This window comes from Eutrigla gurnardus, assembly GCF_963514095.1.
Source record: "Eutrigla gurnardus genome assembly, chromosome: 20".
In the NCBI taxonomy this organism is placed as follows: Eukaryota; Metazoa; Chordata; class Actinopteri; order Perciformes; family Triglidae; genus Eutrigla; species Eutrigla gurnardus.
In genome coordinates, this window is record NC_139931.1 from 6482129 (window position 1) to 6554004 (window position 71876).

The 71876-nt window shown below is 42.8% G+C and overlaps 3 protein-coding genes across 5 annotated transcripts; 2 read left to right on the plus strand and 1 right to left on the minus strand.

The window, feature by feature from the left end:
• The first annotated feature begins 24843 nt into the window (after positions 1–24843).
• sgsm3 (small G protein signaling modulator 3) lies at positions 24844–34936 on the plus strand. 2 transcript variants are annotated; one of them, XM_084036537.1, is made up of 21 exons: positions 24844–24997; positions 27859–27948; positions 28241–28326; positions 28630–28693; positions 28977–29188; positions 29400–29507; positions 29724–29867; positions 30022–30217; positions 30322–30467; positions 30625–30858; positions 30960–31142; positions 31319–31474; positions 31569–31623; positions 31723–31772; positions 31949–32101; positions 32189–32259; positions 32919–32967; positions 33102–33187; positions 33270–33392; positions 33479–33539; positions 34041–34936. In XM_084036537.1, exons 2-21 carry the CDS (start codon positions 27942–27944, stop codon positions 34122–34124), a joined length of 2268 nt encoding a protein of 755 aa, XP_083892663.1. In that variant the 5' UTR covers positions 24844–24997; positions 27859–27941; the 3' UTR covers positions 34125–34936. The 2 variants fall into 2 exon arrangements, with proteins under 2 accessions (XP_083892663.1, XP_083892664.1); XM_084036538.1 differs by lacking the exon at positions 24844–24997 and adding an exon at positions 25545–25560.
• Positions 34937–35492: 556 nt separating this feature from the next.
• Positions 35493–42224, minus strand: gtpbp1 (GTP binding protein 1). 2 transcript variants are annotated; one of them, XM_084036539.1, is made up of 14 exons: positions 41834–42224; positions 40502–40613; positions 40208–40388; positions 39889–40072; positions 39462–39626; positions 39192–39315; positions 38979–39093; positions 38745–38889; positions 38431–38613; positions 38076–38211; positions 37746–37924; positions 37073–37234; positions 36802–36852; positions 35493–36632 (listed from the first exon to the last, which is right to left on the minus strand). In XM_084036539.1, exons 1-14 carry the CDS (start codon positions 42029–42031, stop codon positions 36504–36506), a joined length of 2064 nt encoding a protein of 687 aa, XP_083892665.1. In that variant the 5' UTR covers positions 42032–42224; the 3' UTR covers positions 35493–36503. The 2 variants fall into 2 exon arrangements, with proteins under 2 accessions (XP_083892665.1, XP_083892666.1); XM_084036540.1 differs by lacking the exon at positions 36802–36852.
• A 2696-nt stretch (positions 42225–44920) lies between these two features.
• lgals2a (lectin, galactoside-binding, soluble, 2a) lies at positions 44921–48612 on the plus strand. The gene is made up of 4 exons (XM_084037587.1): positions 44921–45031; positions 47227–47306; positions 47616–47787; positions 47940–48612. Exons 1-4 carry the CDS (start codon positions 45026–45028, stop codon positions 48084–48086), a joined length of 405 nt encoding a protein of 134 aa, XP_083893713.1. The 5' UTR covers positions 44921–45025; the 3' UTR covers positions 48087–48612.
• Positions 48613–71876: the final 23264 nt, after the last annotated feature.

The window sequence follows — 71876 nt, forward strand, 5'->3', positions numbered from 1 at the left end:
TAGAAATATGTGTGCGTCAGCACAAGTGTGTGAGAGTCTGTGTCAGATTATAGTATCTTGAGTCAAATTCACTGTTTTAATTGGGCTATTTAAACCCACCAAACTTTAATCAGCATAAATGTTAATGGGTTAAGTGAGAGTTGAATCTCCCTTAAGTTCAACATATTAAAATTAGGGCTTAGCAATGTATTAAGTAGGACTTTATTGGGAATAAGTGATGTAAATCAGCTGTACTGCGTGCATTAACGACAACTTTTCATTATATGAAAAATAGTCTGACACCGCCTCACGCTGATCGAACAAATGTAGAGTTTTTGCTACTTTTCTTTCTTCTTTTCAGCGCATTAAATATTTAAATCTTCTATAGTGGCATTGTGATCTTACAGTACTTTTGTGCAAAATAAAAACTGTTGCACAAGGATTCCAGGTTTATACAGTGGAATAAAATACACATTTCGAGAAATCCACAGCAGCATATCCTCAGAAATAGTTCCGTTGTCACTCTTGACAATCATCAGATACAGAACACCATGTCTACACTTCTTCCTACTGAATTAATGGAAACCTCTCCTCACACATCCTAATTCATTCCCTGACACGCAGACAGGTTTTTATGTTCAGCTGGAATGACAGAAATCCTTCACCCAAACCTTTGTAAACTAACACTTTCCTGTTTATACATCTCTGTATCAGGTTGAACAGTTTGAAGGTCAGTAGTCAGTCACACAGAAACCAGTGAGCTAAAACTCTTCTATGTCAGCCTTCTCCAGAATAACTTGACTGGAAGACGTGACTGGAAGCCGCATTTGTCCTGTGGATTTTCAGAAAGCTCAAAATGATCCGCAAAAGTATCTGAAACTAAAGAGCTGCAGGGAGTCCACAAGTCTGTCAGGGCAACACTGAATTTGTTTACTTACACACAATCTCACACGCAGCTAAATAATTTCATTTTGAGAATAGGAATAATTTAATGAAAATAGTAAATCAATACCGTATGCAGTGTAATAATTGTGCTCATAACCTATCCAACACTACTTACGTCAAGAGCTAGAGTGTTTGGATTCAAAGCCCATTCTAATGTAGGAGACAACCAGAGGACTGCTGACAGCCGAGGCTACACTAAGAGCTAAAAGCTGTTCTCCCAGCTCATACAATCTCTGCAAATAAACAACCTTTGAAAGTTTTATGCATTGCACATGTAAACAAGGCAGAAGGTGTATGCACAAAAACATAAGCACAAAAAAGCCAAAAGTAAAAAAAAAAAAAAAAACATCTTTCAAAAAAAGGGCCTATTAATAATACATTACATCTATTACTGTTTCCCTGGGAACTGTATTTAGAGACTTAAATGGTTCCTTCAAAAATTGGCATGATGGAGGTCTGGAAAGAAAGTGTAAGAAAAATTGCAGCTTTGCAACATTCAGATTTGGCTCTTAGTAACTGCTTCAAATATCCTTTAAACGCAGAGGGGTAACGGCTATTTCCTCTAGTTTTTTTTTTAAAGAATGCCAAAGTTAAATTTGTTGTGTAATTTGCAACAAAGACGTCTCTAAAAGGAAACAGCCTGATTGCTTTAGTGTTTGCAAATTGGTGACATTTTCAGTGCGTGTCCATAAACTTGATCACAGAATTGGTTGTGCTTGAAAAAATAATTTCCTGGTTCCCTCAAGTGTAATATCATGCATTAGTTGTTTTATTGAAGTATTCGCTCGTTGTCTTTTCTGTGGCAATGAGAAACCTTCCCGTCTGGAAACTTCTCACTGCCTTGAACTCTTGAAGAAAAGCAGCAAAGACTCTGGTGACAGCTGGGAGAAGAACTTGAGCAGGGTCCCTGCTGCAAGGCTTACTGGCTATGTCAGCAACTCTGGGCTGATGAGAGGCACTCCCACAGAACCGCAGAGCATGATCACCTTTACTGTTTCTTACACATCCATCATAGTGAAAGGTCAGGTATGAGAAAGTTTCAAAAAGTCACGACTAAATCCCGTTAAGGCAGCAACCTAAATCTTCTTAACGTCTGCAGCAGCTTGAGGATATCTCTATATGGATATTACCTTTTAGCTATTAGCGTTGACATCATCACATTCACATCTCACCAGAGTTTTTCTTTGGTCATAATTGAATATCCATCTTCTTCATACAGTGCAGGATCTATGGCTGTATTCACTGATCACTTAATGTGTGTATTGAGGTTTAGCAGTCACACAGCTGCACACAGCAGAAATCTCACTCCTCCTCCTTTGCTATACTGAGAGTAGATTAACAGGAGGCATTTCTTGCTCTGATGTTCCTTCTGTTGAACAAACAAGTACGTACAGCACTCCCAGCTAGTGCTAGCAAGGATTTAAAACCCTTCATGGCACCATGTAATTACTCTGAATATTATGTGTCATCCTAACTCCAGCATTAAAAGCATGTCAGGAATCACCCTGTGCACTTATAAAACTATTAGCGCTCATTTGAATTTCTCCTTCCTCCCTCCTTTCCACCCTCTTTTACTTTATTAAACATTCCCTGTCCCATAATCCTTTCTTATCACGCTTTAGTTCATCACTCCTTGTATAGGGGGGGGTGGGGTTGATCCATGACATCAGTCACTCACACGGTCATTGGATCAAATGCCAATTAGGAAATGTTAGTATGCTAATACTGGGTTCAGACTGCAGCCTATTATAGCCAGGAGACGTAGGGCGTCACACTTTATGTTGATTTCTCCTCATTGTAAATGAATATTTTGCCAAACCGTAGGCGGCGATGTCAACACATTCTCACACTAGTGCGTCAAATACTGCAGCTTTGTCAGCACTTCTCAGCTTGTACGTAAAAAGCTTGATGAAACCCTCCAGCGTCACTTTGGGACGTGACCTCGCTCTGCCCCTCTTTCTCTTGCGTGACCTAACATTACAACTTCTCTGTTTTGAGATGGGTGTGGAGACTCTCTGAGGGAATTGTGGCCCAGTGAACCATTATCACGTAAGAATATATTATGCTGTTTTTCAATGCAAGCAATCACACGTGGGTTGCAGTAGCCCGGGTGAATAACCATCAAAGTGGTTTTACCCTCTAGTGTGTAAAAAGGATACTTAGGATGCAAGTCAGACATACAATTTTAAAATAGATGAATAAGAAATGTACAGTCACAGATAACAAACAAATGCCCAGTTACTATGATTGCACCATACAGCGGCGCCACTTCATTCATACTAATCACAATAAACATGAATAGCAGCTCCAATTATACGGCTCTATGCCATCCCTGAAGATAACTGTCATCCATTTTTATTGTAATTACCTCTGATAATAACAGGCGAGTCCTGCTGCTGCTGCTGACACTGAAACAAAGGCATTAACTGTGCAGTGGCTGCAGTGTTTGGAAACAAATATGTCATCAAGTAGAGCTGAGGTGTCATCGCATCAACACACAACTGAACGACACTCGCTCGCACTGGCTCCTCCGACCAATGAGGCTCATTAAAAACCTGTTGGAGGTTTCTTTTGCATTTTTTATGTAGAGTGAGCATTCGGGATTCTGCCAGATGTTTTATTCATTGTGCTTAAATATAAATGCCATGTAATGAATGTTGAATGTGGTTTTAGATGTATTTGCTCTGTTGATTATGCAGGAGTAATGTGTGTGTGTGTGTCTTTGTGTGTGTGTGTGTGTGTGTGTGTGTGTGTGTGTGTGTGTGTGTGTGTGTGTGTGTGTGTGTGTGTGTGTGTGTGTGTGTGTGTGTGTGTGTGTGTGTGTGTGTGTTCGGGATCACAGATGGAATGTAGTAAGGCACGAAGACGTTAATATACTTTGTGTGTGCCTGCACGTGTCTCTGTGTCAGATTTCCACTAGAGTCGGCTGCTTTTCAAGTTGCAAACTACTGCACTGGTTTTAAGACCGGTAATAGTACTGCTAGTCATAATTAATTTAGGAGTAAGACTTTTCTTAGAATCTCCTTTGATATCACCCCAAGCCTCCTTCTTAGTATTCAGTCCAGTTAATCAAAGTTTTAATTATTTATCTGCTTTTTTATTATTATTTTTCCTTTAGGAAGATGACCATTGAGCTTACTAATTGCTTTTCAGCACCATTAATTGTGATTCTGACAACTGTCTGCAGTGATGTTGGCTATAAGCGGCAATCTGAGCATCCAGCGTAGCAGAATTCCCAGTGGGTGTACGCAACCCAACATCCTGTGACCTTAGTAGAGTAGCTAAGTACGTAAGGATCAGAAAAACATAATACATCTAACTTTCATGCAGGAGATCAGAGTTTGCATCACAGATCTGCAATTTAAACCTCTATGCTTCCATAACCGTGGTTTAAGTTGTTCAACCCTAACCTTAGTCTGAAATGTTTTTAAAACGTATTAATCAATTTTATCAGCTAGCTCACAACCGTTATTAATCAACATTCTTGTCTTGTGATACAGAAAGGCTGTTTCTATCAGCATTGGTATAAATAGAGAAAAACCTCCCATAAGGGCAGTAGAGGAAACGGCAGAGCAGCAGTATTACAGGATGAGCCTGTGAGTCTTATGTGATTTGACCTGCGCGGTGCAAACTGCATGTCCAGGCATCATTATTTGTAGGTCCCAGCATGTCTGTGTGCATTTGACTTTTTTTTGCAGATGGCTCTGGGGTGAATAAAAGTATCTAATAAGGTACTTTTTGTAAGACAGGCCTTCACTAGGCCTGCAGTTACGTTATAAAAGCATGAAATCAATGGCTTCCCACTCTTCTGAAATAACATTTGGTGAACTCCCGGGTGGATGTGAGAGAGGAGGCTTGAATGGAAGCTACAGGACTATGTAGTGAGATTCAGCATGCTACATATGGGTGGGAGACCTGTTCACCCCCGGCTTCAGTCACATTATTATTCCGCAGTGATCCATCAGATTTGGAGGCCAAATAACTGCGGTCACACTCTGTCAATGCCAACCCAGTCACTTTATTGTAACCGCACAAGCAAGCACATATAAAAAAAAAAAACACATCCACAAACATATATGAGGAACTCATTGCTGTTGACTCAAGCGTAGCGATGTCAGACCTCAGCTCAGCCTCTAAACAACCCAGGCTTATGAACACCAGGCCCTAAGTAATAACCAAGAGCCGTGCACACATACCCAGGAGCTTTGCTTGAAACCTTGTTTATGTTTAGCCAGTAGCAGCTGTTGTTGTTAACGGCTATGCTCTTGGAGGCCATTAGCAAAGGCAAGCACATAATTGTACCTGTGAGATCCTTATACCCAATCAATACTACATAGCTTAACGCATGAATCCACCAGCACCCCTCCATATGACAACCTTTTGGATGAACAGAGTAGCCCCAACTACACCCACCACAGCCAGCGTTACTTGAGTGCTTTTCATGTCGAACCCTTGGGTAAATTGGCGTGCAACTTACATTTAAAGTAAGTTCAGCCGTGAGCAGGAAGTAAAGATTTGGGAATGAGTCTCTTTGCCACCAGGGAGCTACAAGCAGTAACACGGTGTGTTTGTGAAAAGTAACCTAAGCTTGGAATCAGTGGTACCGGAACGTTATGTAAGGTTTCATTTATTTAATTTTGTCACGTCGGCATAATGTCATTAACCACTCTCTTTTCCTATAGTGACAGTAGACGTGTAATGAGTGGTTTGGACTGCCACGTTGGGAGTGAGAATGTGTTGAAATAAGGGTTTTAAAAAATCTGTGGAGATTAGCTTTGATTGTCTGGATTGTATTAGATGGATGTATTTAAACCTAGACGTTCATACCACTACATATAACAATTTACATAAACGATCTGGATGATACTTTAGCCTAGCAACCTTCTGGGATGATGTTACTATGACAACTGTTGAGATACATTAGTAGATTCCTGTAATGATATAAACTAATATCTTTTAAACAAAATCATCCATATTGTTCTTGTACCTTTGTTGGGATGGGATCAGTCTTATTTCTCTCTGAAGCACTTCAAGCAGGTCAAGACACACAGAACAGCAATGACAGGAAGATGATGCATTCAAACTCTCCAAATATAGAAGATTGACTCTAATCTGCTCTCTGTCTGCGATCAACCTGCCAGTGTTAAAAATAAAAACATTGTCATCAGTCAGTTGACTTTCTTCTCTGACAGTGAGACGCATCTTTGCCTTGCGCTGCTATAATTACATATTCACTTAAAGACATTTCAACTCGATAGCAACAATCCTCCTGACACCGGTAACATCGCAAACACTGAAGCTGTTTTTATTCTGAAGTAAGCCTGGTTCCATAAAACATATGTTTCGACTCTCTCATTAAAATCTGTTCCTAAATATTTGAGCTTTTCCTTCCTTTTCACACAATGCACTTACATTTTTATGATTCGCCTTTAATGGGTTTTCCTTTTTATTTACTTTTTCCTTTTTTTTTCTTTCATGCATTTTTTATGTGTGCAGTCAAGTTAACTAATACACTCACAACAGACTACAGCCACATCCTCAACACGCTCATTTAGCGTTGTGTTCTCCATCTGATATCATTAATCCCTGGACATGGGTTATCGCGTTGTGAAGCTTCCTCCAGCTAAGGGCTACACTCGATCAATGAAATTATCTCTGTGTGTTTAGGTGTGTGTGTGTGTCTGTTTTTGCCTGTTTAAGTCATGTTTGTATGCAACATTTCAAGCATATCCGAAGTATGAATGTTAACATTTCATGTCAACATTAATTCATGCTATGGATGTGTGAAGTATCCAGTTTATTGTTTGTGTTGATGATATGCAGGAAGAAATTGGTTGTGGACCGTTGATTTTGGTTTTCTAAGCTACTTAATTCATGTTTATGCTGCTATGGAATATAAATTCATGTAACAAGGGTCTCTATGGCTGCAGTATATGGTGGCTGTGCTGAATACTAATTTGGAGCGCTTCAACAATTGAGGTTTTAATGTCTTTGTTGCTAGTATGGGTATCGTGTGTATGGATGGCTGATTTTGTACAGGAAATTTGTGTGTATGTGTCACAATGATATGCCCACTGGGCTGAGTCGTGCTGCTGTAACAAGCCAGGTCTACATTAACAAGGATACATTTGAAAACAAAAATATTCCTCTTTAGAAGTATTTGGCTCCATCCACACTGCTAGAATTTTTCTCTCTACATAGTTAATGGGATTTTAAGCACAAAACCAAGTTCAGCTACAAACACACACCAACAAAGGAAAAAGTGCTGCAGAAAAGCTGGAATAACTCTTATCTACCTGTATAATATGGAAATTGTTGGTAAATAAACTACTGCATTGTTGTAGTGAGTCACTGTAGCATGCATAGTATTCATTAAACAAGAGTTCAAATACTCATTAATTAATTGGTAGTTCTCTACTTGTTGATTGGTAACTCAGGATTGTGATCAGTTTGTGTTATGCAGCCCTCGACATTTGCATCACACGGGCTGATTTAACCTCCCTACTCTTCCCTGTTGCATCGTGACTAACCTTTACCTCTCTCCCCCTGCCTGGAGAACTGACCTTCCCAGAAGGCTTTTGCACCATCAGCCCACCGCCAGGCATGTCATGCTCCACTTGGAGCTCATCACGCTACGGACCCCAGCTGACAGGCTGTCATGGCCGCAGACGTTGCTGTCCTCTTAGTGGGACATGAAGGTGTTTCTACTCTAAACACAGTGTTACTACAGATAGATATTTTTGGCTTTTATATCTCATTTATTTATATAATTTTTATAAAGTGATCCAATGCAGTGGGGGATATGTGTTTCATAAATTCCTGGCGTTTAAAAAAAAATGTAATAACATTCTTAAAAACAAACAGATTACTTCTGTTTACATTTTCTGTTTCGAGGCTTTTCAAACAACATCATGTTAAAATATTAGTTAATGGGTTTTGCTTCAAGTTACGAGTAGAATTTGAAATTCAATTAGATGATTTCACCGAAAGTGAATATTTTTTTGCAAAGATTACTCATCAGTGCCAACTGTGGTTACAGTGACGTACTTGCCCGACGGCAGATAACAAAAAGTCCCATGTTTGGTAAAAGCACCTTTCACCCTGTCAGACACGAGGCCAGATCAGGTCTATATAATGTTCTCTAGGTTCTACCTTGGAAGAGACATTAAAATTTCAGAGGGGAATAACCTCTCAGAGCGCCCACATAAATATTTAATGTGCTCTATTTCTCCATGCGAAGCCTCAAGTATGTGTGTGTGCGCACTTGTGTGTGTGTGTGACGTGTAGACTGTAATTATACCTCGCTGCTGCAAAAACACCAATAGAGGAAGAGAGGGAAGGAGGCTGAGGAAGAGCATGAAAGAAGAGAGGGCAGAGTGGGGAGGAGAGAAAAGTCAGAGTACTCAGAAAAACATGATTATGATAATTTACACTGTAGAAGGGGCATTGTAAAGGTTTCGACTCCCTTGCACTGTAATTAGATGGTGGCACATGTGCACCCATGGGTGTACACACACACATATCCACACGTAAAATATAAGGCTGCTCCATTCTCTTGCTGTTGCCATATTTCACACAACTTGGTGAAAACCTGAGAATTACTTTTGAGACACAATAAGGACATAATAGTGGTCTAAAAGGCCACCTCTTCATCCCTCCAGTTGTTTAGCCGATTAGCAACGTTTCTGGCATCCGAGGCATGTTTCTTCTTTACAACTGAGCCCGTTACTCTGAGGTGGTTTGTCTTTTTACCTCCAGTCTTTCCTTTGTCTCCTGGCTTTGTGTTGCCACCGTCATGATGTCGGCTGTGAAAGGGTTTATTGTCGCACTCGAGCCACAGACGGTGGGGCTTTGTGTTTTATCGAACCTATTTACACGTCGAGTGATTTGTGTTTGAGCTCAAGACGCAATGAAGCTAAAGTCTATGACTGAGTTAGAAGATGGTGCTGATGTACAAATCATAGTTTGTGTAGAACATACTATATATTTTCTAAAGGTGTATCTCATGTTATATGTGTATTACATTAATGTCGAGGCAGGGTATAGGGATTACATCAACGTCAAAGACAGAAGACAAGGAATGCTGCATTCCTGCATTAAATCACTGTGGATTTTAATTTCCACCAGACTGTTGTGACCTGGGGTCATTTCTACCATGTATTCACAGGGAGATGAATGATGACACAATCCCCACTAGCCCAGCATCAGGTTCAGGCCACAAAAAGTGCTGACATGGACAATCTTTATGGGTTTGAAATCATTGAGCTGTTTTGCTAATAATTACATTACCCCCATCTATTCCCTGTGAAATTGTGAGCCATAAATTAAGGGGGAAATCAGTATGGCTGATAGTCTTCCCCAAAAATTGTCCTTTTCTAGCTTCACTTAGTTCCGGCTGGCATGGATGTATGTGCTTGCACTAATAAGCCGGTTTCAGGGAGAGGGATACATTATCTTGATAAGAATAGGAAATGTAAGAGAAAGAGCCTGGAGACATGGAAAGGTTCCCTCACTGTTGAATGTTAAGTCCTCGGTGTAATTTCTTCCTCCCTCTTATCTCCTTCACCCCTAAACCCTCTACTTATCTTAAGATAAGCATTTCTGGAGAGACAATTTACCACTTGAGTGGTTTCTCCACGGGCAGAAGAGGGCAGAGGTTGGGGAGCATGGCAGGATTATGAGAGCGTTGGTGTCTTATTCTCTCCTGGTTATGAATATCAGATGTAGGTATACCTGTGACAAGTGGAAATTTCCATCTGAGTGAGGATCTCAGAATTGGACCAACGTTTCATCCTGAATTTTTGAAGAATACTTAGTGGCAGTGGAAACAAGTTGCCATTTAAACACCAACATATCACCTTCTAAGTTGCTCTCTACGCGTCCAGCCGTTGAAGAGCAGCATTCATTCATTCAGAAGCGTGTTTCTGTCCAGTGTTCACTCTCTTCCTGCTCTATTTTTGGTTCCTATGAACACTTGAGAGAAATCTAACTGCTGAATATTCTACTTCATTCACCAGCCTGTCGTCAACTTTGTCTGTGTGCGGTTTGGTGCTGAGCAAAAGAGTGGGTTTATCAGAGCGTTTCACTGAAAACAAACAATGTTAGAAGAGCAGTGAGTTTGAGCCAAAACAGTAAAGTTAGAGGCCGGACAGCTGAAACTCATTATCAAGCTCCACAAAGTCAGGAACTGCAGATACAGGCCATAACGCTCCGTGTGCTTCGTAAATCAGAGGCACCCCCTTCAAGCTGCTTTTAATAATAATAATTGCAAATGATGCTTCATTTAAACATAATGGATGAAAACAGCAAGTCACTCGGCCACTGCATTGCTAACTCCCTTACTTTTAAAGTTGAAAAGGGCCTGAGGGGTTGGATGACGTTGGCTGGACAGCAGCCAAGACGGCAGGTCATGATGTATGGGAGTTTTTTTTTCTTCTTCTCGAAGATCAAGCAGAGTCATGGGAATAGTTCACATTTCCCTGCTACTGTCTCGAAGGTATAAGCTGTCATTAAAGTCAGGATTGATTCTCAGATGAATGCTGTTGCCAGTATTATATCACACATGACAGGAGGAGCTCAGAACAGCCTCCTGGGACTAAAACACTCACTAATATGACAAGTGCAAGCTAAAATGGGATGAATACAAGGAGTGGCACAAAATATCAGGTTTTTACAGCTGAAGTTACACTAAGAGGCTACATTTCGTAAATGAAGTGCTAATCACGCTGTTCATCCAAGGGTCAGGAATGAGGAGACCGTAGGAAGAAAGAATTAGAAGTGCAGGAGACTGCTCTTTACAAACCAGATATTTTTCCTCATTTTTGATGAATATAGATAGAAAGTTGCTTTAAATGAAGCTTATTCAAGGATAGCGATAGCTTTTAAGCCTGAATAAGGGACCAGTTTTCATAAGAATCTTAATTTCAATACAGCAAAACATTTTTATTTAAAAAAATAACTCAAAGTGGTATTTATTATCTGAAGAGTCCTTGTACCTTGCATGAGTACAAGCAGATATATGAATTCTTGGGCATATCATTGCACTACTTAAACAAATTAACTACAGTGTAAAATACAGTAGAAAAATCATTTCCTCTAACCAGCTATATGAGCAGAGGGAAGAAGTGAGGTGGGAATAAATTGAGAGCTGTAAATGAAGAGGGGGCAGAAGGAGGGCTGTCTTTAATTAAACCTCTATGGTTTGGTACAGTAGAGAGCAGGAAGCTACCAGGAGATGAATGAAACCTGATATCATGTATCCAGTCATATGGATATTACAACAAAACGCATAAAACTATACACCTTTGAAACCTCTGAGATATAGTTGGCTTACATTCCATCCACCACTATTGATAGATAATCATTTTATAATGGATTATTCAGTAAATTTACCCGTCTCTCTCAATTCTATGACAGCCATGTCTATAATGCATGATAAATATAGTTAAATTTTAATGTTTTATGATTTTATAACACTGTATTATTGTAGTTATGAATGCTTAAATATTCACAATGCTTTATAAAAATAATCAAAACACATTATAAATGACAATATAGACCAATGTCTATATTGCATTATGTACACGCTGCATTATAATCTGCTCATATCACTGTGTAATTATAGCTATACGCACTCATAAATATTCAAAATGCTTTATAACAATAATCATAACACAGTGTGAGGTATTTTTATTGTACATTAGCAATGATTTCTTTGTAATGAACATTTTTTGTTTAGCGCTGGGAAAAAAAGATCAGAGCTGCATCAGTCACCTACTGTTTAATGTCCTTGGCAGTCGGAGTGCCGTGTGCTGCTGCGTTCCTCTTTGTGCTCACACATGAAGAGCACAGCAAACCTGCAAACGCCAGCATGCTCGCTGCATAATTAACCCACGTGCACCGGAAAACACTCGGCGGTAGTCGTAGTCGATATGTGTACTCAGATAATGGGAGCGAGCGCAAAGCATACCGCCACGCCGTTTGTCAAGTCACACGTTCACGTATGATGAGTGTCTGCCATGTGCCTACCGGGTCACAGCGTTTGACATCGACGAGGGGCTCCCGAGTCTTTTTTAGTTTCGCGGGACACATGTCATGTGTACGCAATGACACACACGTACACACAAACGCACACACTGCGGGGCCAGAAGGATCAGTCATGGACTCCCCGCAGCATTTCCTTGTCGGAGCGAATGCATTGCGACAGGGAACCTGACTCACCACCACACCCGAGGGAGCCCCTCCACCCCCCCAACCCCCCCCACGTCAGCGGCGAGCCTATGCAGCCGAGCGCTCACAGCACCAAATCTCTTTTTTCGGAGAGGAAACGGCACCCAACGCGCAGTCGTCCTACGGCTGTCAGCGTCAATTACGGTGAATTTTTTTCAAATCATCTTCATGCTTCAATTCATCTTGCTGAACTGAAGCTGAATTGTCATCATCAGTTATGGTCTCGGGGGTTCGAGTGCTCCACACTCATAATATCAGGTTTCTTTGATGCCGTTGAATTAAAGCCGGAATATTGAGTTGCTTGGGGTTTACATGAATAATCAGTTTCTTAATGTTGGTCCCTCTGTGGCCCGATGTCAGATGAAACAATTAACAAGAGTTTGTTGGCTCCGTCCCGTCACTTGTGTGTGTCACACGTGACGAATGCAATAGGATCAGTTCCGCGTGTTAGAGCATAGATGTTCTCTAGGCTTTTACTTCTCTGTCCTGTGGGAACCAGCCAATCCCACGAGAACTTCTTTCAAAGGCACGCCAGTTTCAAAGGCATGGCATTTTGTCATTCTGTTACATTGTGCTATGTAGCTCATCCCCGCCTCACACACACACGCAAACTTCACATATTGACTTAAGTTTGAAACCAGAAAGTTTGGGCTTTCTGTTTCTCAAGCTACGACGGGTGGAAATCTTTGTGGGACTCATGAAGTTAAAGATTAAATACAGGAGGCTTTAAAATATGTCGCTTTTGTTCATGTTTGTGTACTTGCACTAAGGTACACTGACAAAGCTGGGCTTGATGGATTTTAAAGGTGTTGAATAAGTGAAAAGCCTCACAGCTGAAGTGTTTTCTTTTCTTGAAACGGTTGCAGAACCTTTTGTATCTGGGATCCCTTCTGAGATTCACCTAATTGAAGTGTTGCGTTGCCCTCCTCAACCTTTGTTATATCCTCTTTAAAAATAGATCAAAATCTTAATCCCTTTTGGAAAGATACAATTTGCTCACGCCTAAAAAAAAAAAAAAAAAGGACGAGTATAGCTGTTCAAAGATTCTGCTTTGAAACACTCCAATCTAAAAAGTTCAAATGCAGGAGCCAAATATTTGTCAGAAAGCATCCAGGCAGAGCACACATTACCCAAGGCTCTTCCCCTGGTGTGTCTTTTTACGCCGACACATTTGAAACCTTCTTCCTCTCAGCCCTCTCCCTAACGCGTCCTCGTCTCCAACGCTAATACTCTCAGCCAATTTGTACTAATCTCTCATAACAAAGCAATCGTTGCAAATACCATTGGCAATGTTTTATAAACCCCCGTTGATATCAAATCGATTTAATTGCCAGGCCATGGGAGAGGACGGACGGAAAGGAGGCGGCGATGCTAATGAGACAGCTGTCGCCGAGCGCCGTGACAGCCCATCGCCGTGAGCCGAGACGCACCGACGTCTGCCGGCGCTCCCGCTCCGTCTACGAGGGCCGTCCTTGACCGAGACAGAAGGAAGATAGAAGTCAAGCTTCTCTCTCATCAATCAGGTTGTCAGATAAAAGCCACTGGTTATTTAATATGTTTTAATAACACCAACCCAACTGTAACAACTCGGCGTCGCACACGTTTTCACATTTCCTGTTCTTTCCACTCTCAGTTTTATACCATCTTCACACCTCTTCTATCCTTAATGCACTGTTCTTTCTCTCCCTTATTTTAACTCTTCCACTAATGGACTGGCTTCCCTTGTGTTCTCTCCACGCTCGTTGCATCTTCACATCTCTTAAGTATAACGGTCAATGGCGAACAGGATTCCGAGCCTTAATTACACCCCAGAGGAGCCTCATCCGTTCCTCTCCTCGTCCTCTTATCGCTGCTGCTCCCCCATTCTCTTTGCTTTGTTCTTCATCGCTCCCTCCCTCCTCTGCCTCGCTCCTCTTTCTTGCGGACTTACATTTACTCTCTTGCTTTGCATTTGCACCTCTGGCTCTCACTCTTTGCTTAAGGTCGTGATCGTATTATTCTGCTCACTCGCTCTCCGTCCACCGTCATCTCCCCCTCGTCTCTGACCTCATTACAAAAACATACTCCATGAATATGCAGTCAGATCTTCATGTCAGGAATACATACGCACAGCTAAACCCTCTTCATGTGGTGTGTGTGTGGTGGGCTTTCTTTTGTTTGTTTCATTAGTTTGATTCCTGTAGGGACACTTTCGTTATTGCTCCACTTCCATTAAAGGTCAGAGTTCAGAGTTGGCTGAATAACACTTAAAGTGAAGCGGATGTTTGCTGTCATGTGGAAATTAACTGGCTGGGCTTCTGAAAGCCCGCCCTCTTATCCTTACAATTATGGTTCATAATGAGAATACTTTCTAAAAACTCCATGTCCTTTTAAGAGTTTAGAAGCTCAAACTGCCGTCTTTATTAATCATTACAGCAACATATGTTGCTGATGTCCAACTGAGTGTGAAACTGTTTACACAGTTATAATATTGGGCTGTTAAATCCCCTTAATGAGGTCACATTTGTTCCATGTGTTCTGCTCTGGTTTTCATCTCTGTGATTAATTTTTTTTGAAGGCAGGAGAATGATGATAATAATCATAAATGAAGCCAGACTTGTGATTAATATGTTTTTAATTAGTCATCTGTGGTGCCTATTGCTCTCTTCTTCCCGGGCATTTCAACTTCAAGGTAACAGCATGAAAGATGTGCCGGTGTGTTGAGAATCTGTTCTTTTTTAGTTGGTACTATGATGAGTCGAGGTTGCAGGATTCCTGATGATAATCAGATTATTGTTAGTTGTCGTTTTTGGCTTTCTCGTCACCAGTCAGAAAGTGCAAATCTATTCCCGGGCTGTGTTTTAGCACAAGAACTGGCAAATGTGTCTGATTGTAGGCTAGGTTTAAGTATTTAAATCAGCGAATACATTGTTTTGAAAGCAGGTATTGGGTCAGATCTCCAAGCTTCTTTTTCTTATTTCATCACCTAATCACTTTTTAATATTCATGGTCAATCTATGACTTTGGGCTTTTGGAAACACGTTGGCAACTTGTCTTTGAAAGTACCAAGTTTTAGATATTTTCAGTGAGGTGAGGTTTTGAAAAGAGGCTGACTTCCAGTCTTAGCTGCCCCTGCTGACCAACAATCTGTGTTTGTGGTTTTGGGACTTATTTTGTCTTAAAACCACCAGCAGACAGTTACATGTGGGCTAGTGTTCATTGTTATTTAATAGCCATTTATTAGATAATGATGAGGTAGAAGAGAACAGACCGGGAGATATTATATTAATGAATCATTTGTATTATAAGTGTTACCACTTCATTTTTTATAGGAGAGCAAAAACACGCTAATATTTTTCAGGTTACCCCTGCTCCGATGTTTTATTAGTTTCCACTCTGGCTCGGATTATTTATGAATCATTCTCTAAAGTTCAGAAAGTGTTATGGAAATGAAAACCTTTCCCCCTCACATTAATATAAAGAAAACTTTCCTCCAATATTGTGATCCAGAATAAATAAGCATTAAACAGATCGCCCCCACCACATGTCAAATTAGTCTACACTACTCTTGCATCTTTATAAAAGATATTTCCACATACCTATATTAGAATACCCCAGGGTTGATCTATGCAGAACATTTCACAGGGCTCTAGAGCTGGCAAGCCAGAAAAATAAATGTTCTGGGCATGAATTTATGGCATTATTTATATCCATGTCTTGCTGCTTCAGCACTCCTATTGAAAGGGAAGCTAGCTAGTGAACGACAGCCTTAAATTTCATTACTTCATAGCAGCTAGTAGCCCCTCACCAGGGTGATGACTCATGGTGAAAACAGATAAATCAAACATGGTGTGTGTGCCTCTTGGTTCTCGCTGTGCACCAGTCGCAGCAGGGAGGGGAGCCAGCCGAGCGTGGCGTTGCACTGCACTGCTTGTTATCAGGTGGAGAAAACGAGGACAGAAAGTGGGCAGACGGGGCTGGCGAGCGGGGGGGAGAAAGAGGTGAACGGAGGGGTGAGCAGAGATTGAGAAAAATGAGGGAGAAAGGCACGGATGGCTGGAGAGACAGAAAGAGAAAGGATGGGGGTCAGCGGGCATGGACAAACGAGTGGGAGAGGGAAGGGAGGCAGACGGAGTGACACTTGAATCTGTGCTGAGAGACACTAGTGGAGGACTGACATCGAAGATGAAGAGAAATGTGAGGAAGAGGAGGGGAGGAAAAGCATGAGATGAGTTACAGGGGATTTCACACACACTCGGGAAACACATATTGTGGGTTGTAGGGAGTAACGGATACATTTGAGGGACATAAATATGAAAGATAAATGTATCATATGAAAGGCTTTTGAGAGGTTCACGTAGAGGACAACGTCAGAAGACGAGAGGCCGGACTGCGGGAAAGAAACAGTTTAGAGTTCAAACGTCTGCAGTAATCGTATCACTGTATTTACTTCACTGCAAAACTGACTGTGTCCCATCTTCACAGACGGTCAGCTGTAGTCTCATCACACAAGCTTCTTGTGACCAGAGTGCATCCCATGCTGCCACTGCAGATGAGACACTCCCGATATTTTACAAACACACACACACGGAGCGTAATGCACACATACGCATGTCGGCACACATCAAAACGAGGAAGAAGAGTATTTGTATCCCAGTGATGTTCTAATCCCCGTCGGCGCCATATATTTGTAAAGTGCTTTAGGAGGAAAGGGATAACTAGGCACCATGCTGAGCCACAAATGTAATCAGGACCATGTAAGACTTTAAGTTGACCTCTCCTTGATCAAATTCTCCACAGTCAAAGAATTGGCCAAGGGAAATTCTCTCTAGACAGAAAAATGTGTATTTCAAAAGCATTTTATATTGTCTGTGTCTGGTTTGTTTGGTGTGTGTGTGTGAGAGAGAGGGGGGGATATGTTAGTTTTGCATGCATGGCTGCACACGTGTCTCTCTGTGTAATTGTATGTGTGCACAGCATGCAAAACTTATTTATTAAAACACAGACTTTCAATATTTGATTTCCTGCGCTGAAGCTTCAACGATGACTGAGGTGAAATCGTTAATATTTGATCAGACCCAGGTAGCACATAGCGCAACGGACAAAAAAAAAAAGCAGCTCTGACTGCTTGGAGAACGGAGCGATGACCTAATATATCACCGAGAAAGAAAGTAAAAACATGACACCTTATTTTCAGGCCGGCTTCTTGTTTCTGTTCTACACTTTACTCTGCACTTTAAATTATGTTATAATCATCACCGCACCGGGATTTCCATTGAATATAAAGCCAAATTCAGTGGTGATTTCCTAAATGCAGTGAATTATGTTCGACACATTAGTACTAGTACTATAAGTGCAGTACTGTAAGCTAGGGAGAATGGAAAGACATTTTGGACAGTCTCAGTGATTTGATGTGCAGAGAGTTCACCAACTGAGGAAGCAGAGAGAGTTTGTATATATATATATATATATATGTAGCATATGCACATACATTATCAAGGTGATGACCATCAAATGGTCTAGTCAGTGGTACACATGGCAGGCCTAGCGGACATGTGCACTGCAACATGCACTTAATCATATTCATGAAAAGGGCAGGTCGCATCTGGAGAATGAATAAATAAAACCCTTCAGCATTCATTAGTTAGCATGCACAGAGCAGCCGAAAGCTCGCTTTCTGAATGGAGAGTAAAAATCTCTGCCGTCGCTCTGATAAACTGATATTTTCCATTGAAAGCAGCCGCAGCAGCAGCAGGTGCAGAAGTCACCAAATCGAGCTAGAAGTCGCCACCTCGACAACACTGACAGCCCGGCGCTTCAGGCCTCCCTCCAAATTGACAGCTGACACTGAAACCAGTTTCTTTTTTCTTTCTTTCTTTCAAAACATTTTATTTATTGATCGCTGTCGGGATGAAAAGTCAATTTCAACAAGTATAACTCGTAGAATGTTTCTGCTGACCTCCAGCGGTGTGACATCTCCCCTCGTGGCAGTGAGGTGGAGGTTTACTCCGGTACGCGTCACTACGGTTACGGGCTGAATCACAATTGAAAATCCAGTAGCTCTTGCCAAGTGAAATATTGCCTTTCAGCCCTGGCATTAAGTAACTCTGCCTGAAATCATGATTCAATACGGAGAAAGCTTTGGAATAAATGAGTGTGCAGACAAGTTCTTGGTTTAAAAGAAGCTCCTGTTAATGTGATTTTTGACTGAGTAGACACTTGGTTCCCTGCACCGCCGACGGCAGCTGTTGTGTTGCACTCTCACTTGTTCTTTCCCTGTTTTTGTTTATTTGTTCGGTTTTTCCCTCCGGTTACATCAACGTGGAGGCAGCTTTGCGGTCCCTGTTTTTCCCTGCATGTCCACGCCCTCAAGCAACACACGTTTGTGCGAACCAGTCAGAGAATGAAATCTCCAGGTGTTCAATTGTGTCTGTTTTTTGGTGCACGGCTGTACGATTCCATCTCCAGTATGGAGTTATTGTAAATTTGGAGGCATTAGCGTTGCTTGTTGGGTTCAGATGCCCACCGGGATGTGTTTATGCAAAACAGGTTGGGATGCAGTCTCACTGGTAACACTCGAGTCCCTGCTTGCATCCAGATTGCATTTTAACCCAATCTTAGGGAGCACAGTTTTAGTCTCTTGGCTTCTTTTTGATGATGTTAGTGTTGTTCTTCTTTACGCTGCTGGTGTTTAATTTCCATAACACACAGCTGTGATCTATGAGCTGCTGATGGTGCTTTGTAGTCACACGGGCTGTTGAGGGATTGTGTGATCTTTTATCGAGGCGACGGAAGAGAAAGGTTGAGTGTCTTTATTTACTGGAAGCCGTAAACCTTGACCCCCGTACTCCCCCTCACTCCCACCACCACATATGCATCACCATGACCTCTCATCTTAGGGATCTACACGGGAACACGCAAACGACACCGCTTACATCTCACACCTTCTTTCATTTCTTTTTAAATACACATAAACACAGAGTGTTGACAGAACGTAAACAGCACTGTGTCTTTCAGACGATGTGTATCTGGGCTACAGCGACCCAATTCATTCCTATTATCAGCCATTACCATCACCTCCTGCTCCTGATTTCTATCTGCGCTATCAGACACGATACTTACTACCGCTAATGGGATGACCAGTCACATTCCCAGCACCTATCCCTGTCTATTAATTAAACAATTAGTTGCAGCAAGAGGTGGAAAGGCTGGGTGACAGTGCTGTTTGAATGGGAAATAGTGTCCCTTTTGAGGACTGGATTATTTTAAAGTGTAAGGACATTTCAGCTGTGCATTTCATCCATCCTAAGGATATAGGAGCAGGGATTGAACCCCCAACCCTGTGCTCTATTCCCTGCGCCAGGTACAACCGTAATGCCTATAATCATGCAAATAAATAATAAGTGAATAACTTTTAACGAAAGAGATGGATATTCATGATATTAGTGAAACGCTCTCTTACACTTCACAATATTACATGCATGAAAATCAATGGAATTGTCTTTTTTTTATACATGAATGTTATTCAATCAGGTTTTCACTCATCTCAAGTCAATAAATATGATATTTATTTGGTGCTTGATGCAACTATTGGCAACATCAGACATCATTCCGAGTCATCTCAGAGCTGCTCAGGTCGACTGGGTCCCCGAGAGAGTGTGCTAAAGGGAAGGAAGGAAGAAAATATTACATTATATTATATTAGTACACCCTCCTACTTACAGTATGTCAATAAAAGGTAAAACCTGCATGTGAATTATTTTCGTTGAGACACCAGCAGCAAACACTATGACAAAAGAGTGTCTGTTGTTTACAGCTGCATCACCACACACACACACACACACACACACACACACACACAGAGGTGTCCATTTAGTAATCTAACATAAAACAACTTTATTGACCGATAGTGGTTCCACGATCGCCCTGCTTTTTACCCATTAGGGCTTCATATCAAGCTCGTGGTGCCGACTGAATGTGTGATTAATGTCATCGTTGTTGAGGCAGAAGAGCCCCATTTGTACTCGTTATTATTATAACTGTGATATAAGTCAGCATATGGATCAAGGGCACACTGCTGTTTTATCCTCTTAGCCAGCACTTAGTGACTAATACAGATCACAAAGACGTGCACTCACACACATGTGTAGACATAAGTCATGAGCTCTAGTCCACCCTTGTTCTTTTCCCCAGAGACCTTTACTGTCCCGTCAGTCAGTTCCTTTCTCTTCTTTTGTTCCTTTCTTTAACGGAGACTAATGGGAGACATAAAGACAAGCTACATTTCAATCCATCTCAATACATGACTTAATCAACATACACATGTTTCTGCTTGTTGCTGTTTCAGTAAGAGCAGCAGGAAAGATGTAAAAACAACAAACAAAACCACCCCTTTCAAGGGAAAATACTTCACAGATGCTTAAATAAACATGCAGTGTGTGAAATATAAATGCGACGATTAAAACAACACATCTACGTGGAGTTTCCCATGATGCCGATATCACAGAGTAATAATTGTGGGCTGTGTGCATGACAATTCCCTAAAGCCAATATGCAACATTATCCTCTGCTGTGATCCTGGTGTACAATGAGCTGAGGAGGACTCCCGCACCCACAAAACCAGCTCAGCCCAGAACACATTATACCCGTACTTGAGTTCTTATTGCATTCTCAATCCACCACCACATAAATGCGCAGCATGAAAACAACATAATGACAAACAGCAGCAGGCGGGAATAAGCTCAAGAAGTAATTCATAATTATTGAGGAACATTGATTCCAACATTCATGGGGTTCCATATAGATGAAGATTTGCAAAATGTTATTGCTTACATTCATAGCAAGTTTGCACAATGAATATATTTATATATAAAAGTGTGTGTATACTCCTCTGCTAGTTGTGATCCCCCACTATTTTGTAGACATCAGTGTCGGCTTTAAATTAATCTGAACAGGTACAAGCCCAGACGCTGTAACGCTCCGAGCGAGGGGTTCAAGGGTTAACAATTATTACATTCACAGTCATAAATACACGTTAGGAGGGAGCAGGTCGGAGGGATTTATGTAGCCAGAACATCCATTCATCTGTCTATCGCTAAGGCGAACAATAACTGGCCTCCCACCCAATAAATGACCAAAGAACACGGACAGAATGAAGTGACATAATTGCTGTGCAAACAGCATATCTCTATTATTCAAGTAATTCTTGTGATAGAGAGCGTATTGTAGTTATTTTGTTATATTGAAGAAAACAAATTTCCTGTTAAGGTAATAGTCTTTGAGGTTATATTGGAGCACTTAAAGGCAGATGTTTTATTGCAGTGGTGCATTAATGCAGGTCCTTTATCTGGGGCAGTGGAAAGAGCATCTACAGATTCTTTATGATTAGTATCTCTTCCTCTTTGGCTCTACATTCTATATCTTACATTGTACATCCAGCTCTTATCTTCGCATTTATCACCACGCTCACCTCCTTTACGTCACATGAACCCCCACAGTGCATCAATGCATCATTTCCCCAAAGTCTTGACCTCACTAAATGATAAAACAAGCTAAGACGGAGAGAATGTAGGATTTGCATTAAATATATCATGAAACTCACCTGTCATTTTTTCTCTCTTTTGTCCCCCATGACCCAGAAGTGGAAAACAGGAAAGATAATATTTAAATATATTTTTCTTCATCCCATGTAGATCTTTTCTTGTCAGATTGGTAGCACGTGTAGAAAACATGTTTGCCCTCCTTTTTTTTCCTCTGCCCCACATGCACTCCCCCACATACAGTAGATTTGACACAGAACCATGAATACAAAGAGCAGCCATTCCCATCACAAGACCCAAGAGAAATCACTTGCCATTGCACTGCGTAGCCTCAGAGCCCCTGCCCTTTACCTCCAATCCCCCTCATCACAGGAGAGATCCTCTGAGACGGGGAGGGGGGACAGCTGCGTGAACGCCCAAGAGACGGAGCCTGACTTAGTCTGTCACGGCCTTATATATGCATAAATGATGTTAATGATCCTCGAAGCCGAGGCCACGCCATGCAGGTCGCACAAACCTGTGTGTTGCTTCTGGGGCGTCCTCTGTATTTCTGTATGACGGTGGAGACATGCAGACTTAAATCATGTTCGGCTCAGTGATTTCAATCTAGTCCAAATTGTTTCCACGTGAAAATGAGATTGTGATTTTATCATGCATTCTAGGAAAAACATAGGCCATCTACTCCATATGACATGGTAAAGAGAATGCATTCACATTAAAGACAATGCATGAACAGCGCTGGTTAACGTGGGCACACAAGCCTGTTTTCATACGCATCAAAGCATGCTTGCACGCATGCGCACATGTGGGCACCGACATACATTTACATTCCCTATAATCTACTCCGATGTGGCCCGGGTACAGGGTTAACGGCGCGCTGACTGACGTAATGTAACAGCGCTATCTTCTGTCCTGAAGAAAAACTGCAAGACTGCAGCAGATTGACTCCGTGTGAACAAGTGGTTTCTTTTTTTTCTTCTCTCGCCTATCTGATGGTAAGCTGCTGATTCACTTGGATCAATAATCTCTCTCATCTGATCCAATGAACCTGTCGATAACACTTGTGCACGTGTGCTTGTATCTGTGTGCGTGCAGGCTTTCTGAGCTGACTCAAAGCCACCCACATACTGTATGTGTGAGCCGGAGGTTCCTCTTGCTTCATATGAACAATATATCAGAAAAATGCCTCTTTCAGCCCACGTCTTCTCTCCTCCCTCTACTTTTCCACTCTGTTTATCACTGCTGTCTCTTTATTCCTCGTGCTCGCCCTTAATTTTCTAATTTTCTAACACCTTCGTGTTTGAATCTCTTGCAAATTTTTCTATATATATATATATATTTTTTTTTTCATTACTCACAATTCCCTTATCACATCTCTCTCTCCCCTCCCTCTCTCTCTCTCCCCCCCCCCCCCCCCCCCCCCCTTTGTTTCTCCAGCACTGTCTGTCTCCTCATTCCTCCCTTGGCATCTCCCTCCGCCTCCTTGCCTGCGTCTGACGTCATAGCAACCGCAGTGTAAGATCCAGGGCTTGCATGACAGTGCCCATCATTCCATCAATATGACTAAGACACCCAGACAGACGAGCACTAGAGGAGGTGGAGAAAGTGGGAAAGAGGTGGCAGAAAGGGACTGAGCCACACCCACATCACAGGGACATGTAGGGTGAACGCACCGTTGGGGCTATTTGGCCGGCATACTGCGGGCAAGGTCGGCTTTCGGCAGCGGCATTTTTAATGATGTGACTCACTCCGGAGTGGTGCAGCAAACTGAGCGTGGAAGCAACGCAAGAGGGTGGACAGAAGAGCGACATAGTGATGTGTCACAGGGCAGAGGCGGATGGGAAGGGGAAGGGTATATAAGAGATCTTAGAGAAAAGGACACACTTCACACTGCATACATGTGTCAGTGGTCAGAGGCGTAATGAGACTGCAGCATGTGGGAACTGAGATGAGCTGTGTAAGTGTATGGGTAAAAACAGAGTGAGACACGAAGTGATTTGCATATTAAAGAATTATTGAATCCTCAGTCAGGAGCTATGCAACACGTTCTTTGAGTCACACACACACACACACACACACAATGAAACATTTTTTAGAAGATATTAAGGCTCTCACTGTGCAAAATGTGCAGCTCCAGCATTAAAGTGACAGCTTCTGTCACACATGAATCATTTCATAGACACCAGAATAGCTGAACATTCGGTTCTAATGCCCATTTAGCCCAACTATCACTAACTTACTTGAGATAACACATTGCAGTGCCCCCGAAGGCAATTTAGACCGCAGGAGCTCACCAGACTTCAGTTAAAACATCTTATCTTAGGTGTGTGTTTGTGGGTGAGGGGATGGGTGGTTGTGTGGAGGTGAAAGAGTGTGTGTGGGCCTGTAATAATGAGATCATGAAATATGCTGTAAGGTCTGACTTTCAAGAGTTGAGCTTTAACAAATGCACCAATGTGTAGAAAGCTTGTGAACTCGTTGCACTAGAGACACCTTGTGGGGCATTTGTGTAAAAGCATTATGTTTCAAACTGATTTTAGAGGAAATGCAAATATGAAAAAAATAAGGTAATTAAAAAGGATGACCATCTGTCTTCATTATCTTGAGTAAAGTTTTAATAATACAAGCAAATGTTTTCATTTCTCTCATGTTTATCCAAAAACAACATTATCATTTAATTCAATAATATATTTTGTGTATAGTTCCCTGCTCAAACTTAGGGCTAAGAAAATAAATTATGACATTTTATATATATATAATCTTATAGGCCTACTATTAGACTGACTAGTCCTATGTCCTTTGTTCCTTTTTATTGACTAATTTACTTTATACACATCTTAAAATGCATGTTTCAAAAGGTTTAACATTTAAATTATCATTCAAAATAACACATAGCTTACCCAAACAACACAATCCATGTAATACTAATGTTGTGGGTCCATGGTGACTGAAGCTCACTATGATTGGTAGGCTGCTCTCGTGAATCGTGACTGGCTCAGGTTTGCGCTGGAATGAATGAGAAAAACTATTGAATGAATGAAGCAAACATAACGTCGTGTGCCTACGTCATCGATTCCCCCCGCGGAAGGATATTTATCAGTGAGAGGTGTAGTTCCGGGATCTCGGAACTACTTCTCGGGATAGACAGGGAAAAAACCTGCACGGGCGTAAGGATACAGCGGAGCTACGCGTCGCTACGTCGCTAGCAGGTGCACTACGAAGGGGAAATCAGCAATGCGAGACGAATGATGGCATAGCATATGTCGTGTCCCCTCTTTCCAACGACAGAAACCACAACGTTACGCTTTCACTAGAATAATGCCACGGTAAGTTATGCTAGCAGGCTAATTGTCCACCCATGTATGCAACGGTAACTGTTAGCTAAAAGCGAAGGGTAGCATGTTTTGCTAACAGCTGACAACATCACATTGGTCTCTGAGACGTATATTTAAAGTTTTATCAACCAGTAAGTGTGGCGTATTATCGTATCATTTTCTGTGACTAGAATTTGTGAATGTAGCCGCTCAAATGTGTTGTTGAAAATGTAAGTGTCTCTCATTTAATAGTCTTGACTACATTTGACGTCAGCTGGGGGAGTGACGTAAGTTGACGTTAATTCAGCGAGCTTTATTGAACATCACGATGTGTGTGGGTCCAATGAACATCCAACGTTAGCTAGTCAGCATTTGCATTTGACAGATGCTGCACTTTACATTAAAACTGTCTTTATCTTGCGCGATGACGTGTTGCTATGACGTGTGTATAAGCACGAAACGACCCATTGCAGATAAGTGCTTTGCTGCTAAATGGCATCTATGGCCAGTGCGAATAAAGCTGAGGTTGTGTCTCTTTGGACAGCTCGGCTTTAAACTAGACGGATCAAGAGCTGGTAAGTTGTTGTAAAGCCCCTTTCCCCTGTAGAATGGTTTTCCTGCCTCTAACCCCCCAGAAAGCATCTGGAGGGGCTTTTTCCAGTATCTTTTTATTTCGCTGCTCTTGAGAAAGCACCATTCCAGTTTACCACCATGTCACATGTGTAACTGAGTGTAGATGATACATTGCTGTGTGTGAATCTGTTACAGACGGGAAGGTACTGTCTGCCAAAGAGTATAAAGGACCGTCTACCATTATTCAGCACAAGCTGGTAATTCTACATGGCTGTTTAGGTGGGCGTATTCACGAGAGGGGGGAGCATGAGTCACTATTGTTGTGGTTACTGTCTGAGGAACACAGCCTCTGTTATCAAGGTAAAAAAATACTCACACTTTCCCTGTCCGTGCAGCAGGATGTTACTCTTTGTTTTACTTGTAGCAGGGTGTTGACCACTAAGTGCAAATACAAGTGAGCACAGCCACACCTCAACAATGGGGAAAAGATCTTCTCTTGTTCAGAGGAAGATAAAAAGTCACCAAAAGCGGTTTGGTTTCTGGGAGTTTCATCTAATATGTATGGGGGTGACTGATGTGTATATATACTGTGAGATCGAATAAATGAATAACTCATCAGATTTTGCAGTCTTTAGTGGTTGTTGTCTCTTCAGTATCTTTAGTTGTATTTGGCCATTGTTGGGAATGTTGTTAATCAACAAGTATATCTGCTTTATGGCAATATTGGATTTGTATGTTGTTGTTTTTTTCTTTTTGACAATAACCCTACTGATACTGGACTTTTTGAGGTCACTACTATTATTATTAGAATTTGATATTCAGTTTAATATACAGCAGGTATACTTTCAGATCAGAAAAGAAATGGCATTTTTATTTGGAAAAAACTCAAACGATGAATTTACCATCGAAATAGTTGCTGATTTACGTTGATTTAATAATTGATGAATGAACTGATTATTTAAAGTGTAACTTTTGCGACCATATGCAGCAGATTTCTGCAGTTGTATTGTCAATATGCGCAACAGTTTCTCAGAAGGGGCTCAGTTGGTGGTTGTTGGTTTTCTTGGCAGGTGAGTGAACTGTTTGTGTTTTTGTAAGGGAGTCTCTCCAAAATCCCAGCAGTCCCCTGAGCTGCACACACAGCTAGCCTGCAAGTACTTGGCCATCCTCCAAACCTCAAATTGATTTCTCATCTCTCTTAAGTCCTAAATCCCTCTTCAGATGCTGCAAGCCTGCTGCTGGAATGAATCATTTTGGCAGGGTGTGCATGCTGGTGAGCCTATTTGCAGGTTACGGTTGTTGTGCTGTTATGTCTGCTCGTGTGTGCTTCATCAGAGCTTACAAATAGTGTCACCTGTCAGGATACTTAACATGAACATTAAAGTAAGATGTGATGACCTTTTTTTTTTTATTAGCATTCAAATCCCTCTCCCCTTACTTAATGGATTGACGTCTTATAGTAGTTAATTGGTATAAAATATCAAATAATCAGGGGATTTGTGATGAATCTGCTCAAAATTAATTATAACAGCGGCACATTCATTGTGGGTATTTTTTATAAAAAATTATGTGGCTGACTGTTTTGAAACATGTTCATGCAACACGTTCACAATGCTACAGTTTTATGAAGTGGTCGTTCAAGTGTATAATAGCCTACTATTTAGCCCTCATAGGTTTAATGAGCAATAAAAGTTGTCATGATCTATGTGTTGGACCATAGAGCCAACAGTTGTGATGCATAATACCTTCTCAACAACAAATAAGATAAAGTCCTCATAAAGAAAACGGTTAATTAGTGAGGGGACATCTCTCTCCTAGGATTCTCACAATGTTTATTCATTTTGCCCCAGGATTTTAACAGTTTAAAAACAGAGCCTGAACACACAGATACATCTTAGTGTGGTAATTAGCCTCTAGTTAATACAGCAGTCATATGGCCACGAGGAGAGAGACAACAATGTCCCTCTTTGTCTCTCTATCTCTATATCCGCTCTCACTTTATTGTGTTGAGCCTCTGAATATCTCCCATCAGTGATTCTGTGAAGAAGGAACATTGTTTTGTTACTGGATGGTTGGACTCGAGATTGGACTCATTGTGAAGGTATTTTAAAAATGGCAAGGAGGCAGGTTTTGAGAAGATGCACTGTAATAACTTGAAATTAAATGCAAGGAAAAGTAGATGAGGTGCAAAAAGATGACTTTAACAGAGAGATTTTCATATGCCAGCTAACCACATGTCATAATTTGATTTCAGCTACTGCAGCCACCAACCGTTTCTCTTTCTCTGTCGTTTTTTATAGAGTGGGTGCTATCTTCTGACCTCCTTCCTCTAGAGTGACTGCGGTATTTTCATATAGAAGCTATTCACTCTACTAGCAACAATATGTCAGGTAAATATTTCTATGAATTTGGGTTAAAAAACTTGAAGGTTTTGGCTTCTGTAAATGTTTTTCTGGTTATCTGAAAGACTTTCATGTTGATACAGATGCACTGATCTGACTTGACACTGATCAGCAATAATCATTATTTGATTGAATGAATGCCTTACCCTTTATTTCATATTTTGATCAATTATTTTCTGTTTCAACCTGCTTTGTTTTTCTCTAAACTCCCTTAGAATATTTATTTATTTATTTTCTGTTTCAGAACCATTTCTAATTCATGAACCTGTCTCTGTTTTAGGTACCTATACACCAGCCCCTGGTGGGCCGTTCTCCGCCCTCACTCCGAGCATGTGGCCCCAGGACATTTTGGCCAAGTACCATCAAGTGAGGACGTGACCTCATATTTTATTTATATGTAGCTTCATGAGCATTTGTGCCATTAAACAGAAAATGAACGAGTGTGTGACGAGAGTAGAAAAGTAAAAACCTAAAAGCTAGGACACATCTGCACAGCGTGACAGAATATGAAGAAAAAATGCTTAATCCTCATGTGACATTGGCACATGATCTGATGTTGACTAATGATTAATATGCTCAGAATAGCTGCTGTGGCCATCTTCATCTTTTACAGTTGCCTTTCCTGTTTCATCTCCTAATGACATGCATGCTATTTGTTTGTCTCTAAAGAAGGAACCTTCAGAACAGCCCGAACTCCAATATGATGAGTTTGGCTTCAAAATGGACACTGAAGGTAATGTATTCACTCACATTGACACATGCATGCCTTCTGGTAAAAGTCCTGAATCCCAGTCAAACAACACAAGAGGCCATTTTCATATCTGGGCACAGTGGCTACATTATGTACACAAATTAAGTGCATGTGATCTCAAAGTTATGACTGTGTCTTTTCAATTCTTGCCTGATGGGTGAATATATTTTTTATGACTTTAGACTGTAGTTGTTCAAGGTCTGTACTAGAGAAATATTGTGATTACAAACGCTACTAAGCCTAATATATAACTCTGCTCATTCAGATGGTGGGAAGCCCAGGTCCTGGCTGGGCTCTGAAGGTTCCCCCCAGCGTGAAGACCCCCAGCAGCGATTGCGCTGGCAAGCCCACCTAGAGTTCACCCACAACCACACGGTGGGTGACCTGACCTGGGAGCTCATCGATCCCGTCCTCCAGCGCTCTGAGCGCTTGCGTACCCTGGTGCTCGGTGGCATACCGCACAGCATGAGGCCACAAGTAAGTAGACCTGCTCAGCATGGGGGGACTATTTATGTCATTGATGAGAAGTGCTATACATTGGGCTAAAATACTGCCAGTCATTTTTTGATGTAAATTAATAAAAGTTAAACTCATTGTCACAAGAATGCTACAGTTGCCCCTGAGGTTTTGCTTATTAGTAACCCCTAAAGTCACAAAACAGTGCTCTTAAAGGTGTTTTTTCCGTTAGCTGTGGATGCGTCTGGCTGGAGCGCTGCAGAAGAAGAGGACCTCTGAGATCTCTTACAGAGAAATCATTAAGAACAGTTCCAATGACGACACCAGCTCAGCTAAACAGGTAAAACCACATAGTAGCATAGAAGTACATGAGAATGTGTCTAAATAGTTGATTGATTAATTAGTAACAACAATTTAAATGGAATCAAATCATCTTTATTGTCAAACACTGAATCACGCAGCTATTGATCTACTGTCAAATACCTATAGAGTGGTATTTATTTATGTATTTTTTCAATTTGATGTGATTGTTCCTTTGTTCTTCTCTGTCCCTCAGATAGAGAAGGATCTGTTACGGACTATGCCAACCAACGCGTGTTTCTGCAGTCTGACCAGTGTTGGAGTGCCGAGGCTGAGACGGGTGCTGAGAGGCCTGGCCTGGCTCTACCCAGACATTGGGTATTGTCAGGGCACTGGCATGGTGAGAACACTTGTAATCACTCAACACTTCTATTAATGCACACACACTTGTAGTCGCACCTTCATCACATTGGTACAAACAGTACTTTCCTTTTCCATCTTCACGGCTCCCTTTTCATTTTGTCTTCCCTATCCTTATGTCTCGATCTCTCCAGGTGGTTTCCTGTCTGCTGCTCTTTCTTGAGGAGGAGGATGTGCTATGGATGATGTGTGCCCTGATCGAAGACCTCCTTCCTCCATCCTACTTCTCTTCCACTCTGCTGGGCGTCCAAACGGACCAAAGGGTTCTCCGCCAGCTCATCGTTCAGTACCTGCCAGCCCTCGACCGTCTCCTGCAGGAGCATGACATAGGTACGGCTGGGTATTAGGAAAGATGGTGGGAGTGTGGTTGATTAAAAAATGGATTGTGTGAAATAGAGATAAAGAATGAAACCCATTCCTCCTCATACGTCCAGAGCTGTCGCTGATCACGCTGCATTGGTTCCTGACATCCTTTGCCAGTGTGGTGGACATCCGTCTGGTCCTTCGGATCTGGGACCTGCTCTTCTACCAGGGCTCACTGGTGCTCTTTCAGGTCACACTGGGCATGCTCAAAATCAAGGTATTTGCACTACACCACCCTGATACACTATACTTTATGCTGAGATGCTTTATTTTATTGATTGTTAATTTTATTTAAGTTTTGACCAGCTACAAAAACTGTTTTGATCTTGGTTTGATCTGTATTGAGCCTTGTCAAATTTACTCCCCGCCTCCAGGAGGAGGAGCTTGTGTCCTCGGAGAACTCTGCATCCATTTTTAATACTTTGTCGGACTTGCCAAGCCAGCTGCGAGATGGGCCTGCAGTTCTCGGGGAGGCGATGAGGCTAGCAGGGACGCTATCCCAAGAAACACTGGAAGCCCACCGGCACAAGCACCTAGCCTACATCCTAAATGAACAGGCGCAGCTCAATAATGGCAACACAACCGCACTCAACACAAATCTCAACAAGGTCAGTCGTTGGTCTGAAATATCCCTTATTATTGTCTTGAGATTAGTTTGTGGTTTTTAGTTTTTATTAAAAACTGTTGTGTCCTGCCTGTCTGTGTTCAGGTGGTGAGGAGACAGTCTCTGCGCAGGAAGTCCACCCTGAGCTCCCTGCTGTTTGGGGAGGATGAGGCAGAGGCTCTGAAATCCAAAAACATTAAGCAGACAGAGTTGGTGGCCGCCCTGCGAGAGGCCATAACTCACACTGCAGAGCACTTCCACTGTCTGGACCCGCGTCACTCCAGCACTGTGAGTTCACACACGGCAGCACAGGAAATACATATCAACCACAATGAGAGGAGCATTAAAGGAGGCCTCTCTTAATTTTATGGCAAAATGGTTTAGTCCTAAACTTACTATTGTTGCACCATCAATGGTAGCATTGTGACTTAGTTTGGAGCTGACGTTTCCCATCTCTCCTCCAGGACCTGACCCCCGACTACTCCATGGAGAGCCACCAGCGAGATCATGAAAACTTTCTTGTGGTGTCTCGCAACCGACGGAGACGAGCAAAGGCTTTGCTGGACTTTGAGCGTCATGACGACGATGAACTGGGCTTCAGGAAGAATGACATCATCACTGTGAGTCACACGTAAACATTGTTGTTTCCAGCCATGTACCTGTACATGTACACTGAATCTAATACAGGTGTGTTTTTCTTTGTCTCTGCTTCAGATCGTCTCACAGAAAGATGAACACTGTTGGGTTGGAGAGCTCAATGGCCTTAGAGGTGTGTGCTTTTTCTTGTGTATCAACAACAGCGCCATCTGGAAACGTTTTCTTTTTTTCCAGCTCATTTGACGTATATTTTCTGTGGCTTTTGTAACAGGTTGGTTTCCAGCTAAGTTTGTGGAGATCCTCGATGAAAGAAGTAAAGAGGTATGGAAGCTGTTAATTATACGCTTATTAAGATATAAGTGTTTCTATGCTGACTATCCTTTGAATGTTCAATCAATGTGATCAATCAGTTTTTACCTTCTTTGTTTCTTAACATTTCCCTTCCAGTGTCGTAAATATTAGTGTCCTAAACAGTGTTTTGCTCTGTCTGTCCCCAGTACTCATTAGCAGGTGATGATTCTGTGACGGAGGCAGTGACAGACCTGGCCAGGGGGACACTGTGTCCTGCCCTGAAGGCCATTTTTCAGCACGGTCTCAAGAAGCCATCTATCCTGGGAGGACCGTGTCATCCTTGGTTATTCATAGAAGAGGTAGGAGAGCGACATATTGCACATTGAGTTGCCGTATCAAACTCACCACAAGACTTAATCACTGATCGGCATCTTGTTTTCTCTCAGGCGGCCAGTAGAGAGGTGGAGAGAGACTTCAACTCTGTGTACTCCAGACTGGTGCTGTGTAAAACCTACAGGTAAAACCAAATGAAGACACAAACGTTCTGTTCACATAAAGAGGTTACATGCCTGTGAGGGATGATTTTCACATGTAGGTGTTTTGAGGAGCAGATCATCCAAACTTTGATTTGCAAGGGCCATTTGCATAGACTTGGTTCAAGATTAGTCTTGGCCTTAAATTGGTGTTGGGCTGTCAGGTTAGATGACTCTAATTAAGCCGTCTGTTGGATAAATATGAAGACTGACGATTGGCTAACTATTTCAACTGTTATTTAACATTGCTTTTAGCGAAATAAATCAATTGTTTCTACATGAGGCTTTGGGATTCTTGTACTTTATTCTTAAACTGTTGCTGAACATTTTTTAATTGTAAAAACATTGGATTCATACCTTTTTTTTTAATGCCTGGTGTCACTACTGCAGCCACTATTTGCCCCGATATTGTGTGGCAGGCAATCGAAGTCAGTCTGACATAGGTTACTCATCAGAAAGCTTTATGCAGCAGCTAAATAGCAAGCCTGACGTATGTGAGTTATATTTAACAAAGATTGGGTCTATTTGTATGCAACTGGCCTCTGGTTTAAAAAAACAAACGTTTTCCATCAGTAAGAAGTGAAATGCATTTTGGGAGTGGAATGAGGAATCCACGTTCAACTTGTTCTCTTCTGTTTACCAGGTTAGATGAAGATGGGAAAGTACTAACACCAGAGGAGCTGTTATACAGAGTAAGTAAGCATTTCCTTAACTAAATAAATGAACATACTGCATGCTTGTTTTACTGAGCTTAATGTGCACATCAGCGTGAGGCATAAAGTCAAATACTTTAGGAAGTGCATGAGCGCCATCTGTCTCTTTTCAGGCGGTGCAGTCAGTCAACATGAGCCACGACACAGCGCACGCTCAGATGGATGTCAAGTTTAGGTCTCTCGCCTGCGTTGGCCTAAAGTGAGTTGTGAAGACTGACACACACGTATTTAACACACACCCCTCAGACTGCCTGGTTCTTAACGTGCGTCTTCCCCACCAGTGAGCAGGTGCTGCACCTGTGGCTGGAGGTGTTGTGCTCCAGCATGGCTGCTGTAGAGAAATGGTATCATCCGTGGTCATTCCTGCGCAGTCCTGGATGGGTTCAGATCAAGTGTGAGCTCAGGTAAGAAACGCTTTATAACTACAGCATGTTTTCATTCTACCTAAGAGTTCGATAACAATCCCAGTCTACTGTTGCTGTCTCCCCAGGGTGCTATCAAAGTTTGCCTTCAGCCTCTCCCAAGATTGTGAGTTACCTGACAAGAAAGAGGTGAGCCAAGGAGATGACCAAGTCTTACTATTTATTCAAAGACAACAGCATTCATGGGAGAACAACTTTGACTGTATGCTCTTTCAGAAATCCACTATTCTGAAAGCTGAAGTTATGGATTTGCTGGTTCAGCATCACCTGTTTAGTTGGGACCTCTAGGTAACATGTTGAATATGAGGCTGTAGATGCGTTAGTATAGTTATTAGTTACTAGTTTACTTACCTGCTGATTTAAGACTTGTAACCGCTCGACTTTTGCCATGCGTCTTCTGCACCTTAACTTCTGTACCTTAGATAGGGTAAAGTCTCATAGCATCGCCTCACTTCAAAGTGAGTCTCTCCACTTAATCACCCATTATCAGTTCCCACTGTAAATCACTTCTGGACAGACTTCAATCAATGATTCTTTTCCATCCGCTGTCGAAAACTCTCACATTCTTTAATTTCTTTCTGGTGTATTTGTTGATTTTAAAAGCTCTCTGTGTTTCCTTTTTGCTTCCAGGAGAAGGAGCAGAGACCACTGAAAGAGGGAGTGCAGGATATGTTGGTGAAACATCATCTCTTCAGCTGGGACATTGATGGCTAGACACACACACAGCAAAACATGGCTGAATCCTACTCTGCCCTGCTGGTCTGTGTATATTTGATGTCTCTTTACCTGTTTCTTACATGTTGTCAAATATAAATTAGACACTGTTGTCCGCTACAGTAAGTGACTACTTCACAGACTCTATATCGAGTCACCTTTCAGCATCAAACAGAGGTCGACCAGTTGGTATGTGCTGAGGCGTGTGTGCATTAAGGTGCATACTTTATTTTAATTCAGACCCGGTGAAGGACTACATGGTGGAAACTATATGTAGTAGTAAAACACTGTAGTACAGAATTGTCTGTACCCGTGGGACTGGAGCACTCAGTGTGTCATAACTAAGTATTTCCTAAGTCCTCGCTGCTCTGGCCATTCAGCTAACTGAGTGAATGTTTTGTGCATGAGTACAGGCCGTAGAGTCCTTTCTCTACATCTGCTGTGTTTCTGTAAAGGGCAGCAGCTTCACCCCCGACAAACACTGGGCTGTTTAACATGGTCCTATAAGCCACATTGTCCTGTAGATTTCCAAATATTAAGACCAAACCAGAACATTCCTGAACATGGAGCTGTAAAGTTATAAATTATTTTTGAGAGAAATGCTACTAACCTCTATATCATGAATTCCATAAAAAATCTTTCATTCAGTACTAATGTTGCACATGCCAAATAAGCCTTTTTAAATTGTAATACATTGGGTATGTGTGCTACCTTTAGAAGTGGTAGTGAACAGTATGCACTTGTATGACAATGTAAATGAAGCAGATAAGTACTTTCTGTGTTACAATCTATAGTAAATAAATGTTGCATATCATTTGTAATGTTTTTGTACATAAAGTTGTGACTAAATGTGCTCTTCCAGGTTAAACCTGTACAACGTACGACTTTAGCATTCTTACTTGACATACGGATTTCCAAACTGACCTTTAGTTTTGACTTAAAGCTGCACATACATCAGAAAACAGGGCATTGTCTATTTATTTATTCCATTCTTGTTAATGGTAGAATGTAAGTGGGGACTTGAGAAAGGTGTGAAACAATTTCATGTGTATCACAAAATATATACTTTTTTTTTTTTTTTTTTTTTTGGATACTACTTGTTGTGATTATCAAAAATGTGTCCAAACACAAGAATAGTTTGCTGTTTGGTGTCGACTCAAAGACAAAATCTGTTACATATCATATGGAAGACAACACAACCCCCGCAGCTTAAATAATTTACAGTATGGCCGAGAAAAATAACAAGATAAACATTGAAAATCTATTTTTTCCCCTGTAAAATTATTGCAAGTTAAAATATTATTCAATATATATATATATATATATATATATATATATATATATAAAGTATAATATTGTTGTCATTTAAGAAAAATGCACAAATAGAAGAAGAAACACTGTTGAAAAGTTCGGTAAAGCCTGTTTATTAATGGTCAGTTTTTTAGCGGCAAAGTGTGCTTAAAATGTCACATGTTAACAGCAACAGGCCATAACGCATGGGGTACCAGAGTTACAAGTGGCACTGCAAGTACTGCATGTCTTATAATCATCAGCAACTATTGGAGTGATGAGATTATGTGCTGTATTTGTTTGTACTAACGCTATTTGTATACGGTTTGTAACGCGGCCGACTGACAGTGGAAGCATGAGAGATACGACTGAATCTAAAGAGTGCAAAGTGAGAGTAGGTTGAAAGATCTACGACCGTCCAATAATGAACCTTCTGCATGTATGCCAAATAAATAACTGACGATTATAAAATGCAACCGCTTACATTTTCCATATACCCTAGAATTTGAAATCACTATGTGCCCTCTGCTACATTCATTTATGATTTGCATACATTTTGTACAATGGCATCGTTCCAATCGGAGCACAACTAACAGCTAATTTACATATGCAGTATAAATAGTACATTAATTGTTTTTCATTGCAAATACACAGGGAATGCTTGGGGGAGTTCCACATATAGCTGCTCATATCGGTCATGGACCCTCGCTTTCGGTTTAGCCTCCCTCCCCGACACTGACACACAGCCAGAGGACTGAATTGTAGATTTCATAGACACATAAAATATGGATAGAATTGAATAAGTCATCATCCTGAGTGAGGCTGACCTCAAAAACCACACTGCTTTCCATCACCCAAACCATTTAAAATAGTGAAGGCAGCTGATGTTAAAATGCATTAAGGGTGTATTTTGGTTTGGGACATACCCCTTAATGTTCCCTTTTTAAACATAAAAAATATAGGCGAGGAGTGATACGACTGAGGAGAGTGTCTTGCTCCGAACATCTGTATCCTTCATGGTTTGTGGAATGAAGACACTTGGTGGAGTGATGGCAGGGGAGGGAGGTTTGTTGGGGACGAGAAGGCAGTTCAGGAGCTTGCTATTCCTGACGAGGAGGAGGAGGAGGGGGGTGCTGCTGTGGAGTTGGTGCTGCTGTTCTGGCCTTTTCCTTTGTGCCTCTGGCCACCCCGTCTCCTTCCACCTCCTCCAGACTTTGGCTGCAAGAGAGGGATAACACTTGATAAGGCACCTTCATGACCAGAAAACCGTATTTACTCAACATGTATAAAGATTGTCTGCACCAGGCTATTAACTCAACAACCTTGCTTAGTAAAACAAACAAACAAACTCTCCCCTTCAGGTTCTCCACTGTTTATTTCATTTTACCTTGTTCTCTTTGTTGCCCTCCTTTATCTGAGGGTCTTCATCTCCCTCTCCCTTTTGGAAGCCAGCCATGCAAGCAAAGGCGGGGGAGAGAGTGAAGGAATGATGTGCACGACACAGTTAAAGAAAAGTGAATGAGTGAACAGAGGACAGTTAACGAGTTAGAGAGAGCAGCAATGTTAGGGCAAGTGCACAGGAGATTGAAACGCAAGAAGATCATCGCCACACTTAATAGCTCTTCATAAAGTAACATCTGTATTGACTGGTGTCTCACCGGTAGTGTTGCGTTTGGGCCTGCTGACTGTGCTATTGTTGCTACTTCATCACCGGCTGCGATGGTGCCGTCCTCTTTTCGCAGCGGTGCCTTCTTTGTAGACTGCATTTTGATTTGTGGAGGTTTGGAATTGGATGGTAAATTATTGGTGGATTGTAACAGCTGAAAAGAAAGTGAGGCAATATTTTAATCTCGACGAAGAGAAAACATGAAACACATCTCAGCCCGACACCCTATCTGGTGGGATGTTTCACAAGGGAATATGTAAAGTAATTATTATAAAGACATGTCCTTACTTTAGATCTTTTAGAACCACAACCATTAGTAATTTGTACAATCGTTTTGCTCTTAAAGAGGAAATACTGTTTTTCTTCTGGTCTTTAACCTACACTAAAATGCCTTATTACAGTAATAGTAGTCGGTGCAAATGGAAATCCTTTCTAAATATAATAAATGATCATGGGGAAAGGAGCTCTGTGGAAATTGTCCATCAGCATTACAGATAATGTCTTGGAATTTATTCCATTTAACAATTAGGGCTTTAGGCACTGGCGAATCATTGTAATGGGGAAAATGAACATCTTTGAACTTCCTCATTGCCCCCCTGCCTCGCATCATGATCGTCATATCCCAGTGTAAAGCACAAGTCTTTGATCTTCCAGAAGGCTGTTACCTTAGTGATGGTACCCACAGCCTTGGTGCGTCCCTCCCTGAACACCAGCCTCTGGTCGCAGTGCAGGTACTCGGGGGTTTTGATGAAGCGGAAGTGGACGGAAGCCTTGTCCCCTGTCCGTAAGCAGTCTCTGTTCATAGACAAGATGGTTGCTGTCTGCCTTATGCTGCCACAGTGGACTGAGGAAAGAGAAACATCCATATTGCAAAGGCCACTGTGAATAACTTAAAAAAACGCACAAGCGTGTCTGTGAGAGCATCATGTGTTAGTAGTGACTGTGTCTCAGTCTTAAGAATATCATTTTCACTTTTCCGTGTCATGGTTACTCACCCATGGCCTGGTATCTCGGGGATATCGTGGTGGGATGATGCAGAACCAGGATCTCTGCCTCAAACTCCCAGGTAGCCTGTGGGCATAACCTTGGGGAAACCATCACCATGCCTTTCCTTATGGAAGAGCGCTTGATCTAAACAAAGAGTTGTGTGATGGGGTGAAGATGACAGAGGAACAAAGAAATGTACATTTTTCACCATTATTGTACTTGCATTTCTCAAGATTAGATGTATTACATCAGTGGAGTGTGATAAGGTAGAAGTGTGGAAGTTTTTTTTTTTTAATTCATCACAGTAAATCTGTCCAAAACTTTCCGCATAGATGCTGCTGTGGAAGATTTGTCCCCTCTTACCTTTTTGAGAGCAAATGAGGCGGTCTGACCCCCTCTGACCTCCTTCACAGGCATTCTCTTGCGGTGGATTGATTTGACGGCAATGGGGATGAAGCTGCCCAAGGGGTCCGGCCCTAGTAGCATTGTATCATTCAGACGTATCAGTCCACGTAAAGTAGTTCCCGATACTACTGTTCCCACTCCCTGAGATAAACCAGAAGACAACCAGTGTTTTAGATTTACCAGGTGATGTGAGATTTATATTTGTTGCATGATATCCCTTCACTTATATAATTCACACAGTAAAAAGCATTTAGTGACACAGGTCAGAGTACCGGTACAGAGTAGGTGTCGTCTATCTGGAACTCAGCAGGCTGGTCATCTCGGTAGGAGGTCCTGGAGGAGAGCAGGTTGAGAAACATCTTGAGCAGGTCCATGTTCTCTCCGGTGACATTGGAGATCTGAAAGATGGGACACATCCTGGACACACACACACACAAAACACACACATAGGTTACAAAGAATCATGGTAACGCTGACTCTGAACCTGGCTGAGACGGACTTGGTACCTCTCTGAACTGAAGTTTGAAGCCGTGACTATGACGTCGTCCTTGTTCTGCACCAGGACGGGGATCTTCCTACAGCCGGGGGACTTCAGTAACCTCTGGAGCAGCTTCAATGTCTCTGTCATGAGCAAAGCACAAGCATTACGACACACAGCCTGATAATGAGACAAACGTAAGACAGGAAAGTAGTTAGAGAAGGGACTCCGTGGGACTGACCTTGCAGGATGTTGGCTGGACACATGTCTATCTTGGTTACCACGACAAACACAGGCACATTCAGGGCTAAGGCCAGGCCCAGGTGCTCTTTGGTCATCCCTACGATGCCGGCGTTACTGCCCACCTGTTACGACAAGAGAGAGAAAATCTTAATAAATAAAACCTCACATGCAGGCAGAGGTTTTTTGAATATATGGCATTCATTCATGATATTTACTGACATAATACCAATGGTATCCACACAGAGAAACGCCCTCCGCCCTTCCTCACCATGAGCATGCAGAAGTCAGGCAGGTGTCCGGTCATCCCAAACACAGTGGTCTTGAGGTACTTCTCGTGGCCGGCCAGGTCTATGAAGGTAATGACCTTGGAGGACTTCTCACAGATCTTGGTCCAGTCCAGGCTTCCTCCATGACTATCTGGTTTGTTCACCACCTAGGGCCAGACAGACGGGGACGGAGTTATAACCATCCACCTCCATGTGCTGCTTCACAATAAGGTCATATCTAGGAGTACTATGTTGTTGCCAGTTTTCTGCAGCCAAGTACAATACAGGGTATTAACTAAATAACAGTACACAGCACTGGTGAAAAGCCCCTGAGCAAAAGTACCTAAACTCCATCGTATGATGTATTTATGGTGTTATTACATGCTACATTAGCTGGTGTCTCTGCTCTGCCAGCTGGCTACCCCTCACCTGTCCCTCCTGATCAAACCCCAGGATGTCGTTGCCCACACTGCTGGTCCTGCCACTCTCCATCTCGTGTTTGTGTCTGAAGAGCTTCTGGCGGGCGAAGCCCCTGCCATTGTCCAGCTCTCCGTGCGTTAACACTCCGAGCAGAGTACTCTTACCAGCATCCACGTTACCCACGACTGCAACCCTGAGGGAGGAGCAGAAAATGTAACCACTGTAGTGAAAAAGAGGAACTGCCATCATTGCCATAGGGGCTGTTGGTTGGATATATCACTGTATTGTAGCCATGATCCCTTTTTTATTCTAATCTCTGAGCACTCACCTGACCTCCAGGAAGTCCAGCTCGCCCACACGCCGGCGGATCAGATAGTCGCGTACCAAACCGGCAGCCTCAATGCGCTCTCGGAGCGTAATAAGGTCAGCATCCACTTGCTCACACATGGAGTGCACCGTGGCTGCTGAGGCCTCCATGTCCTTCTCATCCAGACCCCAGTCGCCCCCATCTACGACAACAAGAGGTAAGAACACAATTTAACAAGCACACCCAAAGATTTGTCCAGGTTTTTATAAACTGAAAAAAAAAAGGTAAGGGGAAAAGTGTTTGTGTTTTCCTCACCTGAGCCCATCCCAACCACATAGATGGTCTCTCCACAACCCTCTTCCATCCTGTCCCGCAGCTGGCGAAGTAAGGAGTCATACTGCTCTCCATTTGGGCTAACAAGTGCCAGCTGTTGGGTTCGTTCATGCGGGGAAGAAGAAGGAAAAAGACAAAAAAAAAAATGGCTGTGTGATTAAAGCAAATGCTTGTTGCACTGAATATCCAATAGGGAACATTTTGAGTTAGTAACACAAGTAAAATACAACCAAAATAATCAGGTTAAAAGAGTAAAAGAGGGTGATGGCCCTCAACTCCGGTTATTAGACTCAAATAGTTAATTTTTGATAACAGAAATTTAACATAACATTTAATATCGGACATTAAAAAACAGAAAGTGTAACTTGTCTAAACTGTTGTTCTCTCCCATTTTAACTTTCTGGTTTTTAATCTTGTATTTTGAACAAACAACATAAATTTGCTTTAGCAGTATGCTCTTTAAAATTGTATAATTGTGTTGACTAGTGTTATTATCATTAGTACTCCTTATAATTAATACTTCCCATGTTAATGTTAGCATGCTGCAACTTTTTAAATTCCACTATTAAGTTAACCTGGTTAAACACCTGGTAATGATGGTGTTATTAATATCACATGATATACTTAAAGTATAGCACGGTTTGTTATCTGTGACGTCACATGAATAATATCCACAGAAGTAAACCTGTACACAGCTGTTATCAGAAGTCACGTGACACCGATGGGATTGACCGGAGCGAAAGGTGAAGAAGGCACCGCCTCCCTGATGCAACCCTGTGTCATGTGTCTGATATCTGATACACCATAGTAACGTGTAATAGGACACCAACCTACTGTTAGTGCTTACCTTATTGCTAACCGGACTGTCTGGTCGCTTGTTTGTTGTGTGTGTGTTGAGATATAAACACACCGTGTCAATATGTCACCTCATGGTTTGTTTGACAACAACGCCGTTCACGTTGCGCTGCCTTCCTTTCAGACAGCAGTAGTGTCGCCATACGTGTTTACGAGGGGGAAAGGCGTTATGGTAGCATATGGTGCAACTAATGTTGACGTTAGGTTAGGAAACCCGCACTAGCGTTAGCCACAAGTATGCTGTTTTTTAACGTTTTAAAGTCAGGGGTGTGTAATTGTTTTGGGTAACGTTCCTGCGGGTTTTTCAGTGTATGTGCGGTAAATAACATAGCTATAGTGCATGCAAGCATCTTGTTTATCGTTTTTCCTCCATTCATTCATTCATTCATTCAGTTCCTGGAGCAGCTAACGTTAGCTTGGCAGCGCCATGATATTCCGGGCCTAGCTTATTTTTTTTACCTTGTTGGTGAAGTCAACCCCGCGGTCCTCGGGCTCGCCGTTGAACATGTCCCCGTCATCGAAGCACTCGTCGCCGGTGTCGTCCCCGCATCCTCCCCGGTCCGGAGCGAATATGCTCGCGGGCGCCAAAGCATCAGCCAGCGGTCCGGAGCCCGGGCTTAGACCCGGCTCGTGCGCCGCTGTTGCCACGGATGCCATTTCTACCTATGCCAGCCTTGCGGGAATAAACTGTCAAGGCTGTTGTGATGACGGCTGGCAACCAAAACAAGCGCACCAGGAGAGCGCGAGCGCCAACGTATACACACACACACACGCGCACACGGGGGCTCGTGAGCTCCGGATAAGGTCGCCAAGTCAAAACGGCATCACCGCACTGACATGATAACAACGTGCTGCGTATTTATACGCTGTCACGTCGCACTCAGACGTTTAAAAAGATAACTTAGCCGTATCAATAAAAACCAGAGGGGCGTGTGTGTGTTAGCGCGTGTACATGCGTTGTTTCCCACTACACACCAATAGTATTAACGTTTATGTGAATATATTAGCAGTGGACCAATGCCAGTGAGTGGGTTGTTCATATGATTACAAGGTGGACCAGTCCGTCATAGAGCTGCAGGGCTGCTCATGTTTGTGACTACTCTTTATGTAATCATAATAAAAATCAAATTTGGAAAAACTACTAAAATATTAATTATCGACGCAGTAATATGTTTCTCTGTTCCTGAAATAATCTCTCATGGCCTTGGAGAAGTTTTCTCTGACAAACTGGCCAGTCCAGTTTCATAGAACACATTTAAGTAAAAAGTACAATAACAGGGAAATACTAACAGCAAGACAAAAGAGCATCAGGCTATTTCCTTAACTAGTAAAGTAACTAGACCTGTCAAACGACAATGATGTACCTGTGAGAGGGACAGCAGGTATGTACCTGTCTGGAAGGGTCAAATTACACATTACAGGTGTATTACATTTCCTTCCTGCAGATTACATCATCCGACTAGCTGTGAAGTATACTTTGATTGTTTCTGTAGATATTATACATGTGACATCACACTGTGCAACAATCACACCTTTACCGTTTATCTTTATAGGGATATTTAAAAAAAAAAGGTACAGCATCCATAATCCAAACAGTTTTCTTGATTCTAGCCATAATCTAACGACATGACTGGTTAACAGAAGTTAAACCACTTTTCAACAATAGGAAGGTACACATTTAAATGTCATACTCAGGAGAACTTACTATAAACAAGTCATTATTATGAACAAGACAAAAATGTAATCTGTTACAACGAAAAAAGAAGAATTGCAGAAGTTTACTTTTTAGTCAATGGAATTTCATCATCCTTCGTCATCGATATTGCTCCACAGATTGAACTATTTGTTGTGAGGAAAACAATCCTGAACAGGTTATATAAACATTACCAAATTAACACAAATGATTAGTGTTTATTCAATCAATTATAAGGATTAACTTTGTTTTTTAATTTTCTTTGGCTGTTTACAACGTTAAAGTGAGAGTCTGAAAATCCCACTTCTTCTCACGAGCACATCGTACAACTTGATACTTTATCATAAATGAAGAAAGAATCTAAACTCAAGAGTGTACATCGGTGCCCACAGGCCTTCTGTGCTGAGGACAGAAAATCCTCTTAACAGCCATATTTAAGGGTAAACTTGGATCGCCCCTCAAATGAATGTGGTGTTGCAGTTCCTCACTGTGGCCTCTGGATGGCAGTAAATGTTTCCTGATACACTCTGCTTACTTCATGTAGGGTCAGAGCAGAAGCAGACTCCCATTAAACATGTAATCAAGTGTGTGTGTGTGTGTGTGTGTGTGTGTGTGTGTGTGTGTGTTCTCTTTTTTTCATGTGGAAAGTCTCTGTGTGCTAAGATCTGCTGACGGTCTTAAGACCGGGTCTTGGGGTGAGAGGAAAGATACAGTCTTTGTGCCACCCCGTCCTTCTGATGCAAGAACCACATCTACCTTTTTATAGCTTCTCAGAAACATGGTGTACCCAGAGAGAGCGAGCGTTACATTACACTATTATTTGATGGATGTTTTGTTGCTGAGGTCCGTGTAGTTTAACCGTGTCTTGCCAATTCCTCGGAGGCCTCTCAAATGTCAGTTGTTCGAGATAACAGTTTGTCAGCGGACTTTCAGAAGGAACAGCTGAACTAAATACCGCGGATGTGACAGTGATTTGAGCATATTTGGGCGTGATGTCAAAGCAGACATGCAAGTCATCGCTGTGTTAACCAGCTGACATGATTCTGAGCACTTTTCCTGAGAAATGAGAGAAACAACAGACCCGTGAGGAGCCTTCATAAAGCTGTAAGCTCCCCATCTAAGTCCTCTCTCATAACCATACCTTGTGGACTCAACCTACTGTACTTATGAAAACAGATTGTCTTTCTGTATCAAACTAAACCCGTGACGCTGCCACCCACTGGAAATCCAGACGTTTTCCTCTCAGCTAAAGTCAAACACTACAGTGAAGAGATTACGTTTTTTTACTCAAAAGTGAATGAGTTATTAATTTTCAACCCCTTTTGCACATAAGCTGCATTTAAATGTGTGGCTCCTTCCCTCCTTGCAGCTGCAGCAGCCCCTCGTATGTCAGCAGATGAAAGTATTTCCTATGAGTCAGAGATTCACATCATTTTGGTGGATTTGACTCAGTTTCAACATTTCACTTTGGCCCGTTTTCCTGACGTTGACTCACTCGGCAGGCACACTGAACCCAAACGCTGCCATTTGATCCTAATGTAAGCTATATAAGAGTAAGTGCACATTAAGGCCAAATATTTAGTCGTCTCCCTGGCAACGAACACATTTCTATTTCCGTCTGCCCCTCCAGTTCCCCCGCTCATCGTCGGACTCCACACCACCGGGTTACAATGTAACAGTCTGATGTCAGATGTCAACAAATCACTAATTATCCTCGCTTCACTAACATCTGCAATCACTTGTTAAACACCAAAATAGTTATTTACAGTGTGAGACAAGACTTTGACATCATTGGTCGATGTTCTCTGGTGGCCCTGACTTTATTGGCTGCTTGAGACGTCACTCTGGCTGAAGGAACCTCCCACCCTGTATAAATCCTGTGTGGGTGCAGTGAGACAGGCCCTGCACCACTCTCACTTCTTCTCAACTCGACCTGACTCGCCACTTCTGCAGATATAATGAAAGTAAGTATCCTTTTTCCATCACTATAATGCTTTGCTTTTGCTCCATATGTAATGAGCCTGATGGACGAGTGGTGTCACCTCTTAATTTGAAGTGGCACTGACAGCTGGTTGGGTGTCAGTCGACTGCACGGCGTGTCGATGAAACTGAACCAGCTGACCAGTGCTTTAACTCAACCAGCTCACCGCACATCATTTAAGTGTGTTCTGCTTTTTCGGAGGGTCTGGGGCTCCTTAGATTGCCTTTTATGGTCAAAATATTCACCACAGAGCACTCGAGCATTCTTCATTCCTCTTCTAATCCAAGTTTCCTGATGCAAATGCATTTAAAAAAAACTCAGCTGACTAAGCTGTTAATAATTTTATTACATGAGGAACCGAAACGCTCATTAACATTTGTCCAGTTCATTCCAAGTCTCCTCAGTGTGAGCTGAACGCAGCCAGCAATGCATTCTGGTCCCTTGATAGTCACACTGAGTAGATTACAATAAGGCCCTGTATCATTCTGGCTTTTTGTTGGCTACAGGGCTAAACATGTGTTTGGAAAAGGACACAGGGAGGCGGGGGCAGCGGGTTTAAATCACATTAGAGGACCAAATGAAATAAAGTCGTCATTTAGAGGCCAGAATAGATGCTGCCAGGCTGTAATTCTCAAGTGTGTCTCTTAGATTGTGGAGACTTTATCTCATGTAATTCTATCTGGGAATGTCTTGATAGGGTTTATATTTATTTTCTGTAGAGATATCGTCAGGAGGAGAGTTAATTGAGAGTAAAATCGTTCATAATTCCTTTAGTTGTGGATGTTTTACTTGGTAGACAGATTTAGTCTCTCTGTCAGTGAGAAGTCTAATGAAATGGCATCTCTCAACACAATACAGCATGCAGATTCCTGTCTGCAGCGGCGTATGGGAGAGATGCAGGGCGGCTGCCAGCTCCGACCTCGGCCCACAGTGCCATGTGTTACTCACGCACTTTACAGTTGGACTCTAGCATGGAAAGAATGTCGTACCCATGTCATCCTATACTTTAACCCTCCCTTTACTGGTTTGGCAATAATAACTTTTGGTTTTACTCCAGATGAATCCTCATGTTGCCACATGGCGCTCTATCCACCTATTTCACTCTCCGGATTATTGAATGAGGCATCCAGGTAAACAGATATCACTAAAAGTCATTGGAAACTAGAGCCCGTCCCTTCCAATCCTCCAGTCATTGTGACCCTGAACTTTATCAACTAAATAACCTGCCTTTAAAGTTATTTCAGTGGGAAAGTTTAGTCTCTTGTTGACTGGATCTAACATTGTTGAGATTAGGAAGGATTTTTTCCAACAGCTGCAGCGCATAAAACTCACACAAGTCATTAAAATTCTTACTACCTTCCCCTGAAATGCACCAAGGAAATGCAATTTGCTATCAAGTAAAAATAGCAGCTCAACTTGAGGATTGTTTCCCCACTCAACATTAAAAATATATATATATATTTTCACTTGTTTGTGAGAAGATACAGGATTGTGAAATGCTTATAGGTTCAGGTTGTTTCTTCCGTCAGGATCAGATTCAATCCAATATCTCATTACCTTCTACTTGAGCACACGAGTTGGTGAAACCGTGTGCCAACCTATTTTCACTTATCGCCCCGGCAACAGTTAACAGTTCCCCAGATACATCATTATGCCAAAGTGACAAAACATCGGACATTGGTGTTTCGTAACCAAGTAATTGCTCAAGTGTGATTTCCTAATGGTGGCTCAGCGTTGCCTGCCACATGTACAGTATAGCATCCGAGCTGAGGGGTTTGGTTTCTGCTGTGCTCAGCCTTTTTTTTCCCCCACCGTCTCCTTGTCATCCAGTATTGCACTTAGGAAAATGTTGCTCAGTTTAACGGGCATCCCTCAACATGTTTAGACTCTGCCAACAATCTGTGTCGAGGCAAAGGGCCATGGCAACAGTGGGACAGGAAAGAGCTGGAATCTCTGACCAGTCGGCGAACGGACTATAATTGAAAACACATGTTGTATAATTTCTACGGGTGAGGTGGGGATCGGGGAGTTGGCCGAGGCTGTCGCTGGAGCTGGGTTTCGCCTGGAGCCGCAATAATGTTTGGATCTATTATAAATCCCGTAGTATTTCCACACAATAATGTACTGTTTCACTATCCCCCCCCCCCCCCCCCCCCCCCCCCTTGTTTTTCTACACAGGGAATGATAGTACAGAACATGTCCTTCAAGGTCGGGCAGACCCTGACCGTTGTTGGAGTCCCCAAGGCTGATGCTACCAAGTAAGTACTGATCTCAGAAGTAGCTAATGAAACATGTTCTCCTGTGTTTCGTTCCCCTTCTTCTTCTGCTTTCTGTACTTAAGCAATTTCACAGAATGCCGTGACTGAATTAAACACAAGTGCCATTCTTTACAACTGTAATCAGTTGCAATCAGTGAATACCTATAAACATCCCGTCTGTAATGTGGGGGTGATGAAGTTGATGGTTAGCAGATGAAATGAGAACCCACGGAAACGCTGGTGTGGTCTCCAACATTTTGTACACTTGGTGACCTCTCACCCATTTTGAAATCCGTCTTTTTGTCACAGTTTTGCTATGAATATCGGCCCCAATGAGCAGGACATCGCCATGCACATCAACCCTCGCTTTAGTGCCCACGGAGACGAGAACGCCGTCGTCTGCAACTCGTACGAGAAAGGCAACTGGTGTGAGGAGCACCGTGAGGGAAGCTTCCCTTTCCACCAGGGGGAGGAGTTCAAGGTGAGAGCTCCTGTGTGTGTGTCTGACGTCTTTGAGCACCATTTTATTCCTGATTTATTCTTTCATCAGAGATTGTCAGGTATTATAATGGAAACAGCATGCTGGAGCTAAAATATAACAATATTACTCTTCTTCTTTTTCTCTGCATGTAGATCTCCATTGAATTTACCACGGCAGAGTTCCTGGTGAAACTTTCAGACGACTGCACGATCCACTTCCCCAACCGCATCGGTGGCGAGAAGTATACCCACTTCAACTTCGACGGGGAAGTTCACATCAAGAGCTTCGAGATCAAGTGAACCTCCAAACCTCCCTGGAATTGTCCCAATGAAATTTCACTTTTTCTTCTTTTTTTTTCTCAATTTGTCTAGCATCAGGTCACATATAGCCCCAGCTTTTAAGATCATGTTCAGTCGTGCCTTACATGTTTATCATACAGTATAGTGTGCACACGCAAGCAGCCACAGACCAAAAGATGGACGTATTAAACAGACACATAGAAACACATGGAGTCAATATGATATCTGCAAACCTAGACATAAAGTAGTCCCAAGCCCATCTTATCTGACTTGCTTTGCAGTGTTTAGGTGGAAAGTATAACGCAACATGTGTTCTTTAAGGTGCCTTAAAATGCTGCATACTCTCTTGTTTTCCCTCCCAGACATTCCAGATTTATAGCTGAGTATAATGTTTGCCTTTACAACATGTATTAAAGCATGTCCTTGATAAACATGGACGACCGTGACTCCTTAAACTTGTTAAACAAGCGTTTTATCTATTAAAAAGCCTGTTATTTGCCCAATAAAAACAGACACTGATGCATTCTATCTGTGTCAACATCTTCCTGCAACCACTTAACTGCAGTCCTCATCCCTGTAGAGGAGCTCATGAAAGCAGCCTGGAGGAGCTCATGTCTTCCCTGCTATGGATTGCTTTGACCAGCAGGGGCCGCCAGTGAACAAAACAGGAATTAACCCCAAAAACCTAAATGATTCATGAAGGTAATTTGCAGAACAAGAAAAGGTTGTCGCAAGTTTCCCTTCCTTGTTCTGCGAATTGTTTTTGTTGATATGCCTCACACAAGTCAAATGAATAAAAAGAAGGAAAAAAAAAACCCAATGGGCCATGTTAGCCAGTAGATGTCGCCATAGATTTATGAATGTAATTTACTTGAGGCTGTTGGGGGGCAAAAATGCTTCAGGTCACACATTGGTTACAACAAACAATTACAGAGGTGGGTGATTCACAGAGAACGTGTTTGTGTTTGAAGGAATGCACCTCGCTCTCTGCCACCCGGCGGGTCACAACGTATGTTTCCATATTGATTAAACATATTGAATCAATTTCTTGAAAGGATATAGATGGACAACAAGAAAGGGGACTGAACGACTTCCTGTGAAGACTGTGAAGAAGATATTAAAGTAATATCTTAAACAAAAATCCTATAATCTGACAGCTTTATTGATCTCTTGCTGACCAGCATAATGTGTCAGAAATAAAAAATCAGAACAAGGCATGAATCCCTGTAGTTTCAACCAGACACTTCCCCCCCCCAAATGTGTGTGTTTGACAGACTCGTGAGTATTATTCTAATCTAATCTGATGTAACAGAAGGCAACGTGTGTGAGGCTGATTTGATGGAGAAGAAGAGGTGAAGAACAGGTTCACTCGCTCTGATCCTCCAAGACGAAGCGGATCTTGCAGGACGGCCTTTCCTGGCTGCTGTTATAGGACTCCCCGACAGCACTGCAGCACGGACCTGTGTGTGGCTTTGATGCGTGTGATTAGTCTGGCATGCAGGTGTGTGTGTGTGTGTGTGAGAGAGAGAGGTAATCAGTGCTCAGAAGCTACCTGGCAGTGTCAAAGGTGGTCTCTCTGGAGGAGGAGGAGGAGGAGGAGATTTGGTTGCCATGATGACCACCATTCTATCTTCTTTACCTCCATTTCCCACATCTTTGCCTTTCCTCCACCGTCCCCTTCTGTTTCTTTTTTCCTCCCATTTCTCTGATGGCTCCTCTCACTTACTCCCCCCCCATCACTCCTCAGCTGTAAGCCCAAGCCTCTTCCTGCACTCTTAATTCGAAATAACTCATTTTAACACTTCCCCCTTTCATTATTTCGTGGTTCAACATCCAGGTCTGTGTTGTTAGCGAACTAATGTTTGTGCCCCTTTGTTTACTGTACTCATACTGATGGTAAAACCAAAAGGAGGTGGTGTGTGTGTGTGAGTGTGTGAGTGCGCATGTGTGTGTGAAAGCATGCCAAAAGAGGGGAGAGACAGAAACCTGTGCACAGAAACTGCTACATGGGCTCAATCCTACTGTGATTGTGTGTGTGTGTGTGTGTGTGTGTGTGTGTGTGGGCGTGTGTGCGTGTTGCTTATTGTGATGCTTTTGTGAAGGACAACCCTCCAGCCCTTTCGCACACATCCAATCAATCATATTTTGATTAACAGATCCAAATCACCTTGCTCATAGGCCATGGACACACACACACACACACACACACACACACACACACACACACACACACACACACACACACACACACACACGTTATGTATAAACGTGTATGATCTCAGCAGGCAGACAGCAGTGCGGATGTTCAACACATCCCCGTGTTTCCTTCGCCTGTGTCATGTCACTTATTCACTGTGTGTGTGAATAAATGTGCTGAAATGTGTGGAATGCAATGATTCACCTCAGCTTACATAAAACCTTTGTCTATATTTAGCGCCAGCATGACTCCAGATTTCTGCAGCGCAGCTATCAGCCACACATTGAGATGTGCGTGGGCCCGCCCCGAGCTGACTGCGGTCCTGGATTCATGTTCCAGCGTGCCAGCCTCACCCCGGGGCCTTGGTTTCTTATCTCGGGCAACATGAATACGTAACCTGTTGGGTTACGCCACTGTGATGCAGTGACCACGGGGGGGGTTTAGTGTAGATTTATTTATTTGCACAGAAGCAAATGAAGACAAAGGAAGGAAACATAACAGCTGGTGCAGAAGGAGAGAGAGGTGGGCTTGTGTCCCCAAAGAGCACTGAAAATCAAGTCCCTAACCGAGAGGCAAAACAACAATAAAAACAGACAAACGCAGTAGATGTGACTTCCTGTGTGTGTGTGTGTGTGTGTGTGTATAAGTGATCAGACACAAATGTCCGTGGGGATGTTGCAGGAACATTAGAATGAGTAGTGTGGTGTTGGATGATTAAATCGTGCAACATAAAATCCAATGAAGGGAAGTTAGAAACGCAGAAACAACCTGATACAACAAACAGACTTCTAACTCACACGTTCCCGTCCTCGAGTCTCTGCTCCGCCTTGATTTAATGGGCCTTTTTCCACAGCAGACATTTTGACACGTCACAGTAGGAAGAGCACCACAACAAAAATATACGGCTATTTATGAGGGCTGAATTCCATTTGGCTGGTTCGAACCTTCATGAATGTTACCTGTGATTTTTACTAGTGTGACTCCACCCGGCCAGCACCCAGGTGACCCGAATCAAACCCACCCACGGTGGTGCATGCTGGGAAGGTGACTGAATGCTAGCATGCTGCTTGGTGGATCTGCTAGGAGCTACGTGAAGGCCTTTCTACTGGGACTCATGGACTGGTTCTACTGGGACTCATGGACCCCGACGTGGACTGGTTCTACTGGGACTTATGGACCCCGACGTGGACTGGTTCTACTGGGACTTATGGACCCTACTGGGGTTCTACTGGGAGAAGTTTGAGGAGGACTTCCCCAAACCCGCGGAATGCCGTCAGACAGGTGAGTAAAACAGCAGCAGAATGCGACTCGATGACGCAGGTTTTGGCGGTTTTGCTCGTTGCTCTGTGTGTGTGTGTGCGCGCGCGTGCGTGCCTGCGCGTGCGTGCGTGCGTGTGTTTGTAGCTGTCGGTTCGTGTTGCGTTAACGTGGCTTGGAGATGCTGCATTCTGCTGGTGAAGCCTGATATTATTGCACCCACAGCACTTGTGGTCTATTTGAGTTTTTGGAGTGTTGGTTTATTCTAATAAGGATAAAGCTACTGAAGAACGTCTGATGATGAGTTGTATAACAGGCTGCAAACGTTCGCCTAGAAGATGAATGTGTTGTTGGCCTCTCTTGCACTTCCTGTGAAAGGTTTCTGGTTATGAATATTAGTTTCTGATGTGTCATGGAGAAGAAACGCTGCAGTTGCACCTGTAATCTGATATTCCAAATGGCACGGCTGACATTGACGGGTTTGCTTGGGCACTGTGGCTGCTAGAACCTGAGCTGAGCTTTGACCCGGACACACGGCTTGTTCTTCAGACGCCCAGATGAAATGTCTCTCTATAAATATCTATCAGGCTGAGGGAGCTCTATCTGTAAAGGGCGTCCAGTAATCCATTGCAGTTGCAGTTTCTTTGTTTAAAATGACATTCCTTCAGGTTTTGAGCAAATTTGAACACAACATAAATATTTTATTATTCAGGGGAACTTGAGTTTTGTCCCGGAGAAATGACAGAAAGGTGCTGACAGCTTGGAGAATCACTGTCACTGACCTGCCCTATGATAGCGACTGTGTGTGTGTGTGTGTGTGTGTGTGTGTGTGTGTGTGTGTGTGTGTGGCACAGGTGCCCTTTTACACAGAAAGCCCTTTCAAACATCAAGTGTCAGCCCTTCACTGCACATATCTGGGTCATGTTTGAACGCTGATGTTATCAAGCCTGCCGGAGCCGCCGAGTGAAATAGCTGCTTTTACAACATCTAATCTGTGCATCTCCTTTTTTTTAAGGGGATTCAAGTAAAAGCAATAAACGCGCAATCTCTGTCTGTGTGCCTGCGCTGCTTGGATGCAGTTAATCGCCTTTCACCTCCAACCAGATTGGCGATGCGCCTCACAACACGTGTCAAAGTCACTCACCTTGTTGACTCGAGCCGTCTCCCGGGTCTGGATGAAGCAGCTCGTTGTTGCAGGAGCGCTAATGCAGGCGTGATTTAAAAAAAGCCTAAAGCAGGCAAACATCAGGAGCTCTGGTTCAACACTGCAGGCTATGCTGACAGGGACCTCTGGTATCATATCTAAAAACCAATCTAAAGACCCGATGTTGAATTCTAAAGCGCCGCGCTCTCTCGACAGTGCCGGGTGAAGGTGAACGACTGCTCTGGTTCTGCTTAATTCCAACCTTCATGTGTCTGGCTGCAGGGTTACACTGGAAACAAAGCCTTGTATGCTTTACTGTAACATTTTGCATTTGATCTTCCACCACCGATGAATAACTTTTCTTAAGTGCACCGTTAGAACTTCCAATTATCTGCCAGTGCCCTCCTGTTTATGTCTGAGCCACATTCACTCATTTTCCAAAGTCACTTTGAATAAATGTGTCGGCTAAATCCCTAAATTCTAAATTGAATTTGGGTCAAAGACCACCGAATAGAAATAATGGTTTTCTAAGTCAAGCCTCCATTACAATGCATTTATCTGAAACATTAATGTGCGGCCCAAAGGGATCCTAAATCTACCTCCTAGTAAGCATATAATGAGTCAAATTGAGGTCTTGGCCTTCGTCATTTAAATGTCAGGTCCAGCCTAAAACAGAATTAGCATTTCATGTTCCCATAAACTTGGGAACAACTCTCGAGTTAAAGTACAAGTCTATTAAATGTTTCTTATTGATTATAAAGGGAGTTACTATTACCCACTGCTTATTTAATGCTAACACTCAGTCACCAAACGCTCTGGGAATATTGACATACCCCTAGCGTCGTGTAAATTGTTGTTTTGATGATTCATATTTGAAAAACATCTATTAAAAAAACAACACAATCCTCATCCAGGGAAAACAGCTTCTGCTCGTTCTAACGGTTTGGGGAATAAAAGAAGATGCCTCCATCAACTTTTTTGTTGTCGTCGTCTTCAGAGCTGTCAAATGCAACATTGTTCTAAATGTCAAAACTACGCTGACGGAGCTGACAGGAAACACTGTGATTGTGGGCGTGCGTCGGTGATTAAATAAACATAAGCAAGTATAAGCTCCAGATCCCACCCTTGTGAGTTTGCTTACGGTCAGCTGTGTGTGTGTGTGTGTGTGTGTGTGTGTGTGTTTCTAAACGTAATGTTCTCTGACGTCCTTCTCCCATCTGTCTGTCCGGCCCGACGTTGGCTTGCTTTGTCTAGCAGCTTGCACAAACATGTTTCCCTTATCGTCTCCCAGTTGCCTTCGCTCGTTTAAGTCACTTCCGTCCTCTCGTGTTACGATGGGCTACGTTCGGCGCGGCGCGTATCTCGGTGCTCAGCGAGCGTGTGATAGGCTGCTGTGTTCCTGTGAAGCATGCTGGGAGGATATTAAGCTTTTGCTTCTTTAACGCTTTATCAAAGAGCGATCATTCTTTATACTCTGATCGCATCGCTTTGGTTGCCATGTGCTTTTGTGTATCCTCCCTTTTCAACAGTTTGTTGTCATGGAGCCTATATTTGGTCGGCGCCTGTCTTTGTTATTTCTATCAGAGTGGACACACACAGCTAACTGATGATATTATTGTAAGTCCAGGTAGTGGTGATTAATGCAAGTCTCCCTCCTCCTCTCCTCACCCAATCCCCCCCCCTCCCCCCTCCATCCTCCCCCCCCCCCCAGTCACCTCTGCTCCTTCACACCTCTCTCTCTCTGAACTCATCTCTTCCTCTATCTTCCCTGTTGCCTCGCCGCCACCTTCCCCTCTCTCTCGGCCCTCCATCTACCAAGAAATGCGCCTCATAATCTCTTATCTGTTTCTTCAGGTTTTACACACTCATCCCCCCCCAGGCTGGGTGAGTCAGGTGTGACCGCATCGCTGGTCAAGAAGCGCCTGGGTTAAACATCGCACACAAACAAATCCAATCTCCACGCCGCGTAGCACACATTCCCCCAGGTTCCCGTTCAGATGTGGGCTTTCATATCTCTCTCCCCCCCCACGCGGGCCGTGCTGTGGTCACCTTCCCGTCACATGCTCACGTGTGATATGCATGCTGTCAGTTTGAGTCAGTGTGTCGTGGAGCCCCGTACACCCACACAGTGAGCGTTTCTGTTTTTTACGTGCACAGTATTTCTCATCCCTTCATTTTTTTTTTTTTCCTCCATCCCTCCACCGAACGCACCCCCTCACACACTCCCACCTTTTCCCTCCTCCGTCCTCAAACCGCAGTGGCCTCCGCTGCGCTCCGCTTGCTACTTTTTCTTGCATGTCTCTCTGAATGTTTGGATCGATAAGAGCCGGCTGCGTAATAGAATTAGGCTCTAATGGAAAGTACAAACTAGCTTTCTATTTACTAAATCCCTCCAGGGGGGCTCTGGGTAGGTAAAGAGCAGACTGTGAAATGAGACTGCAGTCGAAGACGTGCGTGCACGGTTTCCGTGTGCGTGGTTGTGTGAGCGCGTGTGCACGTTTGGCCGTGAGGGGAGGAGGGATACTGTAAATAGACTTGAAATCAAGTTAAATTGGTTTAAGTTCCTCAGCTTCTGTCTCAACGTCAGGTACATGGATTTTTTTCACAAGTGATGAGTTTGGCTGGGGACAGCAGGAGAGAGAGACTTCCCTGTGCAACAAGCAAATATGTATTCATCAATACGTCCTATCTTTAAGGACATAATTAATGATTTAATTATGATTGTTATTTTTATTGATTAAGATATAAAACTGCACATTTTTATAATATCACAATGAAATATTAACGGTGCAACACATTCTGGCAGATTTATCGCTCAAGTTATTATAATTCAGATGATAGGAGGGAATTAAAACGATGCAGTTAAGAATATTGTTTAATTTTGTATGATTTTTGAACCAACAAAAAACCTGCTGCCAAAGCACAAAACAAAACAGCTCACAGCTAAACAAACAATCCATCATTCCGCTGGGCAAAACGCTGGAGGCTTAGGTTTGACAACCCGGGCCGTTAAATGTAAACATTTTAACAGAATGAAATGGCTTCTCGAAATTAGTTTTCTTTTACTTTATTGTTCCCTTTTCCCTTTTCTAAACTTTCTTATCTCACCTCTTGGTTCTTTTTCTCCTCTTAACTTTCTCTCTCTCTCTCATCTTACCCTTCTTTCCTCCTTCACGCTCTCAAGTGGCATCGAAAGAGCAACATGAGCCTTTTGTACGGAAGCCTCGGCACGACCTAGACATGACTGATGACACACACACACACACACACACACACACACACACACACACACACACACACACATTCAAGGGCTTCTCCACTCTGAGGTGAACACATGTCCAGTCAACTGGGACGCTGAATGTTTCATAAGAACACGGGGGGCACAGTTTAGGTTTCAGGTGTGTGCGAGAGAGACAAAAACTGGCGAGTACGTTACATGAGACAAAAAAAAACTATTTTTCCATGTCACATGAGATTACATAGAGCGATAGTTGTAGTTTACATGGTTTAAATGTTGTGTGTGTGTGTGCATGAGTGCCTGTGTATATGCATATATCTGTTGTAGTCTGTTGAAGTGTGAAAACTTGTATTCTTTCTAATAGCCAGCAGGGGGCGACTCCTCTGGTTGCAAAAAGAAGTCTGATTGTATAGAAGACTATAAGGAAATTACTTCTCACATGATTGATTTCTTGACGTTGGGACTTTTAAATCCATGAGTGTGTTTTAGCCCCTCTCTGTGTGAAAAGTGTCCTCAGATAACTTCTGTTTTGATACATTATAAATAAAATTTAATTGAATTGCCAAAAAAAAAAAAAAAAGCCAGAAAAGTTTTGCACTTTCTCTCAATAAGCGTCAACAATGGGAGTGTTTTGTCCTGGGAGAGGAATGTTTTCATTTTGCAACCATCTTCTGCACAACTGGTTGCCATATTTGTTGTATAAACATTACATTTAGACAATAGAAAAAATATGATCTTCAATGCTATTAATATAAAACACATCTGATGTTCACTTTGAGAGTAATAAAAATCATGTTTTTTACTAAAAAGATTTATATATATGGTGTTACTTCCCTCTCTTGTCGCATTGCTTTGCTCTGTTGTGACGCAGGTTTCTTGATGTCATATGAGGTCTTGCAATAAACCAGGCGATGACATTTTCTTTGCACACTCTTGCCGGACATTCCCACAGTTTGGTAACTAATGCGACCTTAATGAGTGCTGCAACGCCATCATGTGTCTCTTACTCCCAAATTTGAGCAACACCAAGTCAGCGACATAGCTGTTGTTAATAACACCTGAACTAGATTCAAAGAAAATACAAGTTTGAAAGCTTCTTGGTCATTAAAACACAAGGGGTACCTAGCTGTGTTTCTTTGTTCTGCCTGCTAATTGCCTCACCCAAGCATTGTGTTTCCTCATAAGTGCCAACACAGACAAAGCACACAGTCAGCAAATATCCACCCTCAGATCCAACTGTGCTCCCTAAACCTCAATTATTCACAACTTATGAATAACGCACTTTACCTCAAGCTGGCAAGTGGGGGTATTTTTGCACATGGCGTCTTGAATTAGTCATAACCACACAATGGCAAAACATACAATTTTCATGCCTGCAGCCCTTTTCTTGTGCAGCGTATAAAAGTGCAATAATAAGTATTTTGCTGTCATGTAGCGTGTGTCTAAAAACTAACCCCATATGCTTCGGCTTCAAAGCGACTAGCTTGCTGCTTTCAGCGAGACTGACCTGGCATGTGAAGGAATGTAGTCATGTTTAATTGATCATAAATCTCTGCGCCCTCACTTTTCATATTCCGTGCTTCAGCAGTTTTTCTAATGACGACGAACAATAACATATTTTTAGCTTATAGAGCACATAATACATTCAGTAAACACTGTGAAAAGGCTTTGGTCTGCCATAATCAATCTTTATAAACACTCGAGACTATTTAAAAAGAAAATAGATGAAGATGGACATAAAGAATATGGTACGCCTTAGTGTTTGTAAGCAGGGGAGTGTCTCAAGAGTTTGGGAGGAAGTTAGTCTCTCTGGAGGAGGTTTAGACAGATAGGTGGAGCCCAGCGAGTAATGGCCGACATTAATGTTCCTCTTGAAAACGGAAAGTTTTCAGCAGCTGGACAGCGCCGACAGGAACCTGCTGGCTGATGAGCTGTCCATGGTGCTGAAAGAATATATTTATATTGCTTGTGTAGTCATGCCCACCTCTCTCTCTCTCTCTCTCTCTCTCTCTCTCTCTCTCTCTCTCTCTCTCTCTCTCTCTCTCTCTCTCTCTCTCTGAGACCTAGACTTGACTCGACTCTCCACAATAAACAGTATTTTATCATATGCCAATATATCATAGCCACCCACTTGCCAATACCATCCGCAGTGAACTTCGTCCGGCGCGCCCCCGCCCCTCCGCCGCCCCGTGGTGTTTGAATCGATGTCTTCCATGCGAGAGTCTTTCGCGTTCACGCTGCGGTGGTGCGTTCGCTTGTCCGATCGCATGAAGACATGACACGCTCAACCCGATTAACCCACCGCTGTGCGCGCGTCGGCTGTTTGTGCGCGCGCGTCGGCGCGCGTGTGCGTGCGTACTTATGCTACGATGCCCCTGTGTCTCGAATCACAATGCTGGTGTGAACTGGTTATGGAGGTATAATAAGCACGCCTCATCAAATATTAAATCCGCCATACACCATTTCCCCTCAGACTGTTATTCCCGCACGCCACAGACGCGCGCGCGCGCGCTCTCACGCGGAGAGAAGCGGAGTCCAGCTCCTCTTCCTCCCCCCTTCCCTGTCTATAGTGTAAAACTCCCGTTCAATTCAATTTAGGCGTTGATTTACTGCAGCAACACAAGCACTTTCCAGATGGGACTAAATAAATCAGTCTTCATTATATACAGTGTGTATATATATATATATATATATATATATATATATATATATATATATATATATAATGAGGAGCATGCCCCCCAATCAGTACTGTGTTACTCAGTATTCAAATGTCTCTCTCTCTCTCTCTCTCTCTCTCTCTCTCTCTCTCTCTCTCTCTCTCTCTCTCTCTCTCACACAACTCTTCGCTGAGATTTCAACCACAACATGAGGTTTTGACGCGCCGGCGATAAATGACTAAGCCCATGGAGCGTGGGAATAATTAGTGGAGATCAACTTTTTTTCTGCGAATCCGATCGTCACAAGTGGAGAACCTTTTTTTTTTTTTTTTTTTGAGACATGTATTTCTTTTTTTCCGCCTGCATTTGTGAGAGGCGATCCTTTAGGTAAAGCTCCGTGGGATATTTTGGCTGCATGAAGAAGCTGGCTTGACAGAGAGGCGCCCTTCCATCTCGCATTCCTCCGGGAGGAGGACTGGGCTGTGATAAAGTGAAGCTTATACTGGTCGAAAATGTTGTATTTCAGTCTGCAGGTGATGAACTGTTGCAGTTGGGTTTGAAAGCAGGAACGCCTTTTGGATACAGCGTCTGGAAATACCAAGTTGAGCTCTAAAATCGGCGTCGGAATGCTCTGAGAAGATGTGAAATGTTTTTCGCACCGATTTGGAAATGGAAAAAAAAGAAGCTATTTTGTTCAAACACGGCAGCTCGAGCTTTTCTCCAGCAGGATTTTTTTTTTTTGTGCAGCGTGCTCAGTCAACGTGACCGTGGTTTAAAAAAAGTGTTCCCAAATTCCTCGGCGCATTCAGCTTAAAGTGGAACTCAACGTATCGATTATCTTTGACATTTACTGAATCGAAATGCTCGTTCTGGAGCCCCAAAATAGACTTGGCGGGTAAAAAAAAAAAACCACTGTGAGGATCGGCGTTTGGTTTTCTTCTTGGTTTTCCGTGGAGACCAGTGCGCACCACAAACGGGCGCCAAGTCTGCGACGCGCAACCCAATTTTTCGATCGGGGGAACCGGCTTTGCACCACAGGATCGCAACGACGTCCTCGCCGTTTCTCGCCGCGATGCCTCCGCGTGCACATTAATCCATCCATGGCCAGTGGATACTGATTCTCCATGTTCCCCGGCCAGGTGTCTCACAGAAGACGAAACCCCCGCTGTTTGGTTCAGTAAACCCTGGACACACCTTTTTTAATGTCAGTCAAGGTAAGTTTGGCCTATTTTCACTTCAAGTCGTTGTCTAATTATCTTCAAGTCTTTTGAAGAGAAGCTGAGGGGAAGCACAAACGAGGCCAAGGTGTTGCTTGTTTGTTAGACCTGTAGCCTCGCTGCTCCGACAAGTGATCTTTTTTTGGGCGTTTTTACCCTCAGATTTCTGCAGAGTGTCAAATCTTTTAAAACAAGTTGTCATGAAAATAACTCCTCCCTCCTTAAATACCCTTAAATATGTAAATGTGGTATCCATCTCACTTCTAGATTCCTGTAATTTTATGTTATGTATTTTAAGAACTAAACCTGTAATTTGAGCAGATGTTTTCACTGTGACTACAGTCAGATGACAGAAGTCACACAATAACAGTAAAACAGGGTTTACTCTCAAATCTGTGGCGCTGTCCATGGTGCTGAACTGTATTCTGTCACATGCACTGAAAGTTGAGGGCCTCCAGTATTTTGTCTTGATACTCAATTAATTAATGAAATACTACCTGATTCAGACACGAATCAGCACCAACACAGTGTAATACAGTGAGAGATCACTGCCTGACTGGATTTCTGTTTTCTGATGCTTTCAAAGAAAATGTGCCCAGTTAAGATATTGATGCAAACATCTGATCAGACACACCATGATCTCATTGGAGTGACCACCCCCTCCCCTCCCCTCCCTTCCCCTTTCCTCCCGTCCCCTTCCCTCTCCTCCCTTCCCCTCTCCTCTCCTCTCCTCCCCTCCCTTCCCCTTTCCTTCCTTCCCCTCTCCTCTCCTCCCCTCTCCTCCACCCGCTCCTCTCCTCCCCTCCCTTTCCTCCCTTCTCCTCTTGTCTCCTCTCCTCCCCATTCCTCTCCTTCCCCCTCTCCTCTCCTCCCCCTCCAATCCCCTCTCCTCTCCTTCCCCCTCCCCTCTCCTCTCCTCTCCTTCCCCCTCTCCTCCCCTCTCCTCCCCCTCTCCTCCCCCTCCCCTCTCCTCCCCTCTCCTCCTCCTCCCCCCTCTCCTCTCCTTATCTTCTTGTTGATGGAGAAATTTGCTGCCATATGAATCTCATTTGTGTGTCTTGCAGAATGTAATTATTAATTGACACTTTGGTAATACTGTCCTTTACATTTATGTCAATAAAGCATATAGAATTGACGTGCATGAAGAAGAAAAACTGGATGTTCGATCGCTGGATGATGCTTTCACAGCATTTTTCTTTTTCCTCCAAGCACAATAATTTAAGGGTTAAAGAGACGTTTGTTATTGTGTTTTTATTGCCTTGACAGACTGATTTTGACTCAGGAGATAGCTTGTAATTTTTTTGGGAAATGTAAGCTCACCCTTCTGCTGCATCCAGTGTAAGTGACTCCGCATAAAACTGCCATCTTAAATTCTACAACCCAATATAATGGGACTGCACTCGCAGGGATGCGCACTTTGCCTCTTTATTGCTACCAGTCTAAGAGAAATAGACCTCCAATCTGCCGCCTCAAAAGGAAGGTTTTGGTCCACGCTGGTCATTGCAGAATTCCTGCTAATGCTGAGGTCATGCCCTCTCCAGGCCGTACTATAATGCAGTGCCCTGCAGCTGCATAATGAGAAGCGGCTGGCTGTTGCTTAAGGTGAACTCTGATCCTTCGTACAAAGCATCAATAAGCCTGATTGTAGCCATATCCCTCCTCCTCCCTTCCCTTCTATTGATGTTAGCATTTGGCAGTCCTGAACACAGGGGTCTCTAGCATATCTCATGTCGTACTCACTACTTCAATATGTACATAAAGTCGTTTAAATCTCCTATGTTGCATCAAAACTATTAGAAAACATGTTTATTGGTGTCGGTGACCCCCGTGATGATCAAATGTGTTATTCTGGAAGCGAGAGTGCGACTATGCATACTCATTCATACAGTTTGGTAGCTTGTGGCCTTGAGTCTGTCTTGTCAGCTGTTGCGGGGCCAGGATCTTTGGCAAACGTCAGACAGGAAGTTAACAGATTCAGTGCTGCTATTAAAAGAGCAAACACAGTATGGAGCACGGCAAACATCCTCTGAAATGAACACGAGGAGGAGCAAAGCATGATGGTTACCGTCTTTTATAGACCAGGGTCACGGTGCTCTAGCAGTTTAGAAATTCCCAAGACACATTAATACATGTACGCCTTTTTTTTTTTTTTTTTTTACTTACTCAGACAATTCAATAAGAGCACACACACACACACACACACAGGTCTGGCCCGTGTGAGATCTAGTATTGTGGATCACCGTAGGGGGCAGAGGGAGGGCATTTACAGTTCTTTTGTTGCAGCAGCTCACAGTGACCTGTAACAGGGGGTGGCACAGTACAGAGAAAGTGTGTATGAGTGTATAGGAGAGAGAGAGTCAGAGAGATGGGAAGACAAAGATGATCAGGGGATAAAAAGAGAGACTTAAAAAGAGGAGGACATGGGGCGAAGCAGGGGGTGAAAGAGAAGTAAAAAGATGAAGTGTAAGGATCAAGGGAGGTGATTGTCAGGGCAGACGGAGAGAAAGGAAAGAAGAGGTGAAGGGAGGAAAATGACAAAGGGCTGGAGGGAGCAGAGAGAGAGAGATGGGAGTGGGTCTGCAGTGAATGCTGGTATTATTCAGTTAGGTGAAACGATCGGTTCATGCTTGACAACTGTGTGGTGAGGGCAGCCACATACTGCGCCTTGAGAGCCTCCTGTGAAGGCCGGAGAGAGGGAGGGAGGGAGGGAGGGAGGGAGACGGACAGAGGGAGGCAGGGAGCGAGAGGAGAGAAGAGGTTTGGTAGCTGTGACTGTCGATATTCTATGATGGCGAACAAAGAAAGAGAGGAAACATGATGGGCTGAGGGACAAACCCCAGCAGAGAGAGTAGGACACAGACGAGGAGCAGAAACACGGACGGGAAAACTCAGATCTCACATCTGCATCTTAGTTTCCTTATATAAGAGTTTGTCATTGACGTCATTAATATTATGAGAATTTCTCTTAAAAACAAGCAACGGTAATGGATTGAAACAGGCTTCTCATTGGTCCGCTTGATGAAGTGTGAGTCTTGTACATTAGGTGGTCTTGACTTGTCTCTCTCTCTCTTTCTCTCTCTCTCTCTGTCTCTCTGTCTCTCTCTCTCTCCCTGTCATGCTGAAAATGTGAGTCACTGTGAATGCCACCGGCAGGCTAGGCTGTTGACTCATACACACTCACCCACAGGCTCTGCTATTGTTTTATACTGTGTGTGTGTGTGTGTGTGTGTGTGTGTGTGTGTGTGTGTGTGTGTGTGTGTGTGTGTGTGTGTGTGTGTGTGTGTGTGTGTGTGTGTGTGTGTGTGTGTGTGTGTGTGTCAGAGAGAAACCATAGGGGTGCTTGTGTTTTGGTACACGACGGCCTGCATGCAAGGAACCATAATAAAAATGGAAGAACAAAGAAAACATACAGGGGTCGACAAATGATATAAACACTGTTTTTTCTTTTTCTTTTCTAAATACTGTTTTTACTGATTACAGCTGCTGAGGTGAGTCACGTTATAACGTCGAGTGGCAGCTTTACAGCCGTGAATGGAGACAAAACTATAGCTATCAAGGTTTTTACAGACTGTCCAAATGAATAGAATACATAAACTCTTCAGCCATTAACAGCTAAAGAAGAATTTAATGAGGCACGGGGCTCGGTCTTGACCGTGTGCCAAAAGAAGTTTGCAAAGAGGAACAGCGGGAGGGAGGGAGGGAGGGAGGAAGGGGGGAGGGAGGGAGAGAAACACTTAACAAGTCAACAAACAAATTACAGACAGAGATATTAACACAACACTGAATCAATACATCATTGACAAATTAACACAAAGATATATTGATATTGTAATTTTTCAGGACCTGTCTAAAATAACCTAATTGGTTTAAATCAGCCAATCAGGATGCTCCCACTCAACCCTCCCGGGCCTCCCCTTCTTAAAGAGCAGCCGCTGCCCTTTTCCTTGCCCACTTTGACGACAGCGGATGACAACATCGGCGGGCTTTGCTTCATCAGGACTTCGTCTTGGCTCAGCGTGCTTGCGTTGGTGGACCTGCACTCACAGTGTGTTATTTTCAGCCTGCAAGCGTTTATCATTTCTATGTCCTCACTCTGGCTCTCAGAATAGGGAGGAGCGAGCGTGACGGATAGTTGGTTTGCCGTCATACCCGCTGAAGATGAAGTGTTGTCGTGCAAAACGTGAAGGTTTTTCCCGACAGAAATAAGCCCTTGCACTTTTGTTAGAGGGCGTCTTCCCTCTAAAAGCGGATTGTTGCTGTACTGGGAATATGCAGTAAAGTAACAGTATGTGACGTCCATTCTTCAGTGAATCGGAAACTATTTCATTTTGTTACATCAACAATATTTTACCTGCTGCGTGTGCACAAATATTTGCGGCCATGATTTAACATCCGGAGTCAGAAGAGAGATGTTTTTGTGTTTTATATCGTTGTTACGTTTAGACAGACTTCCATTCATTTACAGTATCCCATTTAATTCAGGTGTGTCTCCCACACACACACACACACACACACGTCTGCAGCTAATCTCTGTTGACAAGCAGCAGTCGTCCCATCACACCACGTTCCCAATGATGGGGCATGTGTTTAGAATGATGTGTTTGTTATGTCGGGGATTATTTTTGCAGCCTTCTGACTTCATGACAGGTGACAGGTCGCCGGTTAACACTGCATGAAAAGTGGGATTTTCGTCAGTTAGCGGCCCTGTAAATTGACGTGGAAGTTCAGGTTTACGACTGCAAACGGCAATTTGCAGGAAACACCGAAAACTGACGTAAATTGCCGGGAATTGACGTGGGCCTTGCTTGGCAGTTGTCCCCCCATGACCCCCCTGCCCGTAATCCTAGGGGAGGCTTTAACATGTAAATGAAAATGCTGTGAGCTATACAAATGCAAATCAGGGTAGCAGGGGGAGTTTTCCCCCAGGTGACATTTTTCTGAAAGGTGTTAACTTCATTTCATCTTCATTCAAAGATATAACTTAATTTCATCTTCATTCAAAGATACACAAAACTATTTGCTTCAACAATTACGGTACTTTTAATCAGGCTTTGCCACAAAGGTAAAATGTACATTCATGCAAACAACATCACAGTCTCCTAGAGCTCAACCACTGTGCATAGTGGCATGACTACAGTGACCCTTTCTGTGCTTAAATGCACAGTGGATGTGTTAACCACACATCTCCCAGCAATGCGCTCAACAGGCAGAAATGATGCTGGGTATGACGTGTCTGTTCCCTGCAAGCTCCAAACTTCTATTGGCTTTCCATAAAAATGTCTGTCCGGATGGGGATGAAGCCAGGAAACTTGCGCAGTAACATGTTCAAATGCAGTACCTTTTGACACAACATTAACAACTATAAACTGCTTTATAATGGCTGGTCGTAGTTCTGCTAGAGGGTCAAAGATGGGTTCATAGATCATAGATCTCGGCTGTGTTCGAAATGCCATACTAACGTCCTACTCGTACTTAATTGTGACGTAAATTTGAGTACGTAGTGCGTTCACATACAATAGTATGTGAATTTGTGCACGCGAGAAATGCCCGGATGTATACTGCATTGGCAAGAATTTCTGAGTACAGCGGACCTTGCTAAATCTACTCAACTTCCCAAAATGCATTGCGGCTCGTCTGACTTCACAAGTTTTGGATAATGGCGGACGACTGCGGTGATTCTGGCGAGGAGCCCGACACAAACCGCGTACACATGTAAGTATACTGTAACATGACTTTTATGTTTCCAGCTGACTTTTAAATCGTATTGATAATGAACGTTACTTTATTGTTGTTGGCATTGTACGTTAACGCTACGAATCGAAGGTCCTTCCAGCCGGCTAGCCTACTGACGCTAATTTACCATTTAGGGGTTAGCGAGCGCAAGCGAAGCGGAAAATGTGCCGTTTTTACCGACGTTAACTAATAATATAGTGCTTATGTTAAACCATGGTTATATATTTACTAACGGTGATTAATAACGCCGTGTACCGTTGTCCGTTAAAGGGACTGATGCAGACAACGGGCGCCTCATTCAGTGGGGGGAACGAGGCGGAGACGTTCACGTTCACCGGCAGCAGGAATGCTGCTCTGAGAGGCTTCACTTAAGAAAATGTGGTTTAAATGTTATAATTCTTATATCCAGGACTGCTGGAGACTCTGAGGATGTCCCAGGACTGCTGGAGACTCTCAGGATGATTGCGGTAAGAATATGTTCGGTGACTGCTAGCTAAGCTAAAATTAGCAAAGCAAGCCCAAGCTAAAAGTAGCTTAAAAGCTAATAGTCCAAGCTAAAAGTAGCATAGTAGCCTTGTAAAAGAACAAGAGAGAGGAACCAGTGTAACGTTAAGTTGCTTTGTTAAGTGTACGTTGTTGGTCTTTTACAGGAAGCAGTACGCCGTCTTCACAACTCGGAGACGAATTGTAGGCGCTACGAACCGGAGTAAGGGTACGATTTAAAGAATATGCTTTCATTCTGCTGTATAAGGAAATAGATGCGTTAACAGTAGATACCGATCTTAACTGTATTCATACCACTCATTTAATTGTTTTCCAGCTGCCTGTAAGACATTCTATGAAACGGTACGCAGGAGCTTCAGACACACACAGCCTGATCTCGCATCGCAGGCGGAAGCTGTGAAGACGTCAGCTCGGAGTCGTTCCAGGAGAAAGAGGGTAAGACTTATTAGATCCGTTTTTGGTCAATGTGACCAAACCTACCTAAACCTATTTTTCAGGTGCATTAATAGATGTTTTGTGTCCATGCACAGTGCATCGCGCAGTACTGATTGTCTTTATTGATTGTTTTACAGCTGCTGGAAGCGAGACGGAGTGTGCTTGCTGGCGATGAGGTGGACCGTTGGAAGTGCGCCACCACAGACATGATGTCTGATGAGGAGGACGGCGTCGTTGGCGGGGTGTCTGGATGGATTGTGCGACCTCCATCCTCTCGTAGCCAGGAGCTCACCGAGCTCTGTGCGACTCTCCAGTCGCGATTAGAGAAGACTCCCAAGTACAGGGCCACGCACCGCAGGCGGCTGTAAAATTGACCAAATTCGGACAGAATGTCGCCAGTTCATTTGTTTGTTGTGTGGGCAAATTTGTACAGTTGTGTGTTGTGTTGTCAATAAAGCTCTTTCTTTGAATACTTCCTCCTGGCAATTTTTCCTTTCCTCAATTAATTCATTCATATTTATATTTATAAATATATAAATAAATAAAAATAAATGTGTGTATGTATAAATATACATATATATATATATATATATATATATATATATATATATATATATATATATATATAAACATATGTATATATATATATATATATGTGTGTATGTATATATATATATATGTATATATGTATATATATATAGTGATAGATCTGCTAACCAATCACTAGTGATTATTCTTGTTTAAAAGACCCAGTGTGACCAATAGTAACACATCTGCCAACGGGGGTGGGGTTTACATTTATAATGACTCATCAGGTTGACCAATAGTGACAGATCTACCAACGTGGGTTGGCTTTACATTTATAATGACCAGATCTGCCAACCAATCACGAGCGATTATACTTGTTTAAAACTAGTGGTTTCATCCAATCCTGAGTGAGGATATTCAAGCCATCTCTGGCCAGGCGGGGTTTCGCCGCTATTCATATGCTAATTAGAGCCTTCGCTGTGGTTCGTTTCCGACAATTTTCGGCACAGACGAACGCGGCGTTCGCAGCCTGTAAATTGTCGTTAACTCCCGAAAATTAGGGAGATTTTCGGGCGTTTACAGGGACGAAAATCCGACTTTTCATGCAGTGTAAGCTGCAGTTCGCTCCGTAAATAAAACGTGCTGTTGGATTAGGAAAGGTGAAAGTTGTCCCATGACGCCCCATAATACGGTGCAAGCAGATAACAGAATATTTAAATCCATCCAGCATCATGTCATTGTCCTGATTTATTAGTCTGAAAACCTAAAGCATTGGTGGGCCCGTTAATCTAATCATGTAAGGGAGAGGGATTTGAATTAGTTATCATTAGCTTCCCTCTCCTGAGTCACCACCTGCCAGTGATTTCTCTGTTAGGCACAATAATGTGCTCGAGTGTTTGACCGAAACATCGCGGCTACGTAGATGCACTACGTTAATAAAACCGTGTTACAATTCTGAAGTTGGAACGGACTAAAAATACAGATAACTTGAGGAAAGATTGCTAGTTTAGCTTAGCACAAAGACTGGGAACGGGGGGAAACGGCTAGCATACAACAAGCAACGCCACACAAAACCACAACCAAACTACATTTGACTTGTTAACTCGTTGAAGGAGCCAGACAAGCTGTTTCCAGTCTTTATGCTAAGCTAAGCTAACCAGATGTTAAGGCTAACACTCATTTGTAGCACACAGATGTGAGAGTGGTATCCATCTTCTCCAAAACACTGCTGTTGAATATGGACCACAACACCCCCAGAAGGCACATTGGTATGTTCCGTTGTCCTAGAAACATCCGACCTAACACCTGACACAAAATTTCATTTTCACCCCACCATGTGTTTTAAAACTCACTTTAACCTGTAAAATTTGACTTTACTGGCAAAAAACCTATCAAGCCAAGAACTCCATCACCTGATATTTCTGTTGGATTTAAATCTGTCTCTTTAACACACACACACACACGGTCCTCTTCTTCCGCAGCTGTTTTGTCACCTGTCAGCGCTGACATCAGTTAGGAAGGCCGTCTCAGGCCCGCTCCAGCGTCACTAACCCATTTTGACGGACACCGCGTCCCTCCGTTCAACCCCACTCTGCTCGCCGCTCGCTGATATGAATAAGCGGTCGCCCCGCCATGAAGACGTGTGACCTTTTCCAAGTCAAAGTGGCACTCCCTTAGCGTTGCGGTCTCACGGTGTTCTCTGTGGTGGATGGCATGATTAATGGATCATTTGGCACTTGTGAGGAATGCGTAGAATAATGTTGTAGAATTTATTATCAATCATAATTTAAATACTTCTGTAATTACTCACCTGTTACTTGGAGAGCAAAAAGTGTTGCAAATGACTTTACAGGTCAGTTAATGACTCTGACTTTGGGTTTATTGGTCAAAAAGACGCTTCATGAGGTGGGAATAATAAGATGCTGGTTTGTCACACCTGTATGTAACCTTCCAGGCTCCACACAGAAATAAACAGAAATATCAGACGTTCCTTGATAATCGAATCACCAAATGTGAGTTCTAACAATTATATCTAACAACAACAAACAGCTTTTGTGAAATGAACCTGAGACAGAAAGAAAAGCGCCACCAGGACTCCCTCCAAGCTGTTTTTTTGTAGAGTTTGTTAAACCAGCAGCGGCTTTGAACTAAGCAGTCTGGAGATCCAGGGACGCATTTGACTGGACGATACTAGTTATCTCTGGAAAACAGCTCTCTGTTTATCTGTCTGGTTCCATCTCTTGTTCTCAATTCAATTCAATATTCTATATTGGCATGAGTGTAACAAAGGCAATTTTGGCAAAGCGTCATGGCTAAAGATATTAATACAGCAGCAGATCCAAGAATCTGCTGCTGTCTCCGTGCCAGCATTTCGACTTATTTCCACACACAAGCAGTTCATTGGAACGCTTTAGATCTGATCAGATCCACCGATGTGACTTTTTCAGTCCCCGTCCTGATACCTGGGCTTCGGCCGAGCACTGATCTGATACCAGTGTTTAATTAATAAGCTGCCTCACTGTGTGGAAGGGATCCTGTTTATGTGTAAATTGGCATTAGGATCGACTTAAACTGGTTTAAATACATTTACTGAATTGTTATTTTATTATGAATAATGGTATCTGATACCAGATCAACCCATTGTCTGCGATAAACAAGCAGTTATTTGAGTCTGTATCTCTACCGGTGCATTTACCGGTGATTGATCTTCCATCAGAAGCAGAATTGATGAATGCTACCATTTTGTAGTAGAGGCTGCATATCTGATTATCATTTTTTTATGATCACGATGATTATGATTTTTTTAGATTTACAATCTTTTCTCTTGCCACTAATTCAATTCAATATTTATTTCTAAATATAATTACATCACAAATCACAAATTTGCCTCACAAAGTTTTACAATCGGTCCAACATGGGACATCCTCTTTGTGTCGGATAAGGACAAACTCTTCATAAAAAACAGGACAAAACCGTAATAACATGACAGTGTTGATAAAATTGATTTTAGGTTTTGGGTGAACAGACTCTCCTGGAGGTCGAGGCCTTAAAGGGCATCATGACTAAAAACAGTAACACCATCACGTGGGACATTTTCATCATCCCCACAGATAAACATCATCTCAGTCACTGTCATCGTCATCATCATCATCATCATCATCAGCATTACTGCCATCATTGTAATCATCATTACTGTCATTATGAAATGAACATAATCATATCTCATCTAATCTATCTCTCTGCTTCTTTGTCAACATGAACGGAGAGAGGCCTGTCAGAAAACAGGATGACATATTACTCCAGTTTAAAATTTCATATGGACATTTTCTGAAAAAAACCCTCTATATTGTGTCTCCTTTCTCCATCATAGGGCAAAGGTCTCTCTCTCTCACACACACACACACACACACACACACACACACACACACACACACACACACACACACACACACACACACACACACACACACACACACACAGCTGAGTGCTGCAGGGCCCTAAATGTCAACGCTCACTCAGTCCATTTGTTGATAAATTGATTGATCGCTGTGTGTTTGTGGGTTCATGTGTGGTGAAACGCAGCTGCCATAGAAACACAGGCGAGCCGACGTACAACCGTTCGATACTAGTGACGGATTTTAGTCTCACGCCTCTCAATCCATCAATCTAAATATCCTCTTTGTCCTGGTGTATTTTTGCAGTTTCCATTCCTAGTTCTTATTGAGTGGTTTCCCCCCCGCCCACCAATCACAGCGCGAGTATGATTCGGTGATTAACAGCTTGTCGAATCACGCCGCCCGAGTCACACATCCAGTTCTCCCGACGTCATCCTTCCCCCCCCCCCCGTGACATTTGAATCGTGCTCCTTCCTCCCGAGCGGCGCTGACGTGTTACGATACATTAGTGAAGGATCATGATGATGGGAGTTCAGAGTTATGGAATATGAGTAATTGTTGTGGTCATAGTGCGTGACATATAACATCAGCGGGAGTTGATGGCGTTGGTGAAGAAGCAGCCTGGGAGCCCGAGGACACGCGCGTGCTGACATTTTGAAGCCGTATAAAAAATAATTTAGCTGCGTTAGATAAGTGACAGTACAGACTGATTGACATATTGAATCAATGTACAGTTATGTGATAAAAAGCCCGTAGAGATTTTCTCTCATCTGTGTGTGTGTGAGAGAGAAAGAAGCTTCTAGTTGACGTGGTGATTGGTAATAATTAGCTCAGGACTGCAGGAATGTCTCCAGGCTATCCGTCTCTCTTTGCCTGAGATTGCCTGCAGTATTTTTCAGTTAACTTCAAAGTTAAATAAGATTTCCTGGTAATATTGATGCTGCTGCACAGCGGAGGTTGGATGGATTCATATCTGTGTGGTGAAAATGTATTCTATTAAATAATTAACTGTTTTAAATCTCAGTTGAACCTCCTTTTTATGATTGATTTCCCATTTTACTTACACACAACATACTAGATCAAATGATTTAGTGCATATTGAATAAATAAATGCTAAAAAAACTACAAAAACATGTCGAATTTAGTGAGGAAGGAAGTGCATCCAACACATTTGACCCCCCGAGGACAGACGCATCCTGTTGTGGAGTTCTGGGAACAGGAAATGTAAACTGTTTACAAGAAAACTCCACAGGGCACCTTGTACATTTTTAGCCACGCTTGCAGCATGGCTCTAGTTTTGTTTGGTCCAAGCGGAAATATCTCAGCTTTGGCACGCCATCGGATTTTGGGAGAGGTGGAACCCTGCGGACCTCAAAGAGCTGTTTTGTTAAATAATCAAATAAATCGTCAATCTATCGCCACACAATTGTATTTAAGTATTCAGTATACTACATTAAATGAGAGCGCTCCAAGTGGCCGTTC

Coding starts and splice junctions, on each gene's coding strand:
- sgsm3 (XM_084036537.1), top strand. Junction 31,773..31,948: donor TCGATGAAAGAAGTAAAGAG/GTATGGAAGCTG, acceptor GTCTGTCCCCAG/TACTCATTAGCAGGTGATGA. Junction 32,102..32,188: donor CTTGGTTATTCATAGAAGAG/GTAGGAGAGCGA, acceptor GTTTTCTCTCAG/GCGGCCAGTAGAGAGGTGGA.
- gtpbp1 (XM_084036539.1), bottom strand. CDS start 42,031: ATGGCATCCGTGGCAACAGCGGCGCACGAGCCGGGTCTAAGCCCGGGC. Junction 40,389..40,501: donor TGTGGTTGGGATGGGCTCAG/GTGAGGAAAACA, acceptor TTGTTGTCGTAG/ATGGGGGCGACTGGGGTCTG. Junction 36,633..36,801: donor AGGGCAACAAAGAGAACAAG/GTAAAATGAAAT, acceptor CCTCTCTTGCAG/CCAAAGTCTGGAGGAGGTGG.
- lgals2a (XM_084037587.1), top strand. Junction 47,307..47,615: donor CCCAAGGCTGATGCTACCAA/GTAAGTACTGAT, acceptor TTTTTGTCACAG/TTTTGCTATGAATATCGGCC. Junction 47,788..47,939: donor ACCAGGGGGAGGAGTTCAAG/GTGAGAGCTCCT, acceptor CTCTGCATGTAG/ATCTCCATTGAATTTACCAC.